At 40.2% G+C, this 51,063-nt stretch overlaps 1 protein-coding gene and 2 pseudogenes across 1 annotated transcript; 1 reads left to right on the forward strand and 2 right to left on the reverse strand.

Moving 5' to 3' along the window:
* Positions 1-487: 487 nt before the first annotated feature.
* Positions 488-1,791, forward strand: LOC141340787 (uncharacterized; annotated as a pseudogene).
* An 8,382-nt stretch (positions 1,792-10,173) lies between these two features.
* LOC141340643 (uncharacterized) lies at positions 10,174-18,425 on the reverse strand. The gene is made up of 2 exons (XM_073845694.1): positions 17,652-18,425; positions 10,174-11,879 (listed from the first exon to the last, which is right to left on the reverse strand). The coding sequence occupies exons 1-2, from the start codon at positions 17,734-17,736 to the stop codon at positions 10,876-10,878; spliced, it is 1,089 nt and encodes a 362-aa protein (XP_073701795.1). The 5' UTR covers positions 17,737-18,425; the 3' UTR covers positions 10,174-10,875.
* Positions 18,426-25,256: 6,831 nt separating this feature from the next.
* Positions 25,257-45,434, reverse strand: LOC141340788 (uncharacterized; annotated as a pseudogene).
* Positions 45,435-51,063: the final 5,629 nt, after the last annotated feature.

Raw genomic sequence — 51,063 nt, forward strand, 5'->3', positions numbered from 1 at the left:
AGGTATGTGTATAACATTAACTTTGCAAATGATTATGTGTTCTCGTTTTGTTCTGTTCCTGAGAAGAGTAACGTTAGTCATAGATTCCTTATTGTCGACATTGAATCAAAATGAGCAAGCTAAGTTAGGCAAGTTCAAATAAAGTGTGCTAAAGGAATGTGATCAAAATAAAACACACACAGATGTTCCGAGATGTAACCCAGTCATAACTAGAAAGCTATTTTTGATCACTGTGAGTGAAGCAAAAGAAATTATCTTAATAACACTTGTATGTTTGCCACATAAGTTCAGTTGGAAGTATGTAGTGTGTGTGTATATTTATATACGTGTGTGTGTGTGTGTGTGTGTGTGTGTGTGTGTGTATAATTATATACAAAAAATACATACACACATTTATGTATGTGTACATGGCATTCCTACTGTTGGTCGCAATAATTTGTTTCAGTATGGATACTTTTATCTCCCTAAAGGTAAACCAGCATATGAAATGAACAAATCTCATTCAGACTGGGCTTCTACCCTGAACCTCGGACATTCTGAAGTCACAGCTACAGTCTCAGATCGTCATGCCCGCAGACAAAGTAGACATCATTTGAGAGAATCTGGGGGAGGAGGCCAAAATGAACAAAACATTAATGAAGATGAGAGAGATCGAGTCCAAGAAAATCCAGGAGCTGCAGAAGAAGAGGGATTTGGGGATCAAACAGAGGCAGAAGCTCTGGATGAAGAGGAGTATGGAGAACAAACAAAAACAGACACACCAGCTGCTAAGAGACTAAGAGCAGAATGCCAGTTCTGTGAGCAAAGCAGTGCAGAAGTAACCCGTCTTTTGCAGGAAAATAGGGAGCTGAGGTCTGAGCTTAACAAGTTGAAGATGAAGAGTTTTTCAGAGACAATACAGAGAAGGTGCGATATTATACAGGACTCCCATGTTTTGCAATTTTATTGTCAATGTTTACTACTGTTAAGCCCTTCCTGCCAGTTGCAAAGAAGCTGTCACAATTTCAAATGATGTTATTGACACATTCGTCTAAGGCTCGATCTTCCAATCCAGCATCTTTCACACATTTTTTGATGTGTCATGTAGAACTCTTTCTGCTACCTTCGCAGATACAATGTGCTCAATGCACGCCTTACTCCCTTGTTGTACTGGTCTGAGAGACACTGTTTACAAGCCACAATGCCACATCAATTTTTGGAACCTTTTGGAAAACGTGTTGCAATTATAGTTGACTGCTTTCAAATTCGTACAGAGAGACCGTCAAATTTAATGGCACGCGCAGAATCTTTTTCTCATTACAAAGGTACACACACAATGAAATACTTGATAGGAATTACCCCCCAAGGCCAAATTTCATTTATTTCAAAGGGATGGGGGGGACGAGCATAACGACAAACACATTAACCGAGAATTGTGGGCTTCTTAACAAACTGTTGCCTCATGATTTAGTGTTAGCGGACCAAGGATTTGATATTAAAGACAGTGTGGGAATGATGTGCGCAGAAGTTAAACTTCCTGCATTCACCAAAAGCAGATGTCAACTCGATGCTAGGGATTTGGAGGGCACACGTGCTATAGCACACCTTAGGTTACATGTAGAAAGGGTAATCGGTAGCTTGCGCAATAATTACACACTATTACATAACACAATACCAATTAGTTTGTTGCTTCCCTACAAGGATGAAGAATGGACCCTTCTTAATAAGATAGTTAATGTTTGCAGTATTCTAGTTAACATGTGTCCAAGTGTTGTTGTAAAGCCAGAAGAAACAGAAAAGTGTGCATGTTGAATGGTAAACACCCCAGGAGATAAAAAATGAAACAATTTTTGGTTTCTGTTAGGTGTGAAAATGTGTGGTACACTCCTGAGATTGAACATGTTTGTGTATACCTTCTTTAGAATGAACATATGCTATTTGTACATGAAATACTTCAAATGAAAATGGATGACAGTTTGATTAAAAATATATTTTAATAAAAACATCTTCTGCAAAGTGCAACATTTAATTTCTTGTGCTTCTTGTGAGGAACTACTTTTAAACACTGAATTTCAAGCAAAAAAAATTCAAGTAACGTGTTTATACTTAAGTAAAAGTCAATAGTAAAAGTAGTAATAGTCAAGTAAAACAATTCATTAAAAAAAACTCTTAACTGAGTGATAGTAAAAAAGTACAATTCATTCACAAACAACAGCTACTTCTTTACTACTGCTCTCTTTCACTTGGAACATAAGGCTGCATTTCCTTTGAGTAATATTTTACTACAAGCTCTGGGAGACACACTTTCTTGAAGAGTTCTTGTGCTTTCTGTAGACGAGGTTCTCAGAACTCCTGGTCTGGAAAGACACGCAGCACAGTGAAATCATTTTCAGTCCAAACAACAAAATCACAGTGATTTGATTGTGTGACGAAAATCTGTGTCTGAGTCTGTGTGTAAAAGCGGTGGTCTCTTTTCAACTGAAGGTTGTTTGAGCACAGCTGGAGACAAAAGTCCTTGTCTTTCATGTCCAATGCCTGCTGGATGCTACAGGTCTGATACTTGAAAGGACATTTCACCTCCAGGCAGCCCTTCCCACAGAATTCACACATGGTCAGGCCATCCGGTGTTATCCGGTGTGTGACGCTGTTAATTATGAAGCCACACGGTTCGCTTTTGAAGTTTATGTGAGATGAAGCTCTGGATTCAAGGTAAGCCTTTCTTGCCTCACCCTCATGACTGATTCCCCATCTGGTTTGGACAGTTGATACTGTGTGCTGTGTGTGTGTGGGAAACACACCTGCTTCAAAACCGTGTGGGATGGCCTCTCCAGAGAGGTGCCATATACAGCATGCATTTTTGACGCTGTAATTCTTCCACTTCTATAATCATACCATGCAGACGATAGATGCTATTGCCTGGTGCACACTTCTATAGCTGCTGCTTGTCAGTCACACAGTTTACAGCATCCACATGCTTTTTACAGGCCAGTAGGACAGCGGACCGGTCACTGGCATCTATGCTTTCATCATAAAGGGATTTTGCCATGCATGGAGGTAAAGCAGAGGATGGTGCAGCAGCTGTGTGCTGTGTGTATTGTGCATAGTACTTCTCCATACCTGACAAACCAACGGCCTTGCTATGGTGAAGTAACGTATCAAGAAGTGGTGATAAATCTTCAAGATTACCAGGAGGAGTATTCCGTTTCTGTGCCTGACTCCTTATAGCGGGTGCTGTGGACTGCGTATTTATTCGCTGGTTTAATGTCTATTCGCTGATCTAAAGTCTTCCTTTGTGCTGAGGAGGAGGTGTAGTTGATCCTAAATTCCACTTCTGGGTGAATCTTGCTTAACTCCCTGAGGCCGGCTGTATCGCCGGCGATACCAGCTCATTTTTTTTTAGATCAGCGCAAAAGACACTAAAAATGCTCTGTCGGTTTTAGTCATACAAATTAGAGAAATACATCATTGGAAACTGTAAAGTGTGTACTTTTATTTGTGCACACTCACAAGAACAGCAGAAAGTTGTGCTTTTTTATTTAGAATAAAGAAAACAAACAGGGTGATTTCTGTTTTCTCTGTCTCAGCGAACTGCTTTTAGAAATGCGTCACTTAAATCATTCAAACTCGGTGAATACTCAGCACACAAACAGAAAAGTGGTATCTACTGAAAGCTTGAGATTTATGCTTTTAAACGAAGTAAGTTTGATCAAAAACAAATAATCTGTGATAAATTAATCTATATGAAACCAAGGAGATGTCTAGTCTATCCAGTTCCAACTAATTATCTCTAATGTGACCGCGCCCACTAGCGACATTCCTTTAGATATGCAAATTAGCCATGTGCCACAAGCGCGGCAAGGACCGGGGTATCTGTACGCGAGGAAACTCCCACATCACCGCTACAAAGCAACATGAACCGAAACAAAGCAACATGACTTCAAGTTCATCTTGGTTACAGTTTGTTTCTGAATGAAGATATGCTGTGAGGAATTAGACTTATATTTACCAGGATCACAAGAAGGACGCGATGCAACTCAAACCCAGCAGGAGGAGACATTTACATGAGTAAGTCTTACTTTCATTTTCCTACTAGCTTTCGCTGTTATTTACTTTGACAAAACGTGTACACATTTTACTAGTTAGACTTATTCCAAACTAAAATGAAACATTATGAAGTACGTTTGATTGCATTGCATCTCTCACGATGCCAGGATATTTATAATGTTCTAGAAAAACGATGTGATTATGACTGTGAGATGCATTTATGACGATATGTTTATGACCAAAGAATCATACTTATTTATTTATTTTATTGTATAACAGTAGGGTGTAAAAGTAATATGTGTGCTTACACTGAATGTATGTTTACATCACGTTTATTAGTAATATAGTGCTAAACAATAATTATTAGTTTCTCAGATATTACATGTCCTTTTTTACATTAGTACAAATGCTAGAATCTATGACTATATACTATATACCAGTTATTCCCCTGTAAAGGGAAGTGTGTCCAACCTTTGCCTGGTAGTGTATGTGTGTGTATTTATTTATTATAGATGCTCCTAATATGAATAGGCTCACAGATGTTTTGCTTTTGTTGTTTTTAGTGCTCAGAAACCTGCTCAACAGATGAATCTTGCTGTCCTTTCCTTGAGTCTCTTCAAACTGTTTTCCTCTGTGAGCGCTGTACAAACTTCAGATGATACAGATAAAAATACAGTACAAATACAGATATTTAAAGTGCACACACTTTAATATCAGGTAAGATTTACTTGTTTTATTTGTTGAACTGAATTCAGAAAAAGTTTTCAGAAATGCCACAAAGTCTGTGCACATCTGTGTGGTTAGATGAGGGAGCTCAATATTGTGTCTTTGACCTTCATTATGTATGTTTTGATTATACTGTGTTGTAAATAAAATACAAATAATCTAAAAAACGACTTTTTTAAAAATTTTCTCACATTGTTTCTTCTTCTGCTAGTCAAGTCAGTCATTGATGGGGCCATTAGGGAGGGCTCTTTTGTCTCTCAGGTGTGAATTGCTAAATATTCATGGGCCATTGCCACACCTATGAATAATCCCTTTCGATCACAAAACATGTTTTAGAACATTTACATCAATATATTGTTTTCTCTGAACGAGTGAACGAGATGATTTTCACATCATTTGGTTGATAAAATTCTAGCCTACGACATCCAATTATCAAAAGTCTTGTAAACAAATGGCCTGTATGTGTTTCATGACCTTATTTCAGTGACTTCAAAACTTTAGTTTTTCACTAACCACGCATAAACGTAGTTTTCTCAAAAACACAACCATGTACATTAATGTTGCTTACATATTATTGTAGCCCAATATGTGCTGATTACAATGTAATCAGACTTTAGCCATTAAAATGTTTTTAAGATACTGAAAAAACAACAAATGTCAGGGCATGTCAAACTTCTTCAGGGCCTCAAAACACCCTCAGGCCCCAGAGGGTTAAGTTACTAGGCAAAACCTAGTCTCATCCTCAGACGTCACGCCCACGGAACGTTGGCTAAACGTCTGATGCATATGGCACACTTAACTGGAAACACTTCAGGAATGTCGAAGTCGTCATCTGATTAGTTGAATTTGATCGGATTTCCGGAAGACGCGAGTGTCGCGTTCATTTTCGGTCCGCCGGGAAACAAAGCGCCGACTGATTTACTCTGCGTTTTGCTAAAATGTGCTCATGCAGACGCCATTGTTGTTATACACACTTGCGACGTTCGCGAACAAATTACTGACTTACTACTTATTCTCCCTCTTCTTCTTTAACTATCAATGCTGGTTATTTCAATGACTGACTTGTTGCACGCTAGTTTGTTGTTGTGGGGGCATTTCCACGCACCGAAACGTGACGCTGAACGAAACGAACTGTGATTGGTTGTTTGACATGTCGGTCAAAGGCCTTATGGGAGGGCCTTGGCCAATGAAAGCTGCCATGAATTCCAAACCCTCAGCCGTCAGTCTGAAGGTCTGGCTACGCGAGACTAGGCAAAACCCAGTACGCTGGCGCATCAGTTACAGTCTTTTTGCCACAAATTCAAACTGTTGCCTCCAATTTAAACAAGAGTGCACCTACATGAGTACAGGTCTCAGCTATCCCTGCCATGCAGGTACAATGGGCATACTCCACCTTCCCACTGCTGCTCACAATGACCCAGTGCTTTAGAGGAGGTTCATTCAACCTCTGAGTGCATAACCTGTGTACATACAGAAGAACAGTAAATGAAATGAGCAGTGGTTACAAGTAAATATTATAAATGTGTGTGTATATATGCTGATTAAATATTGTGTAAAAATGTGTGTGTGTTTCACTAATCCAGCGGTTCTCAATTCCAGTCCTCGCACATTTTTTAATGTCTCTCTGTGTTAACACATCTCATTCAGATAATCAGCTCATTATTATTCGGAGGTCGATGACTAGAACTGAGAACTGCTGCACTAATCACAGGTTGGTAAGCAAGATGATACACACCTTTGTACGAACTGCGGTGTTTTCACAACTCGGCGGTTTGTAGACTTCCAAGTCAAGGACCCAGCCATTTGTGAACTGAACGTGGGCTTCCATCGATTTAAAATTATGAAACTGAGCCTCTGTATAAGCACTCACACCGCAGACTAAATATACAAAAATATCTGGAAATGTCAGAGGAGGTAAATCGTCGGGGTCTCCAGTACATTCTCTTGCAGGTACCTCATACGGATCCAGATTTCTGACAAATGCCATCTTTTCCAGGTACCATTTTTTTGCGTCTGGAAAAAGTTTGTCTCTTTTCAGTACATATCGTTCTTTTAATCAACTTTAATCGACACAGCGCAGTGACGTGGGATGTTCAGAAATGTTCAGAAAAAAGTCACTTTGTATTGAATTTGTCTTGATTTTATATTGCATTACAGTGTATGACATTAAAATGTTCTTTTTTACTTTAATAATTATTGGCACAATTTACCCCGATGTATTCTCGGGAAGCGGCATTTCATCGGGAGATTATTCCATTACGCTGCATTACTGACGTCTGCAGTCGGGTGCTCTCATGTTCGCTCTGTTTACGTAGCTCTGTTAGCTCAGTAATTTAGACAATAGGCTGTTGACAGAGTAGCGTTAACGTTCGGTTAAAAAGGTTAAAACAATGCAAAATTTGCTTTCATCCGAAAAAAGTACTTTGGACCACTGAGCAACAGTCCAGTGCTGCTTCTCTGTAGCCCAGGTCAGGCGCTTCTGCCGCTGTTTCTGGTTCAAAAGTGGCTTGACCTGGGGAATGCGGCACCTGTAGCCCATTTCCTGCACACACCTGTAAACGGTGGCTCTGGATGTTTCTACTCCAGACTCAGTCCACTGTTTCCGCAGGTCCCCCAAGGTCTGCAATCGGTCCTTCTCCACAGTCTTCCTCAGGGTCTGGTCACCTCTTCTCGTTGTGCAGCGTTTTCTGCCACACTTTTTCCTTCCCACAGACTTCCCACTGAGGTGCCTTGATACAGCACTCTGGGAACAGCCTATTCGTTCAGAAATTTCTTTCTGTGTCTTACCCTCTTGCTTGAGGGTGTCAATGATGGCCTTCTGGACAGCAGTCAGGTCGGCAGTCTTACCCATGACTGCGGTTTTGAGTAATGAACCAGGCTGGGAGTTTTTAAAAGCCTCAGGAATCTTTTGCAGGTGTTTAGAGTTAATTAGTTGATTCAGATGATTAGGTTAATAGCTCATTTAGAGAACCTTTTCATGATATGCTAATTTTTTGAGATAGGAATTTTGGGTTTTCATGAGCTGTATGCCAAAATCATCAATATTAAAACAATAAAAGGCTTGAACTACTTCAGTTGTGTGTAATGAATCTAAAATATATGAAAGTTTAATGTTTATCAGTACATTACAGAAAATAATGAACTTTATCACAATATGCTAATTTTTTTAGAAGAACCTGTATATATATATATAAGTCAGATATGCAAATTATTATATTTTGAGGACACTAAAAGGAAAAACATATTTATCAATAAAGTCGCGTTTCATCTTTGTTTGTATATGTATTGTGATTAAAATGCAATGGTTGGTTCTTTTGTGTATTATTAAATATGTTTAGTTGTTGACAGCAACTGCAAAAACATTTTATGGCCAGGAAAAATGTTTATGGCTGGTAAATTTTCTCAAGTCACCAGCCATTGGCAGATGTGGCAAAAAGTTAGTTTTAGGCCCTGCTTGCAAGTATAGAAATGAGGACAAAAGTATTGTAATTTCCATATACTGTAGAATAAGGTAAAATAATATACCTGTGAAATACTCATTTTATTTTATTTATTTTATTTACTAATGACTAATTTATTTACTCATTTATTTTATAGTGACTATTACTGTCAAAGAAAGGAATAATAATATAAAATTGTTATTATTATTATATTCAAATTTGTTTGGCTTCCAAATTCACCAGTGTGAGTGTAATTAATGCTGTGTTCCAGGCAGGTTTTTGAGCTCGTAAATCACAACTTCAAATCACAACTTTGTAGCATTCCAGGCAAGTCACCCCAAACTGCCTGAGCGCATTTATTATTATTACATTATTATTAATTTGTTTACAACGTTATATTGTCCTAAAATCTATTTTTTCACCGTGTACCACTTGCATAAACTTTAATTACAGTCAATTCAGTCAGTTCTTAATTTTTAACTCTCAAAGTGCACCAGATAGATGAATTTTACTTTAAAATATACACAATTTTCTACTCTTCAAAGGCCAATTTGATGGCTAGCAGTTCTCGGTTGCCGATATCATAATTCTGCTCTGCTGGGGATACTTTCTTAGAGAAAAAGGCACATGGATGGACTACTGGGAGTTCACCTCTCTGCTGGGAAAGCACTGCTCCAACACCTAGGGAGGAATCGTCTACTTCCACGATGAAAGGCTGGGATAGGTCCGGATGGAGAAGGGCTGGGGCAGTGCAGAAGGCGACTTTCAGCTTCCGATGTCCAACTGAGATTTTTGGGTTTCTTGTGTAGAAGGGAGGTAAGTGGAGCGGTGAGTTCACTATAACCTATAAAAAGGGTAGAAGTTTGCAAACCCCAGAAAGCATTGAATATCTCTGATGGTGAGAGGTTGTGGCCTTCAGATTTCATTCATGACATTTTGAAAGACTGAAGGTGAGTTGGAGAGCCCATAGGGCATAACCTGATATTCATAGTGACCAGATGGAGTAATGAAAGATTTAATCTGGCTCGGCATGCCATGTACGAGACTCTAGACACATTGCTTCTAGGCATTACTACACTTCAAGTGGAGTTAAACTGTGGCAAATTAATTTGAATGAGTATGATTTAGAAAGGCACACACCTCTCAGAAAAGGTCTAACAGCTGAAAATGTATTTTAGAGCAAAAACCAAGTCCTGAGGTCAAGATAACTGCCTGTAGAGCTCAGTGACAGACTTGAGTTAAGGCAATGATCTAAGGAAGAGTTCAGAAAAAAATCTGCTGCATTGAAGGTTCACAGAATTATCCATAATGGAACACGATTGGAACAACTTGGACTCTAGAAAATGTCTGCCAGCCCCCATTCAAGATGACAGAGTTTGAGAGGTGAAAAGGTGAGGCAAAGAATGGCAGATAATTGCCAAATGCAGTGTTTTATTTTTAATAAATTTGTAAAATTTACACTCCATACACCATTATAATGACAAATCAAAAACCAGATTTGCACATTTTACAAATTTATTAAAAATAAAACACTGAAATAAGTATTCATCCCCTTAACTCAGTACATAGTTGAAGCACCTTTACAGCCTCAAGTCTTTTTGGGTCTGATGTGACAAGCCTTGCACATCTGCATTTGGCAATTATCTGCCATTCTTTGCCTCACCTTTTCACCTCTCCATCTCTGTCAGCTTGGATGGGGGCTGGCAGACATTTTCTAGAGTCCTAGTTGTTCCAGTTGTCTTCCATTATGGATAATGCTTCTGTGAACCTTCAATGCAGCAGATTCTTTCTGAACTCTTCCCTAGATCATTGCCTTAACGCAAGTCTGCAAGTCAAGCACGTTCAGCTCTTGAGGGATTTGGCACCAGTATAAAAAAAAACTATACCCAACCCGATCCAAGAGTAATCATAATTAAGTGTAGACTTAAAACAGTCTTACCTTTTTGTCACTAAATATGCATCAAATAATTCATTGCACTGTTCATTACTTCATGCAGCTCGCCATTTTATTTATAATCATTTAGTGACATTGTGGCATAAGACAGAAACTTAACATTTTGATGTTACCAGTCAACAGAAAGGCACAATGTCTCTATACAATCATTAGAGTGTCTACTACAATATTTGAAACCACTGCAAAGGAGACAGTCAGGTGTGGATAAAGGAGACAAGTTTAAAAAAAAAAGTAAAGAATACAAATAAAATACGTGGCTATGAAGATGCCATATTCCGATACGGCACACATTCAGCTGTGGTGTGAGCGTAGTCTTAATTTCAAACAAATACCTATCTTCTGGAGCTATTTCGGATTACAGGGGTATTTGAAGCTTTTTCAACAAAGCACAAAATACTCTCACTTTCATGAGTTCTTAGGTGTATTTATCAGGTGTAATGTCAAAAGAAATGTATTACATTGATCAAAGTAAATAGACCTACATCCAGAGTGAATATGTTGGTGATTATTTAAAATAGCTTTGTTTGGGAAACCTTGTCACAGTCACACTTTATTGCCAGATTGACCTTGAAAAGCCTCTCTCCAGTGTGAACTCCTGTATGGGTCTTCAGGTTTTCATTTGAGAAACCTTTTATACAATCATGGCATATAAAAATAGTTCTCTCCTGAGTAAAATCTCATTTGGGTTTCTTTACGTGACTACACACATATTTCATTTAAGTCTTAAGATTTTTATTTGTGAGTATGTCTTTCCACAAGCTTCCTGTGTTTTTTCATGTGAGCATTGAGGCTACCTTTATGACTGAAACTCCGTCCACACTGAGGACATTTACAGCATTTCTCTGCTGAATGAGTCTTCATGTGGTAATTAAGGCTTATTTTACGTATGAAACGCTTTCCACACTGTTCACATTTGAAGGGTTTCTTTCCAGTGTGAATGAGCTCATGACACTTAAGGTTAAATTCTGATGTGAGGATCTTTCCACAACGATCACATGTGAACAGCTGCTTTCCAGTGTGAATTCTCATGTGGTAATTACGGGTACATATATGTGTGAAACTCTTCCCACAATACTCGCAAGAGTAAGGCTTCTCTTGAGTGTGAACTCTCATGTGGACTTTAAGGTTTTGTTTTGCAGGGAATCTCTTTCCACACTGTTCACAAGTATAAGGCTTCTCTCCGGTGTGAATACTCATGTGGAAATGAAGGGTGCTTTTCTGTGTAAACCTCTTTCCACACTGCTGGCAAGTGAAAGGCTTCTCTCCTGAGTGAGTTCTCATGTGTCTTTGAAGGTGTGCTTTTTGAGTGAAACCATTTCCACACTGTTGGCAGATAAATGGCTTCTCTCCTGAGTGAGTTCGCATGTGATTTTTAAGGTGTCCTTTTTGGTTGAAACCATTTCCACACTGTTGGCAGATAAATGGCTTCTCTCCGGAGTGGGTTCTCGTGTGCCTTTTAAGGGCTCCTTGTTGAGTAAAGCTCTTTCCACACTGTTGGCAGGGGTATGGCCTCTCTCCAGTGTGAACTCTCACATGCACTTGAAATTTTCGCTTTTCATTGAAACTCCTCCCACAATGATTGCAGGAGAAACAGCTGTTAGATTCGGTTTTCATAGCTCTTTTTTTAATAGAAGTTGTTTTAGTCTGTGTGGCTTTTTCACCATCATTGTGTTTTTCATACTGATCTGTCTCCATTTCGTTCTGATCTTGATTCTCTGCTTTCAGTACCAGCAGGCCTAAAGCAAAAAAAAAAGACAAATACAAGTTAACCACAGTTTGAAGCCTTAAAGCAAAAGATCTAGAACTAGCATCTACAAAAGCTTTGGTTCATGTTATGAAAATATTCCCATATTGAATTTGTTTGGATAAGATCTTGTAAGATTAGAACAGCCTTTTGTCTCTGCCACCTTCATTTACTTACTAGTTCCCTTCCGAGGGAACTCTCAATGCGTCCTCTAGAGGGCGCTATTGGGGAACGCTGCAGCGTGACTCGTGTCTGAAGAATACATAGAAAAACTACATGAAAAGGCTTATGACGTCACCGCGGCGTGACCGTCGCTGCGTCACTACCGGGCGACCACAGTATAAAGAGGCGCCGGTGCAACCTAACATTCTCTTCGTCATCTTCAGCTTCTCTTTGTCTGAGTGCGTGTAAATTCTCTCACCGGAGGCTTATAATTAAGGCTCGCATGTGACGTGTTTGGTAAAGAGCAAGCGCTTTCATCTCCCGAGGGATCCTCCCCTCTCTGCAGAAAGGGTTTATGCTGAGCATCCCTCGGTGTCAAACACCTTGAGCCAGCCCCCTTTAAAGCTTGAGGGCAGAGGGAAGTATTTGGTGCAGCTTTGGTTCACCTGAAGTGAAGATGTCACCTGAAGTGCCACTATGTGATTAATCTGTTGCTCCTCCCTGTGTTTCAGGGATAGGAGCCTGTTTCTTTGTACCTTAGGGTCGATTCTCACTCCTCAGGCCTGGGTTCACTTCCTTTCTACGGAAAGGTTCCCTGCAGTGTCAACCTGTTAGGACGGGTTTTCCTCCCTGGTCTCAGAGTTAGGAGCCTGTCCCCATGGTTCATTTCAGGAGCTTTCACAGATCTCTACAAGGCAGAATCTAGTGCTCCCCTTTTTGAGGAAAGGGTCCAGTTAGAGCATAAGAACTCATGTTCCTCCCTGTGCGCAGGGTTTGGAACCCACCTGACAGCTCCCCTATTGTCTAGTGTTCCTTCAGAGCACCATTTCCGGATGGCTAGTCTTCCTCCTTCCTTAGGGCTGGGAGTCTACTCCGGGTGGACTTCTGAGAGTGAAATTTTTTCTACAAGGACGTTGGTATGCCCCCTTTTTTCAAGGGTTCACTAAAAACTCAGCACCACTCCTTGGTGGTCGAGCCTTCATCCCTGGTTTCAGGGTTAGGAGCTTGTCCTTCATGCTTCAGATCTCAACTTCCTCTCAAGCCTTGTAATTTGGGTATATGCTCCCCTTTGTGAAGGGTACCAGTTAGAGCATTAGCTCCTGTTGGGTTTCACCTGCTCGTCTTCTATGGAAGGGTTCTCTTTGGACGCCAACCCCCCACCTTCGTGCAAGGTTGCCTGACCTCGGGTTGAGTACCATACTCCCCTTTTCACAGGCAATGTGGACCGGGCTGAGCACGCTCCCCTCCTTATCAAGGGTTCCCCTTAGAGCAGTGCCCCCTTCTGGATGGGCGATGCCCCCTGTAGCTCAAGGTCAGGAATCTGTCCTCTATTATCGTCCACTGTTATAGGATGGTCTTAGTTCCATGACTACTTCAGTTGACAGGCAGCTTGCAAACTGTCTGCCCTGAGTGGGTTGTAGAGGGTCAACCCCTTCTTCTGTATCTTTAGACAGCATGGAGCTAGTAGTGAAACCCCCTGAAGTCAGTTTATCTCTAATAGTATAGATGTTGGAAGTAAAGTAGTTCATAATGTCATGAGAGTGACAATGTAGGAGTCAGTTCCCGAGGGAACGAGACCCTATGTTTGCGGTAGCTCCTTGTTCTGACAAGTCTAAGTTCCTCTGTTACTTAGCCATTTCCCCCGAAGGAATCTCCTGATTCCAAGCCTGAGCTGGGTTGAGTCTTCTACCCATCCAGGTAAGTGGGTAACAGTTCAGGCCTTTGGCCATGGGGGATAACGTTCTGACAGCCGTCACCACGTCCTAACAGGGGTAATTCTTCCCAGAATTGGTGCTTAGTGCTCGCTGTCATAGCAGGCACTCCCCTCAGCACGGCAGTGTGGGTATATCCGTTCCCCAATAGTGCCCTATAGAGGACGCAGCGAAAATTCCCTCGGAAGGGAACGTCTCAGGTTACGTATGTAACCACGGTTCCCTGAGAAGGGAACGAGACACTGCGTCCTCTAGACTCTTCGCCATGCTTCGGACGATAAGCTTCAGACTTTGAAGTGAATGTTTGTTTGCACCGGCGCCTCTTTATACTGAGGTCGCCCGGTAGTGACGCAGTGGCAGAGACAGTCGCGCCACGGTGACATCATAAGCTGTCGCCGGCCATTTCATGTAGTTTTTCTAAGTATTCTTCAGACACGAGTCACGCTGCGGCATTCCCCAATAGCGCCCTCTAGAGGACGCAATGTCTCGTTCCCTTCTCAGGGAACCATGGTTACATATGTAACCTGAGACGTTTTATCACTTTCTCTTAAATGTTCCCTAAAATGAACATTCAATCAGAGTTCTCACTCTCGCCAACATGTTGAATGCAAACTACCAGCAATGAGGTCTTCTACCTGCCTCGGGTTTAATGAATAGCTTCAGGTTTGGGTTGGGACTCAGTTTGCTGAACTAAAACTATATGCAGTAGGCTATGCTGCTTTCATAGATGCACACACACATTACTGAACACAGACATAGAAGATCACATGTGATCTTTGCGCATTTCTTTGCATGTTATTGTTTACTGATCATTGCATGCAATCGTAAAATACAGCATATTTAAAAAGCTTTGCTATTCATTGAGATTTCGGTTCCGGGCTCTAAATATAACTAGGGATGCACGATATGAAAAATTCTAACCGTCACCGATAGCCGATAATTAAGTCCTTCTTTTGGCCGATGCCGATACCGATAACCAATACCTTCATATTTTTACATGATAATTTTGTGCACAAAGGGAGAATACAAAATCTAAGATAAACTAATGAAATTTATATTATATATCTGGGTCTAACAATCATAGCAAACAGACTCTTCAAAAATGTTTTATTTTTTTGTGTAAGGCACCACAATTCTAAATAAAATAAAATGCTTTGACATTTTGTCAACCTGGAAAAAGTCAGATGTCCATATGTCTGTGGTAAAGCTTACATGCAGTCCATTCTTATTGATCATATTATGAATGTGTGCAGCAGCCAAATCATACAAGGCGGAGAATAAAACATCAGAATCGAGATAAAAACATCTCAACTCTTCAGAATTCTGCAAGCGCAACGCAGGTCATGTGACATGAACCAACCAATCAGCTCCATCCTTCCCCTTAATAACACTGAAAGCACTGGCAAGGTGGAGAAACAGCTTATCAAAGCTGTACAGGAATAAACATTTTTAAATAAATTTGATAACAGAGCTACTGCAAGCGATTTTAATGCTGAAAATCTATTTATTCTTTGCTGAAACTACCACGTCTTTATGGAGAGCGCATGTCATGGCTGCTTAGCAACGACAGACGCCACTGGAGCTCAAACTACAGAGCGGTTTGGCAAAGACTTTGGGTTTGGAAAGAAAGAGAAGGCGGCGCTTCAGCGTTTTCCACGCGTTTTTAGGCGCGACACGTGAACGGCCCCTAAAACAGATTCACCGCGATGCCGACCGCTGAAGTGAGATATAAGATTGTTAAAACTTAACGGCTTTTTACCTCCTCTCGGAATCCTTGCTAAAACATGTGTTGCAAATAGCAGTAGCATTGTGCTCCTCTGTCACCGTGAAAAACTTCCAGACCGGCGAAGGCGATGATGACGACACAGATGATGACGTATTAAACGCGACAAAGGCCGAGAGTCACTGCAGTTTACAGCTGCAGTCACTTGCACTCGGAAAGCAGATGAATCTCAGATAAACCAGACTGATTGATTGATTTACCAGCAAGAGTACTTTATCGGATAGGGTTTCATTTATTTATCGGAGCAATAAAAATGATGTAATTTTTACCCATATCGGTCGATAATTTATCTGTCCGATAAATATTGTGCATCCCTAAATATAACTAAGCTGTTCAGGACGATCTCGGGCACGACCCGGGTCTAAAGCCTGTGCAGACCTCTAAACTGACATAAGGTACACACCAAACACACTAACCCAACAGACCCTCGCGATGGCCCAACGTTGATGTTGTGTCCTGGTCCTGGCATCAACATCAACAACATGCATACTATATCTCAGGGGTCAGCAAGTAAGTTATGGTATCGGCCTAAAAAAAATTGCCACAAGATCGCAGGCCTAAGGATTATTAAAGGATTAGTCAAAGGATTATTTAAGAAATTAATTGATGAAAAATGCAACTACATTTGCCTTTGACAAACAGTCACAGTGATTAGAATTTATACTGATTTACTCCAAAATGATTTTCTCAAGTAGAATAAGTGAAGGCTAATGTGTTCGTAAATCTGTGTCCAGGATTCTCAGGCTAGATGGAGCATGGTGCACATTAGTTGGGAATTTACATTTCTGACTGCTAGCTTGAGCTTTAGGGTTAGGTTAAGTTGTTACATAAGTAACTGTAGGGAACAAAATATAACTACCATTTATAGAATGGCAAGTATTGATCATAAACTCTTGTTAATGACCACACTGTTAAGATTGGTGTTAACAGCTGTTACAAGACTCTGTGTGAAAGAAATCATAATGAACAAGTAAAATGCAAAGCTCAAGTGAATAATCAAATGTCTAGAAAATTATCATCATATCAATAACCAATGATCCATTGGCATTGCAACCTAAAACTTGAGACCTACAGTTATGCTTGTGCCGCTGGGGAAAACTTGTGTAACCAGCATCAGTCCACATGAAGACAAAGTTGGGTCACTGTGTCAACTCAACCAGAGGTCCTCAGCTCAAGTTTTTGATTTTGCAAATATTTTTTCTAAAGAAACAAACATTTGTTGCTATGATAACCCAAATATTAAATGTCAGTGATGTATGTTTACGGAGTAATCCATTATTTTGTATAAAGGGGTTTAAAATAGGAATTTTCACCTGAAAATCAGAGCCAAATTACATGGGGGTATATACGACTTCAGAAAGATGGCAGCATCATAATGTTACTTTTACACACAGATTCGTAAGTCTCTTAGTCAAATCTTTTGACTTTAGCAAAGGAAAATGTAGAGCTGTGATTTTCTAGGCCGATAAGATTAAGAACTACACTCCCATTCCAGCGTAATAGTCAAGGAAGTTTGCTGCAGTAATATGGCCGAAGCAGGTGTAGTAATATCACGCAGCGCATGTGCAAATGCTAACCTAGCTGGGAACTAATTCCAGGCACTGCGTGATATTACTACACCTGCTACGGCCATATTACAGCAGCAAAAGAGAAACATTCATGGATGAAAGAGAGTGTAAGAGTTCGGCACACGCGATTCATTCACAAAGTAAGTATAGCATTTTTTTCCTTGACGCAACCCATCAAAACGCTTACATAAACGATGCAATAAGCCTTAACAGTTATTAGAGGTTCTACAGCGTGTTCATATATATGTTTTCAAAGCATAGTGCTAACGGCTGTGCATTTATTTGTGTTTTCAACTCGATGGGAGCGAAATGAAACTGTCCGAACCCAAAGTTGTCTGTCTCCACTCTCCTCCACGCAGCGCTGTGAGCGTATCTATGCGACATGACTTGAACGCACCATTCGTCTGGTCATGTGATCTCAACATTTCAATAAAACCACTTTAATTACACTCGCATTAGATTCTTCAAAAACATCATTCATTTCTGTAGAGCTGGATAGTTTCAATTGAGTGAGTTGAAGTTTGAGAATAAAAACCAACCTGTTTGTTTCTCAGTATTTATAAGACTAAAAACGTCTTCAATCCTGATGTCTTCAGTCTCCTCTTTAATAAACGCCATCTTCATGAACAGTGGATCTCAGTCGCTTCAGCAGGAGTTTTTCTGTGTGTTTTGACCTGTTTAAGATGAAAAGAATAATGAACAGAAAGCAAAATAAAGCCAAACTAAACCTCTGTGTGTGTCTCAATCAGCTCCCTATTTCAGTAGTCAGCACACTAGTAAGGGAGTCCGTCATAGTGAGACTTAAATCACAGGATTAGACAAAAACACTCAAACTAGCACTGCAAGTTTATAAAGGAGCACAAGTTTTAAAATCTTACACAGACATTTGATATTTAGTTGTGATGTATATACAATAAATTAGACTTGCATGAGGACGTTTCCAGCTGGTTTGTTTGTGGTTCTCGCTGCATTCGCAGTTTTGACCAGCAGGTGACGTCAGCGTGCGGAGATTCGAATCACTGAATCATTTGACGGAGAACCGATTCAATCGAGTCTCAACAAGCTCCGTTTAGAAGTTAATTATTTCGTGTTCATGATGAACTGATTCACCACACAGGAAGCGAAATGAGACACATTTAATGTTACTAATGTGCGGATGCGTTTACTCACACAAGATAACGCCTCTTAATGTTAGATAAAGCGTGTTACAATGTTATATTCAATAGCAAATAATTAATACTACATCGCTGAATTTGACTGAACGGTTTTATCAGTTTAAGCAGTTTAAATCCGTACAAACACAGACCTGTCTTGAGCCGAATCACAACAGACGCGGGAGCGCGACGCAGCCCAATGACGTCACGACACCAGAGCACAATAAAAGTCCTCTCTGTCTTTCAATAAGGAAATTGAGTAAATTATTAAAAACTAAAACCGTGATTTTAAACCTTACAATACTCTGTCTTTCTCAAAACCAGCTCAGCCACAATGAACAGCTTTCATATAGAGCTCTCATTGGCCAGCTGGTCAGAGAAACGCTGCAGCTGTTCTAACTGTATGATGAAACATATATTTAGGATGAAATGTGAATGTAATAATAACTATATAGGCTATTACTTATATAGCCCAATGACCAGTGTTATTTAAATAATATAAATTTAACCTAAAACAGATTTGTTAGTCACACTGTCACCAGATTTAATCTTAACCCTTTAGGTGCCAGTTTTTTTTTTTTTTGAAAAATGCTGGATTTTGACATCAAGATTTCAAAAGCTTGTGGCTTGAAAGGGCTTAAAGATAAAGACCTACTGTAAATTAGAAAAATGTTGGGCATCACCGAAAGTTGATGTGGGGTGTAAATATACTCATCTATATATCTCTCATATTATGACGTCATCTTTTTTTCTCATTCCAACTGATCAGAAAAGAGAAAACCAACAATAAAACAGGAAAAAATTACTAAATTATTACTATACTATATAAATGTACAATGCATGTGAATAGTCGCCTACTTTTTGATTTGTTCATCAGTAATATTTTGAAAATTATAGATATTGAATGGATGTTCGAACTTGTTTGCACATTTTTTTTGTCTTTTAATCCTCATTCCAAATGATCAGAAAAGAGAAAAACAACAATAAAACAGGAAAAAAAATACTAAATTATTACTATATTACCATACTATATAGAATTAAAATGCATGTAAATAGTCGCCTACTTTTTCATCAGTTCATCAGTAATTTTCAAGAAATAATAGATATTGAATGGATGTTTGAACTTGTAAGTACATTTTTTTGTCTTTTATCCTCATTCCAAATGATCAGAAAAGAGGAAACCAACAATAAAACAGGAAAAAGTACTAAATTATTATTATATTACTATTCTATATAGTGCATGTGAAAAGTAGCCAACTTTTTGATAATTGCATCAGTAATATTCAGGAAATAATAGATAATGAATGAATGTACTAAAAAAAAGTACTAAATTATTACTAATTACTATACTATATGGTAGTATCATTTCCAAAAGGCAAATATTCCCCCTTTGGCACTTAGAGGGATTAAATTGAATATATCATTTTTATTATGATAAAAATATAACATTTGAACTCGTTTATAAGGTCGTCTGTGCTTTTTCATGTATATGAGGTTTAATTTATTCCAATCTTTTTTGTTTAGTAGAAATTGTATGGATGTTTTTGGTGAATCATGATTTGCTGGTGCAAATATATTCATACACAGATTTCACATGCAGATTTGTGTACGCATGCCATAAATGAGACCCACCCTGCTGAAAAAAACAGCTAAAACCAGCCTAGGCTGGATGGCTGGTCTTAGCTGGTTTAAGCTGGTCGTAGCTGGTTTTAGCTGGTTTTAGCTGGTGTCAGGCTGGGAAAGTGGCCAGAACCCCTAAACCAGCCTGCTGACCAGCGGTTTTTTTCAACAGGACAATGTCTCTCACACAAGCAAAATGGACACACAATGGACACAGTGCATCCAGAAAGTATTTACAGTGCTTCTTTTTTCCACATTTTGTTGTTATTTACAGCCTTATTTCAAAATGGGTCGTTGTCTTATTGAAAGATGAACTGTCGCCCCAGTCTGAGGTTCTGAATGCCCTGGACTAGGTTTTTATCAAGGATGTCTCAATATGTGACCCTGGACCACAAAACCAGTCATAAGGTAAAATTTTACAAAACTGAGATGTATACATCATATGAAAGCTCAATAAATAAGCTTTCTATTGATGTATGGTTTGTTAGGATAGGACAATATTTGGCCGAGATACATCTATTTGAAAATCTGGAATCTGAGGATGCAAAAAATCTAAATACTGAGAAAATCACCTTTAAAGTTGTCCAAATTAAGTTCTTAGCAATGCATATTACTAATCAAAAATTACATTAGGTTTACAGTAGGAATTTTACACAAAATCTTCATGGAACATGATCTTTACTTAATTTCCTAATGATTTTTGACATAAAAGAAAAATCAATAATTTTGACCCATACAATGTATTTTTGGCTATTGCTACAAATATACCCCAGCGACTTAAGACTGGTTTTGTGGTCCAGGGTCACATATTTTGGTGAACTACTAGTCTCCCAGCTACTGCCACTGAAAAACATCCCCACACTGTAAAAACTCTTGGGTTATTTCTTTAACCCATTTTCTGGGTTATTTGTGTTGGGTTAAAATTATGGGTTATTTTTTTCAGAGAGTAACCATTTTCTGGGTTATAGGGCTAATATTTTGACCCAATTCCTGGGTTGTTTAGGTTTATGGGTTATTTTTCAAAGAGTAACCCATGTTCTGGGTTCACGACCCTTCCCCCCGCCCCCCGCTGTTGTTCTGGTATTTTCTCACAACAGTCGTTTGAAATAACCATCACTTGAACTTCACACTCGATCCTTTTTGGCCTGGGTTTTTTTCGGTACAACTTTGTCGCGTATTCAAGGTAAGCAAGTATTTTCAGTGTCAATGTAACATAAACTTTTCTGTGTCCATGTCCCTTTTGGTAGTTTAGCCCCATTTGCTGAAAAAAATGACCATGGCTTACCGTGGTAATTCTGTGGTTAGCATGTAGTCACCCCCGGATATCGCGACATGTAACTAGTTTAAAGTCCATGTAAAGTCAAAATAAATGTGTTTTGAGTTTTTCAGACTAAAGAAGAAAGTATTATTAACCACCCAGCCAAATTTGAATGATTAAAAATAACGATAAGTTCATGAAATTCGATGTCAAAATGGTTGAAATGCTTTTTACACATTGTTTAGAAATACATGTATGACCTAAATGACTGAATTCACTTTACACGGTGTTTAAATTCTATTTTTCATAAATTGTGCTGTACTTATCTCATTGTTATAATACTGGTGGTAATACGATAAGTACAGTGCAGCTAGTGGCGACTTCATGCCGCGTTAAGGGGGTCAAACATCGGACGAGAAGCCGCCCTCGCCGCGTCTAGGACAACTCGAGGTATCGCGTACTTTCTCAGTTTATGGCCAGCAATATTGTTATGTTTAAGGACATTATGGGTTTAGATAATGCCAGTACTATGTTATGATTGTACTGTATAATTAAATACAACCGTTGCTGAGACTGCAGTCTGAACACTTAACGTCTGTTAACTGAATGAATTGAGCATATCACCTGAAAATCCAATAACATCAGCAATTTTTCATTCAAGTAGCCGATTTCTGTAAATTAATGTAAAACTAAATTTATATTATTTATATTTATATATTATTTATATTGCAGCACATGGTGAAGTCAGTATATACATTAACGATGATTTGTGACAAATAAGAGTAAATTTAATATAAGACTATGTACATATCTTCCGTCCATTCCATATCCGTTTTCAAACTAAAAAACGGAAAACTAAAAAACGGATCATTTTTTTTTTCATTTATCATTTTTTGCCTTATTCAGATATATACTTAAAACTGTTTTTCTATTCTGCAAAAATTTTTTTTTTTTTTCCTAAATAAAAGATTTTAGAACATTGGCCTAAAAATGGAATCTGACATTTTGATTTCTCGACTACGCATTGTGACCCGGAAGTTCACGCGCCGAAAGATTGAGAGGAACAGATACCCTGATTACCAGTACTAGCGGATCGGATCGGTGGATGCTGAATTTACACTATGGAAACCTTAACCTACACACTTTTCAAGGGTCCTAAGAGGGTGGCGTTAAAAGAAGAGGACATGACAACGGACAAAATTGGCCGTATATTTCAGGTAATTACTTTTTTGTCGTCGATAGGCCACTGATGGCCAAATTCGGCTCATTCAGGCCAATGTCCTGAGTTTATATTCACGGTTAACATACACCTACTATACAATTGTGATTATTCTTTATTATAAAGTGTGACAGAGTAATTATACATTTAAGTACAGAGTAATGTTACTTTATTTTTTAGGGATTGGCCAAACGTTACGGTTACTTGCATGTAATTATGCAATTAATTGTTAAAATAATAGTGCATATAAGGACCTGAAATTCTTACTCTGAGAATCATCTTAAGGCTAAGGCATGCATACAAAGACAAGCAAAATTACACTGTTGCAAAAGTGCTGGTGCAAATTTGGATGTCTTTGTAGTGTAACATGTAAAGTAGAGTTTAAATAAATTAGTGTTAAGAATGTAAAGTATTCTCTAATCAATCTCTTACGAAATTGTATCATGGTTGAAGTTAAAAGTTTGCACAATGTGTGGAAATCTTACAATGAAATAAAACTATACAATCATTTTTTTTCTAAGGTGTCCAGTTCCAGTGTTTACATCACTGACGATAGCAACGTCGCCATCCTCGCTGGAGAGAGTGGGTATTTTAGCTGTGTTGATATTGTTCCAAGAGGACATTACGAAGTGCACGGCGATGCAGTGGAGATGCAATCACCGGACTCCAGTGCTAGATCCATGGCTGGGGCTGGGTCTGTGCCCTTTGCATTTCAACGACCCAGCGCGACCGCTGGTTTTGCTTCACAGGCAACTTTGTCTGTGCCGCGGGCCGGTATAACAAAACCTTTTCAAAGGTGAGCTCAACAACCATTGTTTTTCTCATGGGGACAGTATTATTAGATTACTACTGTGGTAAGTGTTTTGTGGTATAAACATTAGGAAATTAGGAAATGGAAAGTGTCACTTCTGTGGGCGGTTAATTAAACTTTTTTTTTTTTAAATAATTTGTATAGTTTTTGTCTGTTTGTTTTATTGTTGTTTTATTTACTTGTTCTACTGTTGTATGCGTTTAGTTGTTCTGCTGAACACAAAAGAAGATATTTTAAAGAATGTATAGCTGTATAATTGTATAACTGGCTTTTAAAAAATGTCACCTTATGTGTTCAGCAAAACAAATAAACTCTCCCCACCCCCCATAGCTATAGGAAAATATGATTTTTTTAGGAATTTATTTATTTATTTATTTTTATTCCATCCTTGTTTAGGAATGTGTTTCTTGCTGATCTGGTGGGTGGGAAATGGATTCCCCAGAAGACTGTGGCGATCCGTTTCAATGAACACAAGGCATCAGTTCCTGGCATCTTGGCAAAAGGCCAAGATGCTGTTGGAGGAGAAGTTCTAATAATTTTCTGATGGACAGGGGAATGAAATCCTGGATACTGAGGGAACTAAAGGTAACTGCATAAAATAAGATTGACTGCATGCTACAGTAGCTAGTTAACATTAGGTTAAAAAAGGTCAAAGTTGAGTTGTTGTGAAAGAAACAAATATTGATTTTAGAGACGCAAGTTGTGACACAAAAGTTGCAGAAATTTAATCAGGTTCTGATCATGATGAATCTTTGAAAGTGGCAAATTGTACATTGGCAGCAGATTGTTTTGGTGTCTCCATTGTAGTGGTGTTGTTTTCTTTTATACAATTATTGAACTTATTAGTGAAATTTTCCAACTCTCCCCAGGGTCAACCTACTGGAAGCAAAATTCTAGGAAGGTTTTTGCTGTGCCTGAACAACAGTTCCTGGAAATAAGATCCAAGAAGAGAAGGTTTGGGTAAAATGTCTGATATCTCAAGCATATTAGTTGACAATTAACAGGCTTAAACATAAAACATTTGGTGCTGCTTGTAAATTCTTTCCTTAGCCAACTGGATGATGACAACTGCCAGAAGTCCTAGAAAGAATTGAAGAGGTGGTGTTGGCATCCCAAGTCCTGCCAGAGGTTGCGCAGACCATCAGAAGATTGTCAGAGCAGACACGCATGCAGTTTGTTCTGTCTTTCACACTTGAACAACATGCAGCAATCAAGAATGCATTTGCTTGCTTAATTTGCAAAGGTTTGTTAACAAGACCTTGTTGACCTCTATAAGATTTGTGGATCTAGCCAGTAGTATTTTGTCACTTAAACCATAATACATGTCACTTTCCACACTTTACTTTGGATTAACATCTCAGAAATGTTCTAAAAATACTAACAAAAATATGTCCTATATTTTTAATTACAGGGCCCATGAATGATCCTGTAATTGCAGTTTGCTGTCATAGTCTGATGGCATGCCAAACTTGCATGGACCAGTGGCAGCAAAATGCCAACACCTGTGTGAAATGCAGAGCAGACAACTCAAGGGAAAACACCTTCAGAGTCACAGGAATTGATGGTGCATTGTCTTCTTTTGGTGATCTTATCAAAGATTAAAACAAAGCATGTTTGCCACTGTTACAAGTGTCAAATTTAGCTGTTTTATGACACAAATATGGCAGCTCTATAAATGACTGCTGTTTGTTACAAGTTAAGAGTAAAACTCTTGAATGCAGTGTTTAAAAATTATTACTGTTCAGGTTCAGTCAAGTTCAGATTTTGACAGAAAAATGCACTACAGGCAGCACTTTTTCATTAACATGCTTTAATAGAAAAGTAATTAAACTCTTTACACATTGTGTCAAGTTCTACTTTTGATTGGTTAAAAGTAAGATGCAGCACTGGATAGCACTTTATTGAAAACACTTAAGTGTGATTTTATACCTCAAACTACAGTTTTATTAGAATACAGTTGATGCCCACTTACAAAAGGCAGTTTTTTGTATTGTCACATTGGATGTTAGAAATAAATGTTGGTGTTCTAATAAACATCTTGGTCCTGTTATTCTTCAAGAAATCTTCAGGAATAATGTCTTGTCACGTCCATGAGGTGTAGTATGGCTTCTTTAAATGGCGTGAAGTCATGGTTAACAGCCTGATCAAGGCACACTGTAATGTCTGGGTAACGTTCCAATTAGCCAATGTGTTTGGTATCCCTTTTCCTACAATATCAGTGTCAAAATTTAAATAAAAGAAAATTGTTAAAATGTATACAAATATATACAAAATGGCTTTTATGTAATAGCAGTAGAAGTAGTATCATTTGCACCTGCAATCCTGTGTGCATTCCATGATAGCACAGTTCGCTTAACCCCAATTGCGGAAACCTGACAAGTGAGATTGGACACACAATTTAGTTGTGTTGTCCTCCATGTTGATCTCCTCTTGGTCTTGCAGTTGCAGCAGGGCTTCTTTCAGAGGATAGTTGACTCTGTTATTTATTTCTGGCCATATTCGCTCAACTTTGAGATTCTGTGGAGACAGTATCATATTTAATTGTATTGTGCAAAGAAATAATGGACTTAAGGTGAGGTTTCTTATTGTGGTGGAAAAAAACTCACATTTGATGATTTTGTCTGGACGCACATTTGCCTGTTTATATTGTACCTGTGTCTGGACAACAACTCTTGCATATACAGGCACATATAGAACTCTTTCCCATGGTCAACCCGGATTTGATCCCACATACCATTTTGAATCACTGCTTCTCTGAAAGAAAATCTGAGCTTGAGAAAACTGTAACAGTGCCGTTTTGGTGTTAAAAACATGCTGAATTAGTCCATGCTAGTGATTCTTAATTACAGTCAAAGTCAGACCACATGATCTGGTGTTGTCATTTTACAGTCTGTGACATGTGAAGTGTTAAAAAAAAGTGACTAAAAAAAAAGAGTTGCTAATGAGACTTGTACATACCTGTAAACATTCTGATAGATTGTTAAGTTGTTTTTAACAGGCATAGTATTGTATGCCACTATTTGGCTGCTGAAGCCATCTATTGCCACAACATGTGTCACTCCAAACATCACCATCTTCTCATTCTGGTCCAAGTGTAGTTTATGACCCATGTATTCTGCATGATAGGGCACTGGATTCAGATTGCGTACACCCTAGTAGGTCACAAAAAAGCTGTTATAACAGCACTGCCACTGCATTTCTGTATCACTCATAAATAATCAATAATAATAGTAATAATAATCAATTAAAGCTGCGAGCAGCGATGAACGGGCCCTCGCACCCGGGCTCACCGCCGACCGGTGGCTTCAGGAAAACAGCAAACGGTGGGCAGTATGCTTTTAATACAGTAAATATAGAAAAAATATGTCATAAGTCATTTAAATGTGCCAAACTTGCCGCTGCCAGCTGGTGGCGCTATGCCTATAACTGATTATTGGCATGTAGATGTGTTCAGGCCAGCACTATTATCAAACATATGAAGTTTGGTGCAGATTGACCTTGGTATGTTTGAGTTAGTGAAAGATATGAGATATCCTGCTGCCAACAAGTGGCGCTATGATAATATCTGAATATTGGTCTTTAGGTGTCTTCAGGCCAGGACTCTTACCAAACCTGTGAATTTTGTGGCAGATCAGACAGTTTCAGGCTAAGTTATAACCACTTCTATGTCTATGCAGAAACATCAAACTTTGTCAGGCCACCACGGACATGCCCTTTAATGAAAACTCAAGATCTTCACAATTTAACATCTCTAAGGCCTCAAGATCAGACTGACCAAATATAATGTTGATTTAATTAAATGCAATCAATGCAAGGACTTCAGATAGATGCCAACGGTGAACCAGTATGCTACAAATTCCCTATTTTCTGATGATAAGAACATGTAATTCATGATGATAGCAAAATGTTATTATTGCTTCCTTTACATCCACCACTTCTGCTTAAATGTCATTGTTACCTATCTGAACAATTTTTGTATAATATATTTTTGTATAAAATCAATTTTTGTCATAACTAAGAATCAATAAGGAAGACGGTGCCCAGTTGGCACATGCATTCACAGTAACCATCTGCTAGTTTGGATTTTAAGTTTACAGAATTGAAAGGGTTACACTTTAAAATCAACACACAGACACATACACACAATATATAAAATGATGCCATCCAGTTTCATTTGTTAACATTAACTATATTAGTTAACATGAACAATAATTAAATAGCATTTATTCATGTTAATTAATATTAAGCTAAAAAAAAGTATTCATATATTGTTTAAAGGTAAATTAGTTTATGTACTGTGAATTAACATGAACATGAACACAGTTCATGTGGGTGTACAGCAATACACAAAGTGCTCTATAAATGCTTAATTCTTTCAAAATATCTTTAAAAATCAAGTTGAGTGTTTTAATGGGGCGATATATATATAACTGATCTTAAAATTATGGTTTTCGGATGTTTTGAACAGATAACAGCTAAGTTTGTTTTGTTGTCAAAGTTTGTCTTGAAATTTTTAATTATTATAATTTTATATTCAATAAATACCACTATGAAAATATTGTCTACAATGAAGATTATTCACTCATGCTTAAAAGTTGTATTTTTCTTAATCTTTTGCTATGTGACTGAATAGGACAAGTTAATGGTACAGTTCAGTAAAAATAAATAAAAAACAACAACTGCAAAATACAAAACAATGAAAGATTTAATGACCCTTTATATTTTCTCAAAATATCAGACATATTTATGTCGATTACGCTACAGCAATGTGCATCTTCCTCAAAGATGGTCTTAAGCAAAACAGCATGTTCCACTGGTCTCTCTCCCTTACACCCCTCCCCCCTTCAGTCACTCTTCAGTGACTCAATGGTGACTGAACACAGACAGGCACAGGCAGAGTGACAGCAGGTTTCTAATTTCTTTTTTTAATTTTCTTTAATTCATTGAAGCTTGCATAAAATTGATATTTACACCACTTGCTCAGAATGATAAGATCTCTGTGTGAAAAAAGTTGTAAAGAGTTTGGATGCTGCACTTTAAATATATAAAAAAATTACGGTTATGTTTTTTACTACATCTTTAAAAAATCACCACGTCAACACCGTTCAAGATATCCCAAATTCGCTCGCAATTTAACATCTTCAGAATCTTCTCTCCATGTTAAAAAAGTTTGGTGTGAATACCTTATTTTTCTTAGAAGGAGTGTGAATTTGTTTACAGCCTGATTTTTCCAAAAATCCACATTCAAATCAAAATAGCCGGCTTCCTGTTAGTCTTAGCTAATGAGTTTGATTTAGAAAGTTGTCCAGATTGATGAGAACAATATATGTACAGAGTTTGGTGACTGTAGGAAAAACTAACCCCCCAACTTTTGTCAAAAGATGGCGCTATAGAGTGCCTGCTCCACGCCCATTTATGACCTTTTGCCAGTGTCTAACTATCATTAATATTGACGTGTGTGTTGAGTTTCATGAAATTCTAAGCATGTTATCTGCCTCGAAAAGACAGCAATCAAATTTTAAAGTTTGACACGTTGCCATGGCAACAGCATTTGATTTATCATCGACCCCTTTACATATTCTCATCGGCCGTGTTTTGACATTATTTTGATGAAGTTTGAAGAAAATCAAGTAAAATTAAGAGGCTGATTTCAAAGGATTTTGAAAATGACACGCTTCCTGCTGCCAGTTGGTGGCGCTATAACTTTGACTCATAATAGTCACATTTATGGAATCGGCATCATACAGCGAACAAACTGGTGAAGTTTCATAAGAATCAAGCAATGTGTGCAACAGTAATTAGACACTTCCTGTTTCTCATTTCTCGCCATAACTTTGTCGCCTTGCCACGGCCAAACCGTTCGAGATATCAAAAATCCCCTCGCAATTTAGCGTCCCCAATGTCTTGAGATCATGCTGACCGAGTTTGGTGACAATCCTATGGAAACCCTGGGAGGAGTACGTTAAATTCCAGAGCATGCGCTTTTTAAACAGCCCTAAATATCTCACTTCCTGTTGCGTTCAGCCCATGACATAGAGTACAAAAGTTGTTTGGCTCAGTGAGATCTATATGTGTACTGAGTTTCATATCAATACGTGCAAGTATGTGTGCGCAGTACATCAAGTTTTCAAACTGTGTTCCAGGGGGCGCTGTAGAGGCCCTGAACAACGCCCGGGTCCCAGCCTCTGTGGCGTCCTGATGGCCGCAGATTCCGACGTGTGTGCAAATTTTCAAGAGTTTTTGAGTATGTTAAGGCCCCCAAAAGTGCCCAGAAGGTTTAAAAAAAAAAAAAAAAAAAAAATAATAATTAAAGCTGCAAGCAGCGATGACCGGGCCCTCGCCGTCTGTGCAGTCGCCATCCCGATAGCATCAGGAAAATGGTGCCCAGTTGGCACATGCATTCACAGTAACCCTTTGGACTAACCCTTACTGTCTCTCCTCCTGCAGAGCAGAGTGAGATCAGATATGTTTTTTTTTTCTTTCATTCGTGGAGTTTTGTATAATTATGAAATGAACTGTGTTTGATCAGAATGAATAGTTATTTGTATGAAAAAAGTTTCAAAGAGTTAGGATGCTGCACTTTAAATATATAATAAATCATTGAAAATTGAAAATGGAAAATGAAATTTTAAGCACGCTATCTGCCTTAAATATCACAGGAAACAAATATTTTAATGTATTTTTTATTTTTATTTATTTGCCATGGCAACAGCATTTGATGCATCTGGGCTTTTACATTATTCTGATGAAGTTTGAAGAAAATCGAGTACAAATATATTGTTCGTTGTTTGTTCGTGTTTGTTAGTTCATTAGCCATTGTTAACAAAAGAGACCCTATTTTAAATAGTTACCATGTTTTATGGTCTACAAGCATTTTTAAATATTATTTTAATAATCTATAAGCATCTGTGAAATAATTATAAACAAATATATTAAAAATAAATACATATTAACTTAGTTGATTTTTTGTTTGGCCTTTTTGTATTTGTTTCTCATTCTAATTAAGTGAACTGAGCATTATAGTGTCATACTTATAAGATTGTTTGTTCTACCAGTGAGAGTGTATATATATGTATTTAAATCATATAATTTTCCCTTAAAAGATAAAAAAAAGATTTTAATGCTCTTTAAGCACCTATACAAAATAATTATGTAAAAGTACACTGACAGTACAGTCTATATCAACTGATTCTATGGATTATTGTCATTCTTATACTGTCACGGATTGGCCAGGTTCTACTCCCTCACTCACTCAACGATCACAGTCACCTGATTACTAATCATACGCACCTGAATCCAATCACCAGCACCACATATAAGCACACCACACACCTCACTCAGTGTCCGGGCTCGTTTGCACGAAGCGGACTCATTGTGTTTCTCTGTCGAGTTCACAAACCTCAAAGACATACTTACCTCGCTATTTACCTGTTGAAACTTACCTCTTGTCTCGTCTATTCCAGTACGAAGTCTGTTCTCTGTTCCAGTCAGCTGTGGTCAGCCATAAGCCTGTTCGTCGATCACCAACGGTGTGTGTGTGTGTGTGTGGGTCGGAGTCCTCCTCCCGTCGTTCCTGGAAAGGAAAAGGATCTGTATTCAGTATTCATCTCTAGTCAACGAATATCATACTTGGACTGTTATACTTACCCGGTTCTGCACGTCATCTTATCCACAACGCTCTGCTGATAATAAACATTGTTATATTGATCACTTACCTCTCTTGTTTGGTCTGCTTCCGTAACAGTTAGCCCGGACCTACACAGTATCAGCATGAGCAATCGGGACCCGTTTCAAGAGCTGGTGGACTCGCTCAGGAAGGTTTTGTTGGCTAGTCATGCCACCACACCAACTTCAGCTCATCCCACCGCACCACCGGCACCCAGCACTTCTTCGGCTCCCGTAAACGTCCCTTCCAGTCCCATGGCCCGACCAGCGCCCTACTCTGGCGGGGCGGAGGAGTGCAGCGGATTCCTGTTACAATGTTCATTGATATTCACAATGCAACCTGCTCTCTATCCCACAGATTCTTCGAAAATAGCCTTCATCACGTCTCTGCTTACCGGACCAGCTCTCAAATGGGCGGACACGTTATATCAGCAGGCCGGGCCGGCAACCCATTCGATCCAGGCTTTCGTCGCTCATTTTAAAGAGGTTTTCGGACGTTCTGATGCAGAAGTATCCGCAGGAGAGCAATTGTATCATCTTAAGCAGGGAAGTATGACGACACAAGATTACTCCCTGCGTTTCCGAACTTTGGCCGCTGCCAGCGGATGGAATGAGCGATCGTTACTGACCACGTACCGGCTCGGCCTAGAACCCAATCTCCGGATGCAGTTAGCTGCTTTGGACGACTCCATGGGATTGGAGAAGTTCATTCAGCAGTCACTTCGTTGTTCAGATCGTCTAAGATCCTACCAAGACCAGTCCGTCACTACTGCACTCCTCCGACCAGTTACATCCGCCAGCCCTCCAGAACCAGAACCAATGATCCTGGAATCAGGGAAAATCTCTGCAGCTGAGCGACAGAGAAGACTGACCCGGGGTCTTTGCATGTACTGTGGGGCTGCGGGACACGTACGACTCAACTGTCCTATGCGTCCTATACGATCTTTGGTGAGTGTAATACGTTCTGAATTGGATAACATGCATCCTCTGACTACCAATGTTCAGTTAACCACCCACACTTCCTGTGTTACAGTCGCAGCCCTCATCGACTCCGGGTCAGCGGGAAACTTCATCTCCAACACCCTCTGTCGCCAGCTCCAGCTACGCACCCAAGCATCAACCACCATCTACCAGATTCAACCGATAACTAACCGGATAAACTCACGGACCCGTATTCACCGGAAAAGTGAACCCATCATCCTACAGATTGGAGTTTTGCACCGTGAGGAGATTCAGTTTCTGGTTCTGGAGGGAGCTACTATGGACATCATCTTGGGGCGCCCGTGGCTGGTGAAGCATGATCCCATCCTCTCTTGGGGCACAGGAGAGGTGATAAAATGGGGAAAAGAATGTACCAACCAATGTTTTCCAGATCTTCCACGTCCTAGACACAAGATACTACCTGTCAACGTCACCTCCGTCGAAAGTCCTGTTGAGAAGCAGTCAGTCCAGATTCCTGCCATTTACTCGTCGTTTCAAGACGTCTTCTGCCCCAAGAGAGCTTCCCAGCTACCTCCACATCGGCCATGGGACTGTGCCATTGACCTAGTTCCGGATGCTCCAATGCCCAGAGGTAAGATCTACCCGCTGTCGCTTCCGGAGACCAAGGCAATGGAGGAGTACATACAGGAGGCTCTCGATCAGGGTTACATCCGACCATCAACATCACCCGCAGCATCCAGTTTTTTCTTCGTGGCAAAGAAGGATGGAGGGCTGCGGCCATGCATCGATTACCGTATACTCAATCAAGGCACCATCAAGTTCCGGTATCCCCTTCCTCTCGTCCCTGCGGCCCTCGAACAACTACGCACTGCCAGGGTGTTTACGAAGTTGGACCTCCGCAGCGCGTACAACCTCGTGAGGATACGTGAGGGGGACGAGTGGAAGACTGCCTTCGTGACCCCTACTGGCCACTACGAGTATTTGGTCATGCCCTATGGTTTGGTCAACGCCCCCTCCGTATTTCAGAACTTCATTCACGAGGTACTCCGGGAGTTTCTGCACCACTTTGTCGTTGTCTACATAGACGATATCCTGATTTACTCCCGGAGTGAGGCCGAACATCGCCTCCACGTTGCGGAGGTCCTTCAAAGATTACGGGATCATCACCTATATCTCAAGGCGGAGAAATGTTCATTTCACCTACCAGCAGTGCACTTCCTTGGATACGTCATCGACCAGAAGGGGGTCCGTATGGACGAGAGGAAGGTATCTGCAGTTGTGTCCTGGCCAGAACCCACCACTATCAAAGAGCTTCAACGATTCTTAGGTTTCGCCAATTTCTACCGCCGGTTTATCAAGAACTACAGCATCATCACCGCTCCGCTTACCAGTCTACTCAAAGGAAAACCACGAACCCTACTCTGGAACCCTGACTCGGCCGCAGCCTTCCATAACCTCAAGGAAGCATTTACACAGGCACCTCTTCTAACCCATCCTGACCCTGATCTCCCTTTCGTGGTAGAGGTAGACGCTTCTACTACCGGCGTGGGAGGGATTCTGTCACAGTATCACGGTACTCCTCCATTGCTTCATCCCTGTGCCTACTATTCCCGGAAGCTCAGCCCTGCGGAGAGGAACTATGACATCGGCAACCGCGAGCTTCTTGCCATCAAGCTCGCTCTGGAGGAGTGGCGACATTGGTTAGAGGGATCCAACCACACGTTCCAGGTGATAACAGATCACAAGAACCTACAGTACCTCCGAGACGCCAAACGGCTCTGTCCCCGTCAGGCAAGATGGTCCCTGTTCTTTTCACGATTCAACTTCACCATAACCTACCGGCCAGGATCCAAGAATACCCGAGCTGATGCTCTGTCTCGCATCCATGATTCTCACGACTTGCCTGACACACCCACGACCATAATCCCCGAAAACATCATCGTTCAACCCATTGAATGGACCAACCCACCAGCTGTCGCCACTCCGGAACCCAGATCTCCGCCGGGCTGTCCACCTGGTCGCAGATTCATCCCTAGGACCCAGCGGGTAGATCTAATCCATTCAACACATACCTCTCTGGGCACTGGGCATCCAGGGGCCAACAACACTCTCTCGCTGCTGACGGACCGCTTCTGGTGGCCGCACATGGCAAGGGATGTGAGGAGGTATGTCCAAGGATGTAAGGAGTGCGCAATGTCCAAGAGCCCACGTCATCTGCCTGCTGGGAAACTCCATCCCTTGCCTGTGCCGAACCGCCCCTGGTCACACCTAGGAGTTGACTTCATGACAGATCTCCCCTCATCTGACGGTAACACCTGCATCTTTGTTATAGTTGATCGATTTTCAAAATTCTGCCGACTGATACCTCTGAAAGGTCTTCCCACAGCCTTAGAGTCTGCCGAACTGCTCTTCAACAAAGTCTTTAGGTACTATGGCATTCCGGAAGACATCGTCTCAGACAGGGGTCCACAGTTTATTTCACGGGTGTGGAAGTCTTTTCTCAAACTCCTAGGTGTGACCGTTAGCCTCTCCTCTGGATACCACCCTGAGACCAACGGGCAGACGGAGAGGAAAATCCAGGAGGTGGGGCGGTTCCTCCGGACATTCTGTCATGGTCACCAGGACTCCTGGAACCAGTTCCTGGGTTGGGCAGAATACGCCCAAAATTCACTGCGGCAACCCACCACAGGACTCACGCCATTCCAGTGTGTGCTCGGCTTCCAACCACCTCTCTTCCCCTGGAATGGCGAACCATCACAGGTGCCCGCAGTGGATTACTGGTTCCGGGAGAGCGAGAGAGTCTGGGACGAGGCTCACCATCATCTTCAAAGGGCAGTGCGCAGAACCAAGTCCACTGCCGATAAGAAGAGGATTCCTGGTCCCACATACACTCCTGGGCAAAAAGTCTGGCTCTCCACAAGAGACATCCGTCTGCGCCTGCCCTCGAAGAAATTGAGTCCCAGGTTTGTTGGCCCCTTCACCATCGTGGAACAGGTCAACCCCGTCACCTACAGACTCCAATTACCACCACAGTACCGTATCCACCCCACATTTCACGTCTCATTACTCAAACCCTTTCACCCACCTGTGATTCCCTCCACAGAACCTGGTCAGGAAGAGGAACCCCCTCCCCCCTTGGTCCTGGAAGAGGGATCCATCTACTCGGTCCGAGAAATCCTTCTGTCCCGACGTCGTGGTGGTAATCTGGAATATCTCGTCGACTGGGAAGGCTACGGGCCAGAGGAGAGGTCATGGGTACCCAGAGTTGACATTCTAGATCCAGCCCTCATGGAGGAATTCCATCGTAACCATCCTGAATGTCCAGCCCCTCGAGGACGAGGTAGACCACCACGACGTCGGAGGCCTCGGCCCTCAGGAGCGGGCCCTGGGGAGGGGGGTAATGTCACGGATTGGCCAGGTTCTACTCCCTCACTCACTCAACGATCACAGTCACCTGATTACTAATCATACGCACCTGAATCCAATCACCAGCACCACATATAAGCACACCACACACCTCACTCAGTGTCCGGGCTCGTTTGCACGAAGCGGACTCATTGTGTTTCTCTGTCGAGTTCACAAACCTCAAAGACATACTTACCTCGCTATTTACCTGTTGAAACTTACCTCTTGTCTCGTCTATTCCAGTACGAAGTCTGTTCTCTGTTCCAGTCAGCTGTGGTCAGCCATAAGCCTGTTCGTCGATCACCAACGGTGTGTGTGTGTGTGTGTGGGTCGGAGTCCTCCTCCCGTCGTTCCTGGAAAGGAAAAGGATCTGTATTCAGTATTCATCTCTAGTCAACGAATATCATACTTGGACTGTTATACTTACCCGGTTCTGCACGTCATCTTATCCACAACGCTCTGCTGATAATAAACATTGTTATATTGATCACTTACCTCTCTTGTTTGGTCTGCTTCCGTAACATATACACTGACAATGAGCTAAATAGCATTAGAGGTCAAACAATTCCTTATCTTATGAGGAACTCTAGTGTTCATCCCTGGTATTAGAGCTTTAATTTGACAAATTTAAATGACACTTTTAATGTTTTTGGGGCCTCTGAGCATGATAACATTTTGAAACTACACGTATATCCTAAGGATTTCTTGTTCTTTATATGTAAAAAGTTTTGATGAGTTAGAATAATGCAATTTAAAGATAAATGAAAATATCTCTTCATCTTTTTTATTGTTACTTTCATAAATCACCACATCAACACCGTTCAAGATATCCCAAAGCCGTTCACAATATAGGGAACATTTTCCCAATATTCTGATGATGATGATAAGAACATGTAATTCATGATGATAACAAAATGTTATTATTGCTTGCTTTACGTCCACCACTTCTGCTTAAATGTCATTGTTACCTATCTGTACAATTTTTGTGTGGATATTGCTTTGCTGGTGACTCCTGTTATAAGACATCACTCTTAAGCACTACATAACTAAGAATCAATAAGGAAGACGGTGCCCAGTTGGCACATGCATTCACAGTAACCCTCTGCTAGTTTGGATTTTAAGTTTACAGAATTGAAAGGGTTAGACTTTAAAATCAACACACAGACACATACACACAAAATATAAAATGTTGCCATCCAGTTTCATTTGTTAACATTAACTATATTAGTTAACATGACCAATAAATAAATAGCATTTATTAATGTTAATTAATATTAAGCTAAAAAAAGTATTTATATATAGTTTATGTACTGTGAATTAACATGAACACAGTTAATGTGGGTGTACAGCAATACACAATAAAGTGCTCTATAAACGCTTCATTCCTTCAAAATATCTTTAAAAATCAAGTTGAGTATTTTAATGGGGCGATATATATATAACTGATCTTAAAATGATGGTTTTCAGATGTTTTGAACAGATAACAGCAAAGTTTTTGTTGTCAAAGTTTGTCTTGAAATTTTTAATTATTATAATTTTATATTTAATAAATAACACTATGAAAATATTGTCTACAATGAAGATAAATCACTCATGCTTAAAAGTTGTATTTTTCTTAATCTTTTGCTATGTGACTGAATAGGACAAGTTCATGGTATAGTTCAGTAAAAAATAAATAAAAAACAACAACTGCAAAATACAAACAATGAAAGACTTAATGACCCTTTATATTTTCTCAAAATATCAGACACTCAAAGATCAGACATATTTATGTAATTAAAGTACATATATGTGCATTTCTAACTCAAAGATGGTCTGTAGCATGGCTCTCTACTCTGTCACCCTCTCTGCCTCTCACCCCTCCCCCCTGCAATAATGAGCTTCTCTCAGCCTGACTGAACGCACATACATACAGTAGAGACATTCACCCAGAGTGACAGCAGGTTTCTGATTTCGTTTTTTAATTTTCATTAATTCATTGAAGCTTGTAGAAAATTTATATTAACACCACTTGCTCAGAATGATTAGATCTCTGTGTGAAAAAAGTTGTAAAGAGTTTGGATGCTGCACTTTAAAGATATAAATAAAATGACGGTTATGTTTTTTACTACATCTTTAAAAAATTACCACGTCAACACCATTCAAGATATCCAAAATCCGCTCGCAATTTAACATCTTCAGAATCTTCTCTTCATGTTAAAAAAGTTTGGTGTGAATAGCTGGTTGTTCTTAGAAGAAGTGTGAATTTGTTTACAGCCTGATTTTTCCAAAAAAACACATTCAAATGGAAATAGCCGGCTTCCTGTTGGTCTTAGCTAATGAGTTTAATTTAGAAAGTTGTCCAGATTGATGAGAACAATATATGTACAGAGTTTGGTGACTGTAGGAAAAACTAACCCCCCAACTTTTGTCAAAAGATGGCGCTATAGAGTCCCTGCTCCACGCCCATTTATGACCTTTTGCCAGTGTCTAACTATCATTAATATTGATGTGTGTGTTGAGTTTCATGAAATTCTTAGTATGTTATCTGCCTCGAAAAGACAGGAATCTAATTTTAAAGTTTGAGACGTTGCCATGGCAACAGCATTTGATTTATCATCGACCCCTTTACATATTCTTATCAGCCGTGTTTTGACATGATTTTGATGAAGTTTAAAGAAAATCAAGTAAAATTAAGAGGCTGATTTCAAAGCATTTTGAAAATGACACGCTTCCTGCTGCCAGTTGGTGGCGCTATAACTTTGACTCATAATAGTCACATTTATGGAATCGGCATCATACAACGAACAATCTGGTGAAGTTTCATCAGAATCAGGCAATGTGTGCAACAGTTATTAGACACTTCCTGTTTCTCATTTCTCGCCATAACTTTGTCGCCTTGCCACGGCCAAACCGTTCGAGATATCAAAAATCCCCTCGCAATTTAGCGTCCCCAATGTCTTGAGATCATGCTGACCGAGTTTGGTGACAATCCTATCGAAACCCTGGGAGGAGTACGTTAAATTCCAGAGCATGCGCTTTTTACACAGCCCTAAATATCTCACTTCCTGTTGCGTGGAGAAAATGACATAGAGTACAAAAGTTGTTCAGCTCAATGAGTTCTATATGTGTACCGAGTTTCATATGTGTACGTTCAAGTATGTGTGCTATATGGCCCTCAAAATTCCAGGGGGCGCTGTAGAGTCCCCTTGCCACGCCCCGGTACCAGCCTCTGTGGCGTCCTGATGGCCGCAGATTCCGACGTCTGTGCAAATTTTCAAGAGTTTTTGAGTATGTTAAGACCCCCTTAAGTGCCCGGAAGGTTAACAAAAAAAAAAAATAAAAAAAAAAATAAGAATCCTTAGAAGAACAATAGGGCCTTCGCCCTTTTGGGCTCGGGCCCTAATAAGAACCCTTAGAAGAACAATAGGGCCTTCGCCCTTTTGGGCTCGGGCCCTAATAACTTTTCCCTTAAAATGATTAGACAATTGCATACAATAACTCAGTTAAAGGCTTTAGAGAAAGGGTAAATGCCAACCTTTTGCCGCAACTCATGATAAAGTTGATGAATCTGTCGTAGCACTCTTCCGACTCGAACTTCACCTCCATGCATGCCTTTTGATGACAGGTAACCTGTCATAAATGTGTGTCCAAATGTTGGCCCCACCTGTTAGACAAGAAAGAAGATATTTGTATGTTTTTGTGTTATAAATCACTAGTATGCATTGTGTGTGTGTGTGTGTGTGTGTGTGTATGTGTGTGTGTGTGTGTGTGTGTGTGTGTGTGTGTGTGTGTGTGTGTGTGTGTGTGTGTGTGTGTGTGTGTGTGTTTACAAAGCGTTTAACATACAGGTCTAAAATGTATGCAATACCATTTAGTCTAATACTAATACTAAATCTTTAAATGCATTTAATGATTTGAAAATATATACAGTAACTGGATTAGGTTATCTTGCATTTCTTGCGCTCTGTGAAAAAGGCAACATATACTCGAAACCACAAGTAGCAATACAGCGATTTGCAAGTGGCATGACATAAGTTAAGGTTAATCACGCAGCAGATACATGAAGCCTGGCAAAGGTGCACAAAAACAATTCAATAAAATTACAATAAACATAGCCTACAATGAATATTTGCTCACGCCTACACCTACCCAACTGCATTCAAATGAAATGTCCCCTCACATAACATTAAGAAATATTAATAAACTTTAAAGAAAGAACAAAAACGTACCTCTTTTATAGCGCTGGCCACTGACAGCTCTAGATGAGCATCATCCACTTCGTTGCGTCATTTAACATTGTGTTCACTGCAAAACCTGCGAACACTCCTTGCGGAGTATTTCTGCACGCCCACCTGTGATAGGTGCGTAGAAATATTTTCATAACTCATATCATCACTAATCAAGTTAATGATAACATCTGTGTACCCTGCTAAGGATGCCATTTTATGCTAATCTGTTGCCGTGTCTTTTCTGCCCCTGCTGTTGACCTTTGTAAATGCTGACGAGAAAAGTTTTTCTTCGTTGAAAAGGTAGTTTTTTACGATTTTATTTATTTTATTTTTCCTAATTTAGTTTTAATAAGTAAGAATGAAAAACAAAATTAAGAAAAATGTGTATTTTCCTTATTTTTAAAATCCTTTTTTTCGTTTTCCGTTTTAAAACGGATATGGAATGGACGGAAGATAGCTTGATTTCATTTGAATTACTTTAGTTGCAATAATGAAATGAATTGTTTCTCATTGTTTCCACTGACCTTGCTTTTATTCTTATATATGCACACAACTTTTTTTATTTAACATTGTGTTAACCCACTGTACCTGCCATTAAACGAGTCTTCAACCTTATATTGATGTGCCTTCAACTGCGCTGAGCCTACATCTTTTCGGCACATTTTTCATTCTGAAGGACACCTTTAAAAACAAAAACAAAACAAACAAACAAAAAGAAATTTACAAAATGATACACTTCATAATGTATATAAGAATTCAAACTTATGCTGAGTCTTCAAGTATGAGACCACACCACCATCTCCTTATATTACCACATACATATTAGCCTGTGAAAAAGAACTATTAATATCAAAAATACAAATCTGTTTTTATACTTGCAATGTTGAGGAAAGATTCATCTCAGAAAAGTCAAAATCCACCCCCAATGCAATGTACAGGGAATACTGAAAGTCAAAGACTAATTGTTTAAACCTTTTAATTGGTAATTGGAAACTGAGGTGAATGCCCATGTGATTAGTCATTTAAACTCACCATGAGCACAAAGGCTGCATTCGAAATCGCATACTTCCATACTATTTAGTAGGCAAAAAGCAGTAGGCGAAGAAAAAGTATGCATGAAATCTCAAAATCCACAAAAGAGTAGGCGAGATTTACCTGGGTGAAGCACTATTTCTCGCGAGATTCAGTTGTACGTATACCTAAGTTTCGTTCGAATATGCCTACTTACCTACTATATAGTAGGCGAAATGGGTACGTGAGAAGAGTAACCACAAAAGAGTAAGCGAGAGATCCCCAGATGCCTACTGCATCCTGCCCAGAACAGCAACGAGGGTGTTTTCAAAAGTGAGTAACTTTACGCTGTTCCTTCTGTTATAATCGCGTAGAGAAAACTGTTCAATCGTTTAAGGTGTAACAGTATAGTGTATTTGTGATTGTTCTGTAAAAACATGTTTTATATAGCAAACAGGGGAGATCCAGTAAACACACGTATATCTCCAAAGTGAATGTACATAAACCATAAAGATGATTGTTAAATGTCTATTTAATATGTGACAAATGTGAAAAAGTTCGAAAAGAATTGCATATGAGCACGTAATAGACATCTGAGTGTTGTGTGTGTTACAGTAGAATTCACTGTTGTCAACACTGTTTACTTTATATGAATGCAATGTAAATAAACGCATGTACATATAGTAACTAAACATAACTGATCTTTTTATTTGTCCATTCATATTGTAGATAAATTGAGGAGCATTTGTGTTGGATGAAATGAGATTGTAATGCAGTATTGAGCACATGAATCACAGAGGTGACTTGAAACTTTTCTGGATGTTACAGGGACAGGATGTGATGGACGGCAGAGACAGGTGGAGCTGGACACGGTGGTCAGCTGCTTCACCAGAATAAAGCTGCAGAATTGGCACAGCTGTGTTGATGGCAGTATTTCTTTACAGGCTGTGAACACACATGATTGTCAGAACAATTACTTTGAATAAAGCTTTGTTTTATGTGTCTTTGACTTGTATTTATTTAACATCAAGGTTACTTTTATTTATTATTTTATGAATTTATTCATGTTTCTTGTTGTCAGTTAATAAAATATAGCATTAATTTATTACTTGACTGAGAATTGATATGTATTCACATTGACTCTCATGCATATGACATATAAAAAAAAATACATGTAGCTCATTTTACTAAAAATATAATTTTTGAGTGGTTAGCATTTATCAGTATTATTGTTCATAAGAGTTGGTGTTGTCCAGCAATGCATTCTGAGGTAATCTGTAATTTCTAAGTAATACATAAATTTCTCGAGTGTAAAATCAACAGTCTTCTCCAAAGACGTGATCTTCCAGCAGCTGACTGACATCTCCTTTGTGCAGATATTGCAAACAAGTAGGGAAACGTACTAGGTAGGGTTGTCGTGATGCCATTGGGTGTTCTGTGCACCTGTCGCCTTTATTTTTATTTTTATTATTACTGCAGAACTTATAAGTACATACAACCGCAGGAAAAGATAGTAGGCTATTTTATCAGTGAACAATCATAATGACAAAAACTATAAAGGGTTTGCGTACATGTGATTCTCTACACGTGAAAAAAAGATTAAATATCTTTAAATTATCGTAATATTCATATAATCATAATGCATTAAAATTGCATGTGTTGTTTTCTGTGATTTATAAGCCTCGGGGATGAAACGAGAGAAATCCAACAATAAAAAGAGGAAAACAAAGGAGATTTCAAGCCAGTTTTGCGTGGGGATAAACAATTGTGCACATAAATGAATTAAAAACATATTCAAGTGGTTACGATTTGAGGTTTTCGTAATAAAAAATAACATCTTTAAGGATTAAACTGGGTTATAGCCTAAAAACTTACTATCATAAAGGCATCTGTTTCTTCTAGAAGACCACAAAATGAGAAATTTGATCAACATCATAATATATACAGATAGATGAATTAAACCGGTCGCTCATTTCTTTTAAATTGTTGCTCTTGTTTTAACGTCGTAAATCACATGATAACGTTGTAAATCACATGATAACGTTGTAAATCACATGATAACGTTGTAAATCACATGATAACGTCATCATGGCGGATGAAGTCCGGATCGCATTCATACTCAACGAGATTTGGCTGTAGAGTAGGTACTCTTTTAGTGCTTGTTAAGTACGTACTTATTGAAATTAAGTACCTACTCATTATGTATGCGATTTCGAATGCAGCCAAAGACTCCACAATTATTAGAAGAACCCTGCACTGGAATCACCTGGATAATGTTTGCAGGCAAGCAATAAACAAAGCAAGGAAAAGGCAAGTAAGAAAGCAATTGAATTATATGGTAGAAAATAAGTGAGGATTCAAAAACTTACAGGAACATCCTTAGAGGTTATCTCAGTCCAGTGACCAGGAACAATGACCTGAGCAATTCTCCCTTTCTCCTTTTACATTCTCTTTAATGTACCCAAATATGCATAACTCAGCAACATTAAATATATTAAAAAAAGAATTAATATGCTTCACAATATGCTATCACAAATTTACTATGTGACACAGGCACCTCCTCCCTCATAAATGTATATGCTCCTTACTAATGATTGGCTACAAGTGTGTTTTAGTGGACTCAACACCACTTCTCAAAAATTGCCTGCTACAACTTTAATCAACTTAAGAAATGACTGCATATCCTTTAAAACACTTAAGATATCATTCCCATAAAAAGCCACACTGAGACAAAAAAAGAAATAAAAATCTACGAAAATACAAATTGAGCAGTTTTGTTGATTTGACATGAAATTAGGAAAAACTAAACTTGTACTTACGTTCATGATGAACCGCTCAAAATCTGCGGCTTTGCAAATGAGTAAACACCTTGTGTCTCTCCCGTGGTTTAAAAACACTGTTTGGACAAAAAGGACAACGATACAAACTACCAACTCTGATTTCTTCACCTTCGATGCGCATGCAAACATCATTTTTTTCTCACTGTAACGTGTCTGTCAACAACACTAACGTTAAACTGTTTACTAAAAGCTGCAATATATAACGAAAAGTAATTTGCATTAAACAAGCTATCATAATACACATAATTATGTTATATAAAGCATAGATAAACGTATGATGAATTACACCATATCTTACTGCCGCCATCTTCTCTTGCCTAAAAGAAATTTCTTTCAAGCTGATTGGCCTTCTTCTTCTTAAAGTTTGTTTGGGGGTTTGCAAACCAACTGATAATTGCTTTACCGCTACCTGCTGGACTGGAGTGTGGAACAAAAGTTTAACACTGATTGGCCAATACAGTAAAACTTCTTTTACTAATCAGAAACCTTTTGGCACGCCCATTGCTCCAGTCTGCAGCTACCCCTGTCTCCTAATCCTTGCTCATATAGTGTCCAGTATAAAACTGTTATCATTTACCGTTACATATTTTCTGTCAGACAATGGAACAGAACTTATTAACCAGCAGTTACATCCTCTGCAATTATATAATTCCGGATTTATAACCACACTGGACAAAATCATTATATACTATAGGTAAGTTAAAGACTGCATATGTGTTGTGATATTTTCAGTTATATTTACAAGTAAAATGATAATGAACTTATGCCACAGATTGCTTTTCTTATTCTCTTACGCATCGTATGATATTCAGGGATGATTAAGACAATCTTATCAATAGTGGATAAATCTTTGGTTGAATAAGGCCTTTTTGTATATTTCAAACGAACTATGTGCATATTTACACATATAATAAACCATACATATGTGATAATCTGGTAGAGAAGAGTGGCACAAATATAGACACAGCAATTTAAAAAAAAATGTTGTGCTGCTGAATCTGTAATTGTGATTACAGATCACTCCATGAGAATGCTTAGAGGGAATTCATCTTCATTACCATCATCCACAAGATCCACACTCTCAAAGCTCTCCTCCTGTGGGGCGATATTGGTTGCAGAGGATGAGCTAGAACTGGCTGCAGGAAAGGACTTAAATGAATAAGCAGCCAAACAGCTGCAGCACTTTATCTGGGAGTTTGTGCTCATAGCATGCATATCCGGCAAACCTCAAACCATACCTAATATACAGTCTGCTTGGTCTGCAGGGTTATGCTTAGTTTAGTTTGTTCCTTGGTTTGTTTTTTTAATGACACCCATTTGACTGAACAGCCTTTCTACCTCAGCATTTGAGTGTTGGAGCAAGAGGACAGAACATGCAGCAGAGGCCAAGTCTCCACCAATAGACCTCCACTGATAAATCATTTTGTCAATTGTGGCTGGGCAGTATCCTTGAAGGTCTGCAAGTTTTGTCATTTGTGTCAGGCTCTTGTTGTGCTTAAGAGTCGCCCCCCACATTAAACAAAGATGTGCTGCAGTATCTCCACATTATCTGGGAGCCTTGATCTTAGTTCATTTGCTTAGGATATGGTGTAGCTCACACATCTCCTTTGTACACAATCCTCCTCCTCAGGAGAACATTTCCGTTGTGCTGCCTTTAAACAGATAACAAATAAACAGCCAAGGTATGGGTTGGGAGAAATGTGCCCATCAATTGGCTCCTTAAGAACATAATATTTGTCATTGGGTTGCTGCAGTCTGATAGATATACTTATATGCCTCTTTGTGCTTGGGAGAAATAGAGAACCAATTATAGGTTTCTCTAACAAGAAATTCAACACTACATGAAAGAGTGTTTTTAGAGGCATACAGCGGATGAGGACTAGATGTTTTAAGTCACTCTCCTCCCGGAGAATATTGTGCGCACCATTGTACACTCCTGTCATCACTGATGCATTATCTGTGCCAATACCAAGCAAGTTCTTCCGCTTGAGGCCACATTTCTCAAGAAAAGTTAGAACTTCTCTGGCTATTGTTCTAGCATCCCCTCCCTCCAGCTCAACAACGTCCAGGTAGGTGGCCACCACATTTGCTTTGTCCTTGCTGAAATACCAAATTACCATCCCAGCTGTATTTGCTGTCACCAATATCAGGAGTGGCATCCGTGTCATCCGGTACTGGGACCCCATCCTTCAAATGCTGTGCCAGATGCCCAGCAGCATTCCGAGGTCCGAGGGGGAAGCGCCCAACCGGACTGACGGATGATAAGCCTCTTCACAAGAGAGTTCATCTTGCTGTTATCACCTGTCTGTTCCCTTCCATGTTGCAGGCAACAGGGGGAATTGTTTGTTTCCAATAAAGTTTGCACTAGAACACAAAACAAACACTGTTCAGCAAAGGAGCTCTTTTTCCCCTCATGATTGTTTCCTAAAGTGCACATGCCCCGCACATTCTCTCAGTCTAAGTACGAGTGTTCCCCCGGCTCATGCCGATGGCCTAACCTGTGCAGGCGACATCAATGCCCCTCAGGTGGTGGCCGGTTCCCCGTCATCGGAAGGCAAGCCATCTCAGACGAGTCACAGGGCGCTTCATCGCTGTCCGAACAAGTTAGAGCAGTCGTTTACAGTCGCTACTTCCTAGTCCCCAAGAAGGACGAGGGTCTTTGCCCTATTCTGGATTTGAGACTGCTGAACTGTGCTGGCAAAACGCTCGTTCAAAATGATAACAGTGAAACAGATCCTCATGCTGTCACAACACAGTAGAAATGAGAACGGAGGCAGAGATGAAGTGAAAAGCCAAACAGGAGATTTATTGTCAGACTTCTAAAATGACAGTGCAGAGAGGTATAGATCAATGTTGGATCTTATCTGTAAGTTCGTTGTAGGAAATGAAAGAGTCAGAAGTCTAATGTTGAAAAGGTGAACTGGATCGCAGAGAATCAGAGTGGCAACAGGTCCTTGGAGCATGGAGAGGTCTTGAGTCTGTATCATCGGTGTGAACGGTAGACCAGACAAATGGGAAATGAGAGAAGGAGTCTATTTATAGGGGTGTGGCTGATTGTGCGCAGGTGATCAGTATTCAGGTGATTGTGAGCGGGTGTGTGTGGGTCCTGGTGACGTGGCAGGTGAGGGTGGCTGTGGTGAATGCCTGACACGTGCACATTCGGCCCGGTGACTGGTTTATATCGGTGGACCTAAAAGTGCCTATTTTCACATCCAAATAGTCCCTCGTCTGAATTTCTGGATGATTGGCTTGTTATAGCTGTCACGGGATACACTGGAAAACCACAAATGTCAGCTTCTCATTCCCTCCTTTCAGGGAACTGAGGTTAGGTATGTGACCGGAGACTTTTTTTTGTATAGTTATCCATTAATTTAGTACCACCTCTGTATGTACGTGCATTTACCTTCTGCCTCTCTCTCATGTTCCACAAGTGAGCCAACCTGTCTCAGACATCCTGCTACCCATCAGGACCACTTAGAGATCCGGCAGAGGACTGTGATGGAGATCCTTCAGCCCAAAGCAGCCAAAGACCTGCAAAGGCAAAGAAAGGAACAGCAAAACTTTATAACCTTGTTCTTGCCATTTTGCCCCTCAGTTGTACTATTGATTGTGTGTGTGTGTGTGGATTACCCATTTGCCTCGCCCCTTTGGATTGTGTTCCCCGCTGATCAACCCTAGCCTGTCCCTGGATTACTCTTGTGTTTTGACGATGTTTATAAACAAAGCTTTGCATATGGATCCGCCTCCTTCATGCGTCTGTCACTCCGTTACAGCGCACAAGTACTACTCCAAATAAATTTTAAATACTATTTTCTATGTCAGTAAGTCTTGAGCGATAAGTCAGAACCCCCCACCCCCTCCAAGTTATTTTTTGCTGCTTGTTTATCATAGGATTATAATGCATCAACAACATAACTTTGAATACTTTATTCTAGACCAATACATACATTTAAACAAATGGTATTGGCATTAAAGGGATAGTTCACCCAAAAATGAAAATTTGATGTTTATCTGCTTACCCCCAGGGCATCCAAGATGTAGGTGACTTTGTTTCCTCAGTAGAACACAAATGAAGATTTTTAACCTTTATACCTTTGATACATGGCCACGTCCATCTGTCCTGAGCACAAGCTCATCATCCGGCTCGTTACACATGTACGCGCTTTGGCGTAGTATACGCACATCCGAGAGTGCGGACAGTTTGTGAATAAATGTACTACTAATGTATGACTGATATTGTCACAAACTGTAGTGGAGTGGAGCCAAGAAGGAACTTGCAGGGAACCGGGGTATAAATGAGATGGATATTTATTGAAAACATAGAACATAAACCAAAAGGAACCAGGAACTAAAGAACATTAATCACGGACAATGGGAGTGAGGCACTGAGGACACTATATACACAGGAACATGGGAGTGGCTGCAAACGAGGGGAAGTACAAATATGGGCATGGACTGAACCAAACTAATACAAATCCAAAGGGGGGAAACAAGGACTAAACCAATACATTGGAAACACAGGGGAAAAAACACTAGGAAAACAAGAGAGAACAGAACACAATCCTGACATTACCCCCCCCCCCCCCCCCCGCGCCTAATAACATCCATTGGGGAGGGAGGGTAGGTGCCCTGGAGACCGCTAAACAGGAACACAGGAGTGGTCTCCAGGGCGGATCAGGGAGTTCATGGGACCATGGCTGCTCTTCCAGGAGACAGTCCAGGAGGCCATGGCGGAGCTGGGGGCTCAGGAGGCCATGGCGGGGCATGCAGTCCAGGAGGCCATGGCGGAGCTGGGGGCTCAGGAGGCCATGGCGGGGCATGCAGTCCAGGAGGCCATGGCCGAGCAGACAGTTCAAGGGTATAGCAGCCCACCCCCCAAAATTTTCTTGGGGACACTTAGGGGACCACAGGCCAAAGGAAGGCGTTCTTGAGGCAGAGGCTCTGGAGCGAGCTCTTGAGGAGCTGGCTCTGGATGGCGCTCGGGGCGAGCGGGCTCTGGAGGGCTGGACGACCCCAGCGGAGACTCTGGAGGGCTGGATGACCCCAGCGGAGACTCTGGAGGGCTGGGCGTCTCCAGCTGAGATTCTGGAAGAGCAGGCTCTGGGTGAGCGGTCACTTGAGGGCGCTCTGGCGGCGCGGTCACTGGAGGGCTGGGCGGAACCAGCGGAAACTCTGGGAGGCTGGGCGGAACCAGCGGAGACTCAGGTGCGGCGGCCATCTTGTCCGGCGGCTTGGGAGAGACCGTCATCTTGTCCGGAGGTTCAGGCTTGGCGGCCATCTTGATCGGGGTCTCAGGTTTGGTGGCCATCTTGATCAGGAATTCAGGCTTGGCGGCCATCTTGTGAGCAGACACTGACGTGGCGGCCATCTTGTGAGCTGACGCTGGCGTGGCGGCCTGAGGTACTGGGCTGAGAACCATTGTGGGGCTTAGGAGGACTTCGGGACACGTGGGAGGCAAGGAGGGAGTGAGTATTTTAGTACACTTTTTTCACCTGGGAATGTAAGTGTAGTACTAATTAATGTATTAATATTAAGTCTACTAAGTAGCACATTTGGGAAAAGCGACAGCGAATCAGGTTTCTTGCCACTAAATACAAACATTTTGGAGGCAAAAGACTGAATATAATATAAATATACACTGAATCCATACATACAAACAAAAATGAATGAGAAACAGAGAGTACTTTTTTCCATTGTGTGCGTTTATCTATGGCAAAAACGCAAACGCCGTTCCGCCTGGGTCCATAAAACCATTCAAGCTCGGAGTCAGCACGGCGAGTACCACCAGCTTGTGCAGGAACTGAGGCAGAATGAAGTCCGGTTCCAGCAGTACTTCAGGCTTGACCGGACCCAATTTGATGCAGAGGGTGGGTCCTCTGATTGCAAAGAAAGACACGAGGATCCGCCGAGCCATTTCCCCAGGTGAACGGCTGGCCATTTGCTTACGGTGAGTAATAAAAAATAATGCATTTATTGACCCCTGTTGAATATTCTTTTAAATCGATGTAGAGGTCCCTATATATCAGGTTTAATTAATTATTATAATGTTTGTATTAATCTTAATGAGTGTGTGTATGTATAATGTATATATACATTTGAAGTGGATCAAAAAAGGTTAATCAACTTCCTAAGGCAAGAATGTATTATTTTGGTTTTAGGACAAATTTAACTAAACGTTTTGATCCACTTCAAATGTTGACTACTGTATATGTGTGTGTGTGTGTATATATATATATATATATATATATATATATATGTGTGTGTGTGTGTGTGTGTGTGTGTGAGTATTATTATTATTATTACTATTATTATGAGCAAAATAACTTATACACACATATTTCCACAGCTACCTTGCAACAGGGGACTCATACCGCACCATTTCCTTCAGCTACCGTGCTGTACCGTGGGCACAGCACTGTAGCTGGTATTGTGGCTGATGTGGCAAAGGCCATTTGGGATTCTCTGGTGGAGGACTATATGCCTGTTCCCACCACAGAAGACTGGCAGGACATTGCTTCAGCGTACCATCGCTGGAATTTCCCAAACTCTCTTGGGTCTATTGATGGGAAGGATGTAGTGATCCAGGCTCCCAACAACTCTGGATCATTATTCTACAACTACAGGGGGACATTCTCTATTTTCCTCTTGGCAGGTGTAGATGACAAATACTGCTTCCGCATCATAATGTCGGCAGTTATGGAAAGACCAGTGATGGTGGGACTCTGGCTAATAGTCCGTTTGGAAATGGTCTTCGCAAAGGAACTCTCTGCCTTCCAGAGGAACACTGCTGCCAGAAGCGGATCACCTGGGGCCCCGGCCTCACGTCTTCATTGCGGATGAAGCCTTCCCTCTCCGCAGAGACCTGATGCGACCCTTCCCAGGTACCACCCTTCCTAGTAGACACAGGGTGTTCAACTACAGGCTTTCACGGGCAAAGCTGACAGTTGAGAACGCGTTTGGTATACTCGCAGCACAATGGCGAATATATCAGCGTGTAATTGGAGTCAGCCCTGCCAATGCGGAAGCCTGTGTGAAGGCCACCTGTGTGCTACACAACTTCCTGCGGAGGACAACAGGAACTGTGCGGTACCCACTAACCCCGGCTGCTGATGGAGAAGCCTCTGCACTGCAGAACGTCAGCAGAGTAGGGAGCAACAATGCAGCATGCGTGTGAGGGAAACCCTTGCTGATTACTTCTGCGCTGAGGGTGCAGTGCCCTGGCAGCCACAGGTGTGACAAGCATGAAAGGTTCTTCTCAGAACCAAACCAAAGGCTCTTATAAGAGCCACCCACATTATAATAAAACAGCAATGTTTCCCTGTGTTTCCATCATTTCTTGAAAACATTGCACCGTCTATACTATTAGATATACCTCACTTTCCCTAAATACATAACTGTCTATTACTGTCTGGTTTAGTTCAGGTACAAAATCAGACATCAGGAGAGTGCAACGGACAGTCAGGTTGGCTGAGAAGACTATTGGTTCAGTAACTGCAGTATGGTAATCACACAACAAAAGGCTATGAACTGTAATACACACATAATAGAAGGTTTTTGCAACATTATACATTACTTAAATTAATTAATTAATACAAGATGCATTACATTGACAGTAAAGACTATTTTGTAATGTTACAAATGCTTTCTATTTCAGATAATTGTTGTTTTGAACGAAGTATTCATGAAAGAATCCTAAAAATGGTATACAACCGTTTTCAACATTACTAATAATCAGAAGTGTTTCTTGAGCAACAAAAAACTTTAGAATGATTTCTGAAGAATCATGTGGCACTAAAGACCCCTTAACTATAATCT

The sequence above is a fragment of the Garra rufa genome, chromosome 8 (assembly GCF_049309525.1).
Source record: "Garra rufa chromosome 8, GarRuf1.0, whole genome shotgun sequence".
NCBI lineage: Eukaryota > Metazoa > Chordata > Actinopteri > Cypriniformes > Cyprinidae > Garra > Garra rufa.

Bases quoted from the DNA above. Each gene is read 5' to 3' on its own strand.
- LOC141340643 (XM_073845694.1), bottom strand. From the start codon at position 17,736: ATGAAGATGGCGTTTATTAAAGAGGAGACTGAAGACATCAGGATTGAA. The intron at 11,880-17,651 runs GTTGGTTTTTAT...TTTTTGCTTTAG, and splicing joins AAATACTGAGAAACAAACAG to GCCTGCTGGTACTGAAAGCA.